We start from the raw sequence: 72,089 nt of genomic DNA on the forward strand, positions 1-72,089 counted from the left end.
AAGCACATCATCACAAAAATAAAACAACTTATAACAAAAGCACGGATTGCAGCTTTACTGTTCATGACCCTAATGATCCTGGAAAAAGTAAATAAAGAAGAGGAAAAAAAGTTATTCAGGATATTTTTACAATACTATTAGAAATGCAGAAAGAAAAAATTTATTCAACACCTCTTGAAAATGCACATGAAGGAATTTAAAACTTAACGGATATAAAAAAGTAAAAAAGAAGAAGAGTTGTTTTAAAAGGTTTTTAAAGGTTATTAAAGGTTATTAAAGATTATTAAAAATTATTAAAGTTTTTTTTCTATAAGTATTTTATTAAATGAGAAAAATTATATCAGTTGAAGGTAATATTGCATCAGGAAAAAGTACGTTTTTAGATATTATTAAAGAATATAATCCTATTTTTTAATAAAATTTCCCAGAACCAATTCACAAATGGCAAAGTTATAAACCCAAGCAGAAATTCATATAACCTTTTTGAACTTGCTGCTCAAGAACCTTCCAAATATTTATTTCCTTTCAGCTAACAACTTTAAACAGTCATATAAAAATGTTATCTTCTCCCTAAAACAGTTTGATGGTGTTTCTGCCCTTGAACGTTGTTATTTAACTAACAGTAACGTTTTTAAAAACAACATCACGACAACGGTGTTATAAATGACCCCGATGGGGCAGTATACAATGTTTTCTTAACTGATCATATTATAAAACCATACGGAAAAATCCCAATTGATGGATTTGTTTATGTTAAAACCGACCCAGAAATATGTTTTAAAAGACTTCAAAAAAGAAACAGAACGGAAGAAAAACAAAGTTGGTTTAGATTATTTAGAAAAACTACACAAATTACACGAAAAATGGTTAAACAGAATGTCTCAAGAAGGTATTAAATTTTAACAGTTGATAACAATTTAAAAAAAAAATGATTTTAAAATCTTATTCAAAAGATATAGATAATATAAACAAATTTCTCAAATCATTTAATTTCATTAGGTGCGTTTTTAAAAGATTTTTTTCTTAAGTATATTATATATAGATAGTTAATAGAAAGGTAGATAGAATGATTATCCCAAAATTATCTAGCACTTTAGGAGAAATAATGAATCCAGACAAAAATTCATAAAAAAAAGTTCTTAAAAGAAGAAATTTTTATTAAATCAAAACTTGATCAAATATTTAGTGATGAATAAAAAAATCAGTCATTGATAAATTACAAAATTTTATAGATCCTTATCTTTTAAAAATAATTTTTTTGAATGGAACTGCGGTTGTCTATTAACGGAAGAGAAAATGCTGAAAGATTATGTGTTTGTCCCAGACCAAATAATATTCGAAACAATCCTAAAAAGTTATTGCAACCGATTGTGACACTAATGAAGAAAAAAACATATAAAAGCACTTACGCAAATCCAAAGACCTTAATATTAATTCAGGGTTAAAAACAATGTGCTGCAAAGGAAAAAAACCAAGTTAAAAGTGGAATATCAAAACCAGCGGAAAAAGATATAAATTTAAATATTTTAGTTCTTCTTAAACTTTATTTTTTTTATTATTTGTTTTATTATTTTTTAATCCTTTTTTCCTTAGTGATTTTTTTCTAAATATAATATATAGATGGAAATTGAGAGATCTAAAAACGATTATTATAAGAAATTTGAAATTAAAATTACATTAGACAAGATCCAAAGAATCAATTATATTTAACTATAAACGACTCTTATGAAATATTTTAATCTGAACTTAAAACTTTAAAAGGTATAAAAATAAACGTTGTTTTAAAATTAACTTTTGTAAAAAATGGATAAAACTAAATACAATATATAAATCAGTTATTTTCAATCAAGGCTTTAGAAAATTATTAACACAAACGAAATAAAAAAACACTTTACATCAAGCTTTTGATGAAAAAATAAATAAAATTGGCAACTGGATTTCAAAAGGGAAAGTGGCTGGAGAATGGGAGTCAGTTGATGCTCATTATATAAATAGATATAAGTATAGTCCATTGGCTGCTTCAATTTATTTAGAATTTACCAAAACCATTCAAAATTCAATGAAAGGTTTAAATTTAAATATAAAGAACGATGATTAATGAATGTTTTAGATGGTGTCATTTAGCTTATAAATTTCCTGTTAAAGAAAACCCTCATAGAGTTTCAAATATAAAAATCATTAAACGATCTTGATTATACTGGAATAAAGTTTCCTGTTACATTAAATCAAATACCTAAAATTGAAGTTTTAAATGATTATATCTTTTAAATATATTTGGTTTTTGAAGAAACTACGGGAATTTTTATCCATTGTACATATCAAATATCAATACGAAGAACACTGTGATATGTTTTTAAATTTAAATTAAAGATAAGATAATGGCGACTGAAAATTTCACCAGAGACCCCGGTAGACAGCAGTCTCGGGAGCTTTCAGCCACCGTCCAACATTATGTTTGGATAAAAGACTTTAATAGTTTAAATGAATAACAAAACAAAAAATACAAACAAGAAACATTTTTGTAGATTCTTGCCTGCAACACTTTACCCAAGAAAGAAATTAAATGAACACATACCAAAACTGTTTAGTATTAATGGTATCCAAGGTGTAAAAATCCCCAAAAGAGGGAAGTAAAGTACAATTTTAAAAATTATCAAAAAGGGTTTTAGCAGTACCTTTTGTAATTTATGCTGATTTTGAATCAAAAATAAAAAAGTTTTAACTGCTTTACCATCAACTGAATCTTCATTTACTGAACCATATCAAAATCATATAGATTGTGGTTACGGCTATAAAGTTGTTTGTTGTTATGATAACAGTTTATACAAACCACCCAGTTTTTATAGAGGTCCAAATGCAGTTTATAAAGTTTATTGAAAAAATTTGCTTGAGGAGAGGAATATTGTAAAGAAATATTTAAAGAACTTTTTAACAAAGAATAAGAATGTCTAAAAAAGATGAAAGTGAATTTAAAAAACAAAAGTTTTGTCATATCTGTGAAAAGAAATATAGAAGGTGAAGTGCCATTTACGTGTTTCATTGTCATAAAACAGGAAAATTCAGAGGAAGTGCTCACTCAAAATGTAATATTAATTTTAGACTAACACCAAAATTCCTGTTATTTTTATAATTTTTTAAGAGGTTAGGGACGGTCATTTTATTATGCAACAAATAGGGAAATTCAAAAAAAGAAATTAATTTTATTCCTAACAATAGGGAAAAGATATTGGCATTTATGATTTCTGACTTGGTCTTTATTGATTCTTCCAATTTATGTCTCAATCATTGGATAACCTAGTAAAAAGTATTCCAGAATTTAAATACACATCAACTAAATTTTAAATTAAAAAATTTTGAATTATTAAAGACAAAGGTTTTTTATCCATATGATTACATGGATTTATTTTGAAAAATTCAAAGAAAAACAAAATTACTTCTAAGAAGATTTTTATTCAATTTTAAATGAAACACACTATCTGACAACGATATGAACATGCTAAAAATTTTTGGAAAAAAATTTAAAATGAAAACAAGGGGAAAATATCATGATCTATTTTTAAAAACTGACGTATTACTTTTAGCTGATGTATTCGAAAATTTTAGAAAATTATGTTTAGAGTATCAAATTAGACCCTTGTCATTAGTTTAGCTGGGATGCAATGTTAAAATGACTGGAATTAAGTTAGATTTAATAACTGATATTGATATGTATCTTTTTATTGAAAAGGGATGAGAGGAGGAATAAGTTATATTTCAAACAGATACAGTAAAGCAAACAATAAAAATATGAAAGATTATGATCCTAAACTTGACAGCAAATACTTTATGTACCTCGACGCCAATAACCTTTAGGGGTTGGGCCATGTGTCAACCTTTACCCTCTGGAACTTTAAATTTATATCCGAAAAAAATTCAAGAATTAATTGCAAAAGATAAAACTAACTTTATAATTGAATGTGATCTTGAATATCCAAAAGAATTACATAAAACCCACAAACGATTATCCTTTGGCTCCTGAAAAATTAAATCCCGGGACGAATGGTTTTTCTGACTATAGTAAAACTATTAAAACAAAATTTGAAATAGGAAAAAGTAATGAAAAAAAATTAGTTCCAACTTTAATGGAAAAACAAAAATTATGTAGTTCATTATAAAAATCTTGACTATATACACAATTAGGGTTAAAAGTAACAAAAATACACAAAATATTAACTTTTGACGAAAGCCCTTTGGTTAAAAAAATATTTTGTTTTTAAATACTCAAAAATTCTAAGCAAAATTCATTTAAAAAGGATTTTTTAAGTTAATGAAAAATCTGTATTCGGTAAGACGATGGAGAATTTACGCAAGAGTGTTAATATTAAATTAAACTCATGATGAAAACCTTTTATTTAAAGTATATAGCCAAACCTTCATTTGTTAGTTCAACGATTGTTTAACAAGAATTTGTTTGGTATTCATAGAATAAAGAAAGCTTGTTATTAAACAGACCTTGTTATGTTGGAATGTGCATTCTAGATTATCAAAATATTTATGTATGATTTTCATTATAATTATTTAAGGAAAAGTACGAGGGTAATTGTAAATTACTATTCACTGACACTGATTCATTATGTTATGAAAAAAAAAACCCAAAAAGATGCATATGAGGATTTTTATAAGGACAAAGATTTATTTGATAATAGTGATTACGATAACAACTGAAAATTTTATTTCGATAATAATAAAAAAGTAATTGGAAAATTTAAAGATGAAGCTGCCGGCATTCCCATTTTTGAATTTGTCGGTTTAAAGAAGTAAAATGTATTCATATTTATTAAAAAAACGAAGTAAATGTTAAAAAATGTAAAGGAATTAAAAACTTGTTGTTAAGAAAAAAATTGTTCATAAAAATTAAAAAGGGATACTTGTTTAATTCAACCCAAACTAATCACACCTTTAATGTTATTCGTTCTGATAAACACAATCTTTCCAGTTATGTAAAAATAAAAACATCTTTATCATGTTATGGACGAAAAAAGATATATTTGATAATGGTATTGTACATTTAGCTTATTCTTAAATTAACTCTTAAATTAACTCTTAAATTTTAATTCTTAAATAACTCTTAAATTTGAACCATAAATTGTTACTGAATATTCATAACGTTTAAAGAATTAATATAATAACATCATTTATTTTAAATTTATTAGCATAATTAATAGAAATGATTCATTTTTTCTATTTTTTTTTTGCTTGTAACTTTAAAGAATTACTTTTTCTTTATTTTTTAGTTGTAATTTAGCTTCTCCTTTATCTAATTTTATTGCATCAACAAGAATAATTAAAATGAAATTTAAAAATTAATTCTTACATTATTGCCATTTTGAACTAAACCAGGCTAGCATTTACAGTTTTCCATTAAAAATAACCCACTACCGGTATCTTGAGTATACATGTTAGAAACAATGGAGGTTTTCTTATTAATTGCCTTTCTATTTGTTTTTCTATTTGTTTTTCTATTTTATTTACTTTTCGTTTATATTATTGAATATTCCCATTATTTTAAATTATTCCAGTTAAATAAAAAACACAGTTTTAAAAAAGTTTAATAAGTTTTAATAAGTTTTAATTAAAAACAATATTTTTTAAACCTTTTTTATTAAATAATTATAATAGTTTGTTCATTTACTCTTTGATTTTTAATTTTGTTTTTATACAATAAATTATACAACGGTACTTTGTCTTGTAACATTTTAATGAAAAATAAAATAAAAACCCACAGAGTGTACTTGTTTTGTCTTGATATTGTATGATGTTATACTTAACCCCAGGTATATAATTAATTACTTCCTTTGGTGGGGGAAAGTCCAAATGAATCAAGTTCATATTATTTAAGTAACAAACCAAAGTGTTCCGGTCCAACAGAGTCGGCTTAAATTTTAATTCCACATTCATTATTCAACTTTGATTTTGGAAACCTGCGGTCTCCGAGAGTTTCACTCTTGGTAAATTATTTTACTAAAACACCCTAAAGTTTATTATACGAGTTGTTTTACCATTGTTCAATTTCAAAGTTAGAAATAGGTTTGTTGATAAATTTTATTTTTTTTTCTATAGGAATTCGTCTGTAAGGTCTCCATTGTGAATCAATCTGTATACCCTGACCATGTCCTTAAACCCCTTAACAAAGATTGTAATCAAAGGTATCTAGACTAGCAGCCAGCATACCCGGAACCCCCCGTTTGTTTTTGTTTTTGTGTAATTTAATCACTCCAGATCCTACTAGTTTCTTTCTTTGATTAGGTATAAGATATGGTGATATCATTTTTCTTATCATTAGCTACTGAAATCATACCATTTCCAAGTATTTTACTAACACCAGTACTGGCCAGTCCGGAAAAGGCTCCGATGCCTAGAGGGGCTAATATTTTTGGAATCTTTTTCGCTGCCATTGGAAGAATTGTTTTTCCTAACAAAACAGCCAAAGCTCCTAAAAATCCGCCATTTTGACCTTGACTGGACATTTGTTTTTTTGAAATTTTAATTTCTAATCCCTTCTTATTTGCAACAGCTTTTTTAATTTGATTAATTGTGTTTTTGTTAATAGTAAAGGGAAGTTTCCATGTAATTTTTCATGTTTTAATCTAAAAGTATGTGGAATTTTATATTTTATAAGCTTGTGCTAAATATTTCTTTTGTCCATCTGTTAGGTTAACTTTTTATTCAATATAATTTGATGTCATTATATATAATTTATATTAATTAATTTCTAAACAATAACAAGTTCATTTCCAATATTTATTTATTTCGACTGTTTCTTCATACAATACAACTGCGTAAACACGAAATTAGCTGCCGGTGGGGAATATTTAAATTTTGCTGTTAATGTAATACGCTTAGGATCTTTTTGTAGTTACTTTCCTTTTTATAGTCTAAGTTTAAAAAGAACAAATCCAAATAATGATAAAAATTTGATCGATTTTAAAAGACTTCCAGTAGTCTTATTATTTTGTTTATAATAATAATTAATTACATCATCATATATTCTTTATTTACTTGGTATTCTGTTTCTGGATAAAAAACACCATTACCAACTTCAAGACGACAAGAGCTCAAAGTGCAATTTTCATTTGCTGCATTAATTCTAAATGTATCTAAAAATGTGGATTATGTTCTTGTGAATTAACTTTTATAGGTCGTTGTAAATAAACAAATACATGTTGTGGTTTTGTTACACCAGCTGTTATTCTAAAAGTTATGTTGTTTGTTGTGTATCAGTTGATTGTGTCACCATTTTCCCCTGGTATGACCATCTTGCTTTGTAAATCTTCAGAAATTAAATTAAGTCAAATTCATTAAAAACCAAACGTGGAACCCATAGAATTAATTTTGTTACAATTACTCTACCAGCATCAGCAGCATTAGCTCTAAAAATTAATCATCATATCTGTCAGCTGCAATGTTATTTGAATTTGACTTGGAGGGATAATATTAGTTTCTAAACCCTGAAAAAATGAATAATTATTTAATGGAATTTTAGCATTTACCTATTTACCACCCTGGATTGATAACTTCCTAGAAACAAAACCCCTATTTTATCCAGCTTGACCATTCCTGCTCTCAGCAGTATCAATTTGTATCTAAATAAATATATTCGTTTGTTCCAGTTGTTTTTGCATAATCTTCAGACAATTCAACCAAAAATCTTTACATTTGTTACTTTGTATAAATTATTACAATCATACACAATTTTTCCATTTTGTTTAACCACTAAAATGATCAATTAATGAAGCTGCATTATTAATTAGAGCAATTTGGTCTCCATCAGCATAATTATTTACCATTAGCAAGCTTATTTACTTTAAAACTACTTCAAATAAGCATTAAACCCAAACAAAATTATGAGCTTCTATCATTATTTTTAAGTGATATCCGTTTTTTTGTTGCTTAAAATTATTTCCCAAGACAGTTATTAAGGCTGTATTAATTGAATAGGAGTTAATTCATATCTTTACAATATTTTTTTGTTCTAAACATGTATATATTATATTATTTTATTTTTTTTTAAATTAATCTGTTAATACGTTTATGCTGAGTTGAAGTTCCAGATCCCGACAATATTCTATTTATTTCATATGAATATCCTCCTCTTTATCATTTATTTTTATTATATTTTTTACTGTTATTCTTTTTTGTAATTCCTTAGCAATTAAATTACCAACTGCGGAGCAGGTTTCTTTTTAAAAATTTTTTTAAAAATTTTTTTTAGCAGCTAAATTTCCAACTTCTGTTCCAAAACCCTTTTTTTTTCCACTTTCAAGTGCTGCTTTCCTGCTGTTTCCAAAGCTTTTGTTCCAGCTGTGCTAATTGAAGATGCGGCTGAACTTGAAAGCAATTTTGTTAAGTGTCAAGATACTGTTCCGTGTATGATTTCATTTTTCAGTCTGAGCATCAACATAAAATAAATATTCCTTTATTTTGTCATAAACTTTTTGTAATTATATAAAACTAAAATTTATTAATTATTTAATTATTTAATTAAAGTTTTTTTAAAAATTTAGTTTTAATTAATTTCTTTTAAAATTAGTGTAAAACTTGTTTCAACCTCATTAAATTAATTATTCTTACCAAATACATCTGTAATATATATTCTAATTGAATTTATATATATTTATTAATTTCAGAATATCCAACTCTTTGTGGTTCTTTTGTAAATGGAAAAAGCTTTGTTAAATCTGCAGTACTTAAAACATAGATAATATCAAATGAAATTACCTCAACAAGTGAATTATCAATAAGATCACAATGAATGTAAATTGTATCCACAGAGTTAGTTATATTTGGTGTTGTAGTTTCCCCCTTCAGTTTTGTTTAAAGTTTTTTTCTCAAATCCAAGCAATGTAGAAAATTTGATTAAATTTTTAAATCCAACATAAAATTATCTTTAATTTTAAATCAAAATCTTTAAAAAATACTTAAATCAAATTCCAAACTTTTGGAGCAATGTTGATTTATCAAATTCATAATCACCATTACTTTTTAATGTTTCCTAATATAATTATTAATATCTGTGTAACTGTAAAAAACCATTTGTAATATGATATCTTTCCAATCCTTACCATTATTATAAAGAATTTTTTATTTCATATTCATCACTATATTATGCCAAGAGTAGGTCATAGTGTTTAATACTATCCAAACCCACAACAAAGTTTATTTTTTCTAAAATTAAAGAATGACTAAATCTGATTGTAAAATCACTCGGAGTATTTTTGTTATTATCTTTAACTGTTTCAGAACTTAATACTATTTTTTGTTCCATTTATATATAATTAAAATTTAAATTCAAGAAAAATAATTTTTATATAACATTTCATGTTCTTTTGGTAATAGTGAATTCATTTTTAATAGTTTATCAATTATGCTAATTTCCTTCATTTTTTAGATCTTCATTATTATTTCCAGCATTAATTGAACCACAAATTAACTCCAACTCATTAACCCCTTTCTTTTGGATTACATGGACAAACGTCATAACCTTGTCCTTTTAATTACTTTTTTTAAATTTCATAGATCTTTTTTGATAGGCAATCCTGATTTTTCTGTTAACTCTTTAAATATTTTTCTAGAATGAATTGAATGTTTTTTTTATTGTTATACTTTTTTTAATCAAATCAATTAAATCATCATTATCTTTGTGTTAATTACTTCTTTTCCAGTTATTCTATCCTTAGCAACCAATTTGTTTTGACCAAAAGTTTATTTTAAGTTAATAATTAAATTACCCTATTGTCCTTTTGGTGAAACTTTATATGGATTATGATATTTTATTCCTTTTCCCATATTTCTTTGTTCCTTGTTCTAAAATCATTGATTACTTTTCTATATTTCTTAAATTATCGACTTGGCTATAATTATTCCTTTGCTTCAGATCGAAATTTTTTTTGTTTTTCTTTTTAGTTATTGAACCAGAATCATTTCCCAATTTTTTATATCCTTTGATGCCTTTTCTATGATATTTTCTACTTCTTCTCTAGTCATTTTTTATCTGGATCTTTAGATTTGCTGTGAAAAATTCAAAACACTTCTTGTGGTGTATTATATTTTCACCCAAAAGTGTTAAATCAATTCTTTATTAAAATTAACTGTAAATTCTTTTGGTCTTGCTCCCATTCTTCTGATTCTTCAGTTGTATCATCAGTTGTTTCAGTTATTCCCATCTTTTCTCTTCCATAATCTTCTAATTTTTTTAATTTATCTCTGGTATCCATCTAACGGTTTATCTCCCCAATCTACTGGTATATATTCTTGTTGTCTTTTAGATTTTTCAACTTCTCCGGGACCTGTAATTGGGTGCGGTTTTTGGAATATCTGTGGTAAACCCTGATATGTTTGTATGTCTTTCATTTCATCACCAAGTGACTCTAATTGTTGTTTTATTCCAGTAAAGCTTTTAAACGACTTTATAATTTTTCTTTTTGACTTTCTATTCCTTCAGTAATTGGCTTATAAAATTTCAGTGTACATATCCCGATTTGTAGCTTTCTTAATTTTTTCTCTTTATTATTTCTTCTCTAAGAGCTCTAAACTTTTGCCCGACTAAGTTTTTTCTTATCTTATTTCATTAAGTTTTGATTGCATTTATATAATAACGTAAGATAATGTAAGATAAAAAGTAAAATAATGTAAAATAATGTAATATAATGTAAGATAATGTATTATTATATATAAATGGAAATTCCAAATTATGGTAAAAAAGTGATAAATCTAATAACTTTAAACAGCATTATCCTTATATGCCAGATTCATGTTTTAGAATGTTAATATGTGGATCTTTGGATCTGGAAAAACAAATACACTAATGCATATACTTCGAAAACCTCTTATATATTATGATAAAAATTTTACTATATGCCCAAAAACTTAGAACAATCTAAATATCAAGATTTAATTAACCACTTAAGCCAAATTGCAAAAAAAATTAAAGTAGATCCAAATGAAATACTTGAATATTCGGCCGATTCCAACCAAACTGAACCTTGTGAGAATCTTTAATCAGAAAAAAAAAAGTAGTAATATTTGATGATTTGTATGTGAAGATAAAAAGGTTCAAAATGAAATAACAAAATCTTTATTCAAGGACGTCACAAAACTGTTGTGTTATTTATTTAAGTCGTCTTACTATAAAACACCAAAAGATATCCGAATTAATGTTTACATTATATTTTATTTGAAAGTCCAGGTAAACGAGAAAAAGATTTTGATTTGTAATGAACAAAATATTAACCCTAATCTTTTGCTAATGGCAACAAATCAAAAATATGATTTCTTATATATTGACAAACCAAGGAAATTTTTTAGAAAAAACTTTACTGGTAAAATATTTAAAGGGAGTTTTTAATAATATAGAACAAATAAGTGAACCCGACGTATAAGTAAAGTTAAATTTGATATTGATTTAAGTTGATTATGCTACTAAAAAACAATTCAAAAAACTTAAAAGGAAACGGAATCGTATCTTCACAAAAATAAGGAACTTGATAACACAATGAAAGAGCATTAGATTGGGAGGTAATGAAATAATCAACCTGGGAGATCCAGATAAAACCCAACGATGCAGTTTCAAGGGCGGTTTATGTATAAAAAAGTTCAAAGTGTAATAGATGACTATAATCTTGAAGATATTAAAAGTATAAAATAGACACTAGAAGCACAAGTAAAGAATATTGAAGAATTAATAAAAGATTTTAAAAAGAATAACGAAGTAATAATTTCACTCCAAGAAAAAAATTTAAAAAGAAATGGAAAAATTTAGATAAAACATTAAAAGAACTTAGAGAGAAATCTGGGCACAACAGATGAGCAAATAATAGAAGTATTTAAGCAAAAAAATTGCTATAGTTCATGGTCAAATAAAGAACTAAAGGACAGTATGATTAACATGAAGAACTAAAAGACAAGATTATTTAAGCTGAGAAAAAAGTTACAAAATATGATCAGTTAGAAATCAAAAAAGAAGTAAATAACTAAATACTGAAAATGACAAAAGGGAATCAAGATTTACTCGATACATTTTCAAATAAATTTGCAGAATATAAATTGAACTGGAAAAAAAGGGAGGGTTCACAAAGAGGTGATGACCATGACACGCATTAGATAACCTTAAAAAAGAGCTCAATTCTAAAATAGATGGGCTTTAAAAAAACAAATTCGAATTTGGATTAGTATGTTGGACAACCGTCATAATTTAAAGTATGCAGACTTAAGTAAATTACAAAAAAAATTTCAAGAAGATATTAAGAATTTAATGCTAAAATTGAAAAACATAAAATGAACTGGACTTTGTAGTTGAAAAATCAGTTAAACAAGGAGAATCAATCACTGCTAATGCTAAAGCAATTAACACAATTAATGATCAGCTAGAAAATTTTAAGAAACAACTTCGGAACTTGATTAGTACTGTTGACACACGCCACAATTTAAAGTACGCGGGAAATTTAAATACACTTACAGAAATGTTAGAAAAAGATATCGGCGAATTTAATAATAAAGTTGAAAAAATAATAAAAAGATCTGAACTCTGTAGTTGAAATATCAAACTAAACAAGGAGAATCAATTACTGCTAATACTCAAGAAATTTCTACTAATACCCAGAAATTACAAAAGTAAAAAATGCTTTTCTAAAACAAAAAAACAATTAGCTAGAACAATGGTGTTGTTGATAGTTTATCTGCTTTTGAAGTGCTACAACAAAAAGACTTGATGATTTAGCTGAAATTTAAATTTTTAAATTTAAAAAGAAAGATAGAAAAGATAGAGAAAAATTGAAAAAGAAATAGAAAAAGTAAAACATGAAGTGTTTTTTTTTGAATTAACAGTTTTTATGAAACAGATCCCAAAGGTTTAAATACAGTCCTCATGAATACATAAAAATGAAAAAGTATTTTGGGCCCTCTGGGTGCCTGGATTTCATTAACATATGAAAATATGACCGGCCTGAACTATTTAAATGCATTTCGTTAGGATCTGGAAATATCGTAGATTATAAAGATTTTATACAAATAAACCAAAAACATAAAATAGCTGTACCAGATTACTTTTAAAAGGTGTGTTTATAGTCGAAAAAGCCGGAATTTATATATAATATTAAGATTTTATTATCGGGGGCCGGGTTTAAAGATGAACTGAGGAAAAGCCCAATATCGCATTTTATATTTAGGTGGGGGGAATGCTGGTTTTGATTAATTTCTTAGTTATTTACCAATAATACAAATATAGTAGCCCAGGACTTTGACATTGGATCGGACAAAACAATATCTATGTATAAGAAAAAAATTAAAATTTATCTAAAACAATGGACAATGTTTGACATTCTCCTTATGACAGTTCATTCATCTACAGAAATAAATTTTACGCTTTTGACGGATAGGTTACATCAGATTCTACATGAAATTGGCATTTTATGATGGGGGAAAAAAACTTTTGAGTGAATCTTTGTTTTTATTAATTACTGTGTTTTTATTTAACTGAAATAATTAATATAATGGGAATATTCCATACTACTCTCAAAAGCGTATGTTCAATCGTGCATATGCCTATGGCATACTCAAACGGTTGAGTGGTTTTCATAACATAAAAGTATTATGATATTCAATCATGCATATACCTATGGCATACTCAAACGGTTGAGTGGTTTTCATAACATAAAAGTATTATGATATTCAATTATGCATATACCTATGGCATACTCAACGGTTGAGTGATTTCAGTTGTTTGTACTTAATCTTGTAATACTTGTTTAATAGTTGTTATAAAGTGCAAAAACCGTGTTGCGTACATTTATTTTAACCCCGACGCCAGGTAGAATTTATTACATGCACACCCGAGCCGGGGTGAACCATTTAGTCTTTCCAAGAGACCTCATCTGTAGGCTCACCCCTACAGCTGGTTTTTCCCAAATCATTAAACCTGCCCCGGGGGTTTTCAGCCAGAATCACCTTCAACCCCATGTTCGTTGCCTCTCGAACCTTCGAAACTAGAGACAAGAAAAGAAATAAGGCAATTCAGTGCTATTACAACATTGACGGAAGAATTCTTTATGATGTCATAACAGCAGGCTGTAACCTAAAAAGACAAGACGACCCAGTACAAAAAACCATACTGCAAGCTACCTTTAACAGACAGGAAACGTCAGATAAACTTCCGGAACTAAGCGTAACACAACTGACTCAATGATATAAAAGTTGAAACCGGTTTTATATAGTGTATATTCTTTATTATAATAATGTTATGGTTTTGAAATTATCATAATTTTATTTTTCATGTGTTATAATTTATTCAATTACTTTTTGTTTTTAAATAATAACAGCTCCTAAAGTAATTTTATTCTTCCAATATTAATTAAAATTTGTATGAATTTCAGTTATCAAAGGGAAATATTACTTGTTTTTTTTTTTTAATTTCAATTATTAAAGGGGGGTAGATTTCTAAATAACCTGACCTTGTTATATTTGTTATATTTAGCATTTGGTTGTCCCGGTCTGTGTTATTTTTAGTTTGAAATTTTCTTGTTTCATGGATAATTATTAATGTATTTATTAGTACTGTGTACATTTTGTGTCATTTCTAATGTCTTTAACAGTTGTTTTATCTATGTAGAAGGATTACAAAACAAGGAAGTAAAAGAGTGATTTAAACAGAAAATAAATGTGGTCTAAATTCAACCACATTATATTTTACTTCCTGTATGTTATATTAGGCCAAACTTATTCTACATTTTGTCTCTCGGTGTAGTGTTTAAAGTTTTTAAGTGGAAACTATTTTTAAATAAAGACATATGTTTTCTTCATTTTAAATCATCTTTAGTTAAATCAGAGGTTTTTACTGGGTTTAAAACCTGTGGATTTTAAATTGTCCGGCATTGACCAGTCCTGACCAAGGGTCATAGGTCAAGTGGGGTTATACTGTTTTCGCACAAACAATTACTTTACTACTCATTCGGATATTTAATTACTATCATAATTATAATCAATAAAGTATGAATTATAATGAGTAAAGATTTAAGTATACATTATACTGACTAAAGATTTAAGTATTTATATAATAGTTTTCATATTTAAATTTCTGTGTTGTATTTGGAATCATTATCATTATTATTTCACACAATATTTTCTAAGTGTGTGTGTGGGGTGGGTGGGGGGGGGGGGGGGGGGGGGGGGGGGGTCTAGGTCATAGAAAAGTAGAGGTCATTATCTTCGTTGATAGATTGTTCAGTCAAATTACGCATGGTTCCTTTGTTTTGATGGGGTTGTTATTAGCTTATCAACCTAAAGAGACATGCGCAGGTCGGTAACGAAATACTAACCTGACTGGGAGAGTATTATTTGAATACCAACCTGCGCTCGTGCTTTGCCAGCGAGGTACACATAAAATATGTATACAAAATCAAAATTGTTTCATACAAGCAATTACCTTGATTATTACGCGGAAACTTCCGTTTTATGATTTCCCTATTATTAAGCCACACTTAAATAGAGAAAATGGTGTGAATACAGAGGTACATTTACGAAAGAAAGTGTTGGAAATTTGCTACTCTTTATAGTTGTTTGTGTATTAGCCACATTAGTTCATTGTTTTTGTGTAAGCCCACTTGCTTAGCTTAAAAAGCAGAGCACAATAGCTTATATTAAGAGGTCGCAACTTCAATCCTCATGGTCGCTGTATGTACACCTAAACAATTTGACACATGACAGTGCCCTCCACATTCGAGTCATACAGAGTTATTAGTTACACTTTTGTTGGGTTTAACGTACGTCACATAAACACATTTATAGGTTATGTGGCGGCTTTCCGGCTTTTAATGGTAGAGGAAGACCCTAGGCACCCCGCCGGGTATTATTTTATCACGGGCTGGCACCTTGGTAAACTATCGAGCTTTCGTAAGCCTGCTCGATGAAAAACTTTTTAACTCTTAACTCTTGGCGGGATTTCAAACCCAAAGAGGGCAGGGGTCGACTTCAATCGCGTGACTACAGTTTTTTTTGTCATATAGTCATTTGCGGAGACCCAAGAGAGTACTGGTGCAAAATCTATAAAAGTGTTAAAGTTAACTGACCATAGTTCTGTAGGTGAAATAAAGTTGAAAATAGGCTTACTTGCATTTGTTTTACCGTCCATAAAAAGACTAATATCAAACCGGGCCTGCAACATTTTTATGTCGTTTTGGGCTACTTGTAGTTGTCCACTTTTTTATTTAAAAACCCAGAAAACAAAGAAACAAACAAACAAACAAACAATGCAACAAACATTGTTATATGAATTGAGCCAGGTTCCGATTTCATCAAGAAAACTTTAGAAATTACATATTTGAACTATTTAATTTAAAAACTAAAATAAGGCCAAGTGATTTACATAGTTTGTTTACAAAACGAACCTCTCTATTGCGATGGTAAAGTTGAAAGAAAGCCCGAAGAAATTTAGTTGCAATTTGTCTATCTTAAAACATAAAGTTTCGTATATTGTTATTAATTTGCAAATTTGCTATTTATTGTTTTAAATACATCTAAATGCATCTCCTAAATGTATGAAAGTAATTCAGATAGGATATGCACAGACAGATAATCCTGCACTAACAAACTTGCTTGTTCCTGTGTCTATGAATAAATTATGAAAGAAAGCGCGTATATTAAATATCGGTCAAGAATACGATATATATTAGTCAATCAAGCGTACCGCATGCCGATTCGAAAGTTGAACTACCCGTTCCAGTCCAAAAGTCGATATCAGGTAACCCGTTCTAGTCCACAGGTCGATATCAGGTAACTACAGTGTCCAATGCATGGTAACTTGATGTCCTTTCCTAAGAAAGTGCAAAAACAGTATCGGTTCAGTAAAGAAATGAGAAGATGCTTAATTTATAGCATTTAAACAATTATTTGAAAACAAAGACACTTCTTCCAAAAACATCAGTCGGTATACTTTATGTTTTGAGTACGCTTGTGTAGTTTCCAGCCCGCGTTTTTAGTGTCTGTCGTCAAAGTCGCTGGTTTACACGCAAAACTTTCGTATTTTTCCCCTTTTTTACACATTTTTCTGTCTTTTTTTTTATACTAGTCGCAGGAGAAGTCCGGATATTTCCAAGAACGGGTGGGTCCAACTAATTCCATGGGGATGGGGGTGGGGGGGGGGGGTGCGGGACGCCCCTAATTTTCTATGCATTTTAAGGGGATTCCCCTCGCCTATGTTACATTGTAACCTCTGTTCGCCTGACTACCTAACAATGGCTTTCTGTATTGACTGCTATTTTACACTAAAGCAATGACAGTTGAATCACTGATATGTAGCGATTTACCTACAGACCTGCTCGCCTGTGTTGAAACAAAACATATTTTCATACCTACAGCAATTTTGTACACCATTATTAGTATGGTATTCAAATGAGTGGTATAGGGTCATTATGACCGCCTTGTTTATTTTTAGCAGAAAACCACGCCTCTTGAGTCTCTGAAGCTAGTGAGACTGGCACAGGAAAAAATGGTAGGAATCTGAAACTTATGTAACATCATAATTTTACTGTTGAACTGAGTTTGGTAGCCTTATAAATATTGAGGTGTCTGGTGGTGAAGCGAGACAGCTATTAAAGACCGATGACAACCTACTTTTTCATAACTGTACCTTACGAAAACTTTAGATAATTTATACACCTTAAAATAAACGTGCATTTGTATATTGTTTTATGGTCGAAACCCTTGTGGAACTGGCAATGGTAAATGTTTGTATGTTTTCTAAATATAAATAAAACAATACAAATAAGAAAATAAAACGACAAAAGGTACAATTGTACGATGCTTGTGGTGGGCATGCTATTATATATTATCGCCAACTGCTCTAAAAGGTTATGGGTATGCTAGATTGCTTTCTTTTCATAATCATGTAAGCTTGCTTAATAATAATAATAATAATAATAATAATATTAGTATAGCATGAATATGAACTTGCAAAGTTGAAATGATCTGACATGTAAGGTCCTGGTTAGGATATCTATAAAATGAATTTCCTAGCCTGACCAAAGTCAATGTTTGCAGTACATCTACAGTCGTTCTATTCCGGTGCAAGCATGTTCAAATGTTATCTCTGGAAAAGAAAATTTTACCAGTAACAAAGATGCCAAAATGTCTTAGAGTATAAACTGAAATTTATTAGATCATTTTAACTTAGGCCAAAAAAAAGACAGACTTTCGGGTCACCCGACCGACCCTAATTGTTTGGTGCCAACCCAAGGTGGTTTTAGAAGTTTGAAAATTGAATATCTTAATTTATTAAAAGGAAGTGTAAATACATGTCCAAACAATGAAACAAATCATTTTTCGTTATCAGTTCGCTTATTATTGACTTTATTGATAATAGTTTCTGTCATTTCACCATGATAGACATAACGGGCAATATAATTTCAATGTAAAAATAAAATATTAACAAGAGCTGTCACTAATGGTGGCAAATGCCCCCGCAAATGCCCCCGCAGCACCTTGACCTTTAACCTGGTAACCAGAAAGTCAGTAGGGGTGGTGAACTCAATAAGTACTATCAGCATGTGAAGATTGAAGGTCCCGGGTGAAGTGGTTCGCATGTAAAGTGCCTTCATGCAAAAGTTAACGTTGGCCCATGTGACCTTGACCTTTGACCTGGTGACCCCAAAGTCAGTAGGGTTGGTGTACTCATAAAATACTATCAGCATGTAAAGTTTGAAGGTCCTGGGTGAAGTGGTTCGCGAGTAAAGTGCCTTCATGCAAAAAGTTCATGTTGGCCCCTATGACCTTGACCTTTGACCTGGTGACCCCAAAAATGTCAGTAGAAGTGGTGTACTCAATCAGTACTATCAGCAAGTGAAGTTTGAAGGTCCTGGGTGAAGTGGTTTGCGAGTAAAGTGCCTTCATGCAAAAAGTTAACGTTGGCCCCTGTGACCTTGACCTTTGACCTGGTGACCCCAAAGTCAGTCAGGGTGGTGTACTCAATAAGTACTATCAGCATTTGAAGATTAAAGTTGCTGGGTGAAGTGGTTCGCGAGTAAAGTGCCTTCATGCAAAAAGTTAACGTTGGCCCCTGTGACCTTGACCTTTGACCTGGTGACCCCAAAGTCAGTAGGAGTGCTGTACTTAACAAGTACTATCAGCATGTGAAATTTGAAGGTCCTGAGTCCAGTGGTTCGCGAGTAAAGTGCCTTCATGCAAAAAGTTAACGTTGGCCCCTGAGACCTTGACCTTTGACCCGGTGATCCCAAAGTCAGTAGGAGTGGTTTACTCAATAAGTACTATCAGCATGTGAAGTCTGAAGGTCCTGGGTGCAGTGGTTCACGAGTAAAGTACCTTCATGCAAACAGTTAACGTTGTGACGAACGAATAAACTAACGAACGGACAGTTGAAAACTAATATGCCTCCCTTCGGGGGCATAAAAAACCTCCGACCTATCGACCATGTTTATTTGTGGGGAGAGTCCGTGACCAGAATCAAGTCTATTTATAGCCCTTATAATTGTTTGGTATATGTATATCTCTAACTTGTGATTACAGCTGAATGTTGAGGAAGCTTCACCCATTCATTTATCACAGGACCTATTTGCTTCTAGCCCGCCTAAAGCTCATTCACAAGTTGTTTGCATCAAGTTCGCTCTCTTTGTCTGAACCTTCTGATCCAATGTGACAGAAATACATAGATCTCAATAAAGGAGATTATAACTTCCAATCGTCACCCACTTCTTCATGCAATAAGGTAACTTGTGATGTAAGAGTGTAACATGCTGAGAAATGTAAACTTTTAGAAAATGAAAATAAAGTTCTTCGTCGAGAAAATGAAGAACTCAGTCGTGAAAATGAAGAACTAAAAGGAAAAATTCAAATGTCTAGAGAAAAACTGTTATGACAGAAACCTACAACATACGAGACAAAATTGAAGAAGTAACTTCCATTCATGTGGAAGTACATTTGCAAAATAAAAAAAACAACAGAAGAATTTTTCTAAACAGTCACATGCAGAAGAGATAAAAGCTATTCTTGAAATTTAGTCAGTAAAGACAATGATCATATTAATCCAAAATCAATCTGCTCAAAATGTAGACTTAGATTTTATAAATCCAGACAAAGTATTCAAAATCATGAAAACATTTCCGGAACTTTTCCGAAACTGTGCTTTTATTTAACTAGATCTCAGATCGGACGTAAATAAAAGCCTGAATGTATGAAAAGGAAAGTCACTTCAGAATAAGACACTGATACTGCCTCAGAAACCGAGACAGGCGAAGATGTACCTAAAATAGCTTCAGCCAGTTCTTCAGCAGATAAAAGACTCCATTGTTAAGATGTAGGAAGCACTTCTGACGAACAATTTAACTACGAAATATTGATATTGAAAAGGTAAATAAAAAAAAAAAAACAAATGAAAAAACAAACAGCTGAAATATTTCAGTGCAGTGTCTCACACGCTGCTCTCGTATTTACTGCAAGTCGTGTATTCTTGCTTGGTTAAAAGCTGCTAATGTCTGTCCAGTTTGCAGGTAGTACATAACAGCCTCCATCAGGCCAGCTGTTACTGTTGTACGAAACCATGACAGTGTCATGTAAACATACTGGTTGTTCATTTATTTCAACAATAAGCAATTTTAAGACTCATGAAGATTTCTTTGGCAAACATCCAGCTCTCTTTCCAAAAAGAGTATTTACGGTTATTAAATTCCCGATTTTTGACTGTTCTAGTAAGTATTAAAAGCAGAAACGTCTAAAAGGTTTAAATGACTGAATTCTGTCAAACAAATACAGAGGATAAAGGCAATGCTTCATTTTTCTTTTACAGCAGCATTTAAAAAGATACCAACTGTTTGTACTAAAATAACTCGAATGTAAAAATATTACTCTATAAATTGGGCTATTGTTTACAGAATTTTTAAGTGATATGCAAAGATATTGTCAATGCCATGTTGGAAATAACGATGTTGTTGATTTGTGCGACCCAGTTATGGATATTTAAAACATCTTGACCGTTTCCATGAACAATAGTATTGTAATTAAAAATTCTAACATGACTAAATTTGTTTTCCTATTAAACAAAGAAGGCTGAAAAAAAAAATATATATATATTCATTTTTCTGACGTCACATTTATTACGTCATCTCAGACAGTGATTTGCTCTTGAATAAAATAATTGTTTGTCCTTGAGATGCGTATTATTATATCACGAGGGCGAAGCATTTAAACTCCAAACAATGATTTTATTCAACGACAAACCATTGTTTGGGATATATTATTTCGAATCTTACACGTTATCAAGGATTTTTATGTACATCTTTGACGGCATCCTTCAAACAGATGCCTGTTTTCTGTTGGTTTCTTTTTCAGTGCGCCGCTATGCCGTTTGACGCTATAACATATAACCTGAATCGTAGTCATCTCCTATGAAAACAATGCCATGCATTTAGTCTTCGTGTCATGTTTTCTTTATGCAAGGATAGCGATAAAACACGTTAGCTTTGTGTATGAACGTCTGCAGACACATTAAATCGTGTACCATCCCCACTTTGAAAACTTTGAAAATGTCTGGCATGTGATTGGTTTAAAAAATAGAAAAAATACAGAAACTAAAAACATTGTGTCATAGTGCCACGATGGTATTTAAAAGTCACGCAATAGCTATAGCACTGCCCCTTGCCATCCCGACGAACTGACATAAAACAATTTCTCTTAAATCATTCTTCCTTCCTTCTTATTCGTAGAAGGAAAATATGTCTGTTACTTGCGGGGGACAAGGCAGTACTAGTATCTGGGGAGGGTCAAGTGCTATTGTTGAACAAATTTTGGCCCAATTCATTTGCTTTTGTCACTTCGAATGTTTTTCTATGTACACTGTTTACGTGTATATAGTAATGAAATATGATTTAACTGAAATTGATCGTTGTTACATAACTGGAATTAGTTGAAAAATGACATGCTTGTACTGAAAAATAAATAATAACAGTATGAGTGGTTAACTTAAATGTGGAAATGAGGAAGATATTGATCTTTAAGAGATGATGTAAAATGTTAAATTCTGGATATATATAAGACGAATAGAAAAGAGAACTCTTGATTTTATTTACAAGAAACTCTAGACCAATAAAAATCTGATTACATATTGTGTGAAAAAGGAAAATACTTCATAACATAGTACACATAGCATACATCAATTATGTTAGTGATTAAAATATACAGACAAACAAACACCTATCGGCTGTTATACAAGGTAAAGATGACACGTATTTGGTTCGACATTCAAGTTTGTACTTCTTTTAACAAACGCATAGATTCGCCACACTCCTCTTCATCTTTTTGGACGTTGATACAACAGGAACTTGTCGAATCTAAAACGTAAAAAAGGAAATTATATAATATGAATACCAGCTATTAAACTTAACAAGGGCAAACACTGCATAAAACAACAAAAAGTCGTACTCTCTCGTATGGGACAAAAATGAATAAAATTAAAAACATGTTTCCTATGACATCAGGAGGAGGACGTACAGTGGTATGCTGTACAACTGAATGAGAGAAATGGTCCGCTGTAACAAATGGTCAGAAATTTGAAACAAAAGTTCATGTGCTGGAGATTTTCTTTGTTTGCGTTAAATCTCATGAATTAAATTTGTCAGTGTAGTGGCACAAAGCCTAATATTTTGCAGACTGGTCTGTTTAGTCTCATTGAAGCGACAAAACAAGTTTTGTAGCATATTTTGGTTTCTAAAAATGATAAAAAGTAAAATCTTGATTTTGGAGGTAAATCTACCTTTTGTCTGTAAATGTGAATCTTCTCGGTTATTCATGTCATTCTTTACTATGACTAGTGATCGTATTTAAGTTTATTTGAGGTGTTCTGAATATACAAAATTTAATAAGTTGTGTAAAATTGTCTATGAGATCGACAATCGTAGATCGACATTCAATTTAAAAATTGTTTAGGTCGTAGTTTGGCATTCAATGTAGACGCAGTCTGCAATCGTAGATCAATTTTCAGAATACTTGTGGCCGTATATAGATATTCAATGTAGACCTAGGTGTGTACTCGTAGATCGATACTCGATGAAACCCAAGTTTTAAATCGTAGTAGACCCAGGTCTGCAATCTCAGATCAACTTTAAAAAATCTATTTTTAAAATTGTTCAGATCGTAGATCGATATTCAATGGAGACTCAGGTCTGCAATCTCAAGTTAACATAAAAACCTAGGTCGTAGATCGATACTCGGAATTGTTCAGCTCGTAAATCAAAATAAACTTCAGACCAAGGCCTGCAATCATAGATCAACAATAAAACACATTCAGGTCGTAAATCGACATTCAAAAAGTCCATGTAGTAGATCGACATTCGAAAAAACCAAGGTCTAAGACCATCATTAAAATGACTAACCTACACATTTTAGGCGAACATTTCTTTCTTTCAAAAATCCATGAAAGTGAGTAATCTGAAAGTTGCTAACAAACATGTTGACAAAAGATTTTTGCAAGATATTCTTATAAATAACCAAACATATAGTGCAGAAGATAGTAAACCATTGAAACGCTTTTTAGATAATTCTGAATAATCAGAACGCTCAGCAAAAGTACATAGGTATGAACCTGCTAGAAAATTCAAGATTTGTTTCAATTTAAACGTTCATGAATATGGACCCAGTCCTATAGGGTGGCCATTCCCCACTACCGGCAAAACCGTCGTCGGTACGTCCATATCAACATTTGTTAGTAGTCGCTCAGCTAGCGGTGCTGAATGTGACCATCTAGGCCCATTAAAATTGAGCTCCTTGTCTGATACATGCTCAACTTTTATGATAAATTGTGTTCCCCTCTTTTGAGAAATATTGGCAAACCAGTCTCATGTAGTTATTAAAGATTTTATGACAGTAATATTCCTATTTTTTTAATAGATGTTAGTGAATTTCATTCCAAATATTGCTTATTCATTCGACATTAAAGTCTTGTCTAGTTATTAACATAATGCCTCTTTTCAGCCTATTCTCTGACCTTTTGCTAGTATTTTTTTGCAATTATTTAATTGCCGTGTCCGTATTTGATTAAAGGAGTTTTCATGACTTGTAACTCATTTCATTTGCGGAATTTTCTATTCCTTATTTCATTATTTATTTTGATCTTACATGTTTATCTTCATTTGCATCCACCAGAGGTTCATCATATTCCCAAGACGAATTACAGAAGATCTGTATTGTTCCAGAATGTTTCAATGTTGATGTTTTAAGTTAAGTTTTTACCTTCTTTATTTGAAATAAGGAATAATGATCCAGCCCTTTTTTACTTTTGGAAGTATTCAGAAAAACTGAGTGCTAACATGAGTAGTTCTATTAACTTTTTATGGCGCGTATATACACACAGAACAGAACAAATCCTGTCTACTGAAAAATCATTTTATTTTGTAGGTAAAAAATTATTGTTTTTGGTTGCGGGTTTACCCCGCTACCAAAGTTACAAGTGTATTTCTGACAATCATATAGCATCTTTATTTGATTCCTAATCACATCCAAAGGATGTCCCCTGTGCTACACAGAATAGTCCCATTCATCAACAATGCGGATGAATTATCAGCGATGAAGCAGTTCTTATTCAACCTGTATCCATTCACACTGACCATTTAGATTATACAAGATCTATCAATGATAAGGTAAGCCCTTGGTTACATCATTGGCAATTTAGATATGTTCATGTCAGGGGTCAGGTAGAGTTCATCTTAGATATGAGGCACATTTGTATTTGTGTCTCATAGATGTATTGGCATTTAAACAGAAAAGAAATCTACCATAACCCGCAACCACCAAACTCTCAAGGCTTTGAATTTTTGGTTGAAACGGCTATTTCGTGGAGATATTAATTCACGGATTCCAAATTTTGAACTTATGATAAATAGAAACTTACTTGTTCGTCGGATTTTATTTTCATTGAATGATTCTTTCGATAACAACGAAATCAAAGAGAATCAGCCTCCTAGAACATTAATGACATCATAGTATGTAGAAGGTTTTAGGTATATATATTTTGGAATTATAAAAAACTGCAATCTCAGTCATTTTTCTACTTTTATTCGGTAGCGCCTTCAACGTTTCTGGCAAAATAATAAACAACATTACATTATCGAAATGTTAGTAAAAGAGTGAAATATATTTGGTATTTTCACAGTGAAAATTACCAAATATTTCTGTTTTTCATTGGAAAGAAACTATAAAATGGGTAAACCTAGTCAAAACATGAAATAACAAGAGCTATAAGTGACAAATGTCCCCGAGATGTGCCAAAGAATGCTACAGTTGTCTGCACAAAATATGCCAATATTGTATAGGTATGAATTGAATCAATTTGTGACCAGACAAAAATTTTTTTTTCTCTAAACGTAACCTTGACCTTGGAGCTAGTGGTATGGGTCTTGCGCATGAGACATCAACTTATTATAGGGAACATTTGTGCCAAGTTATTTCAAAATCCCTTGCTGACCGGACAAGAAACAGACCATATTAACATTTGATTTCTAAGTGTACATTGACCTCGGAGCTAGGGGTCCGAGTCTTGCGCGTGACACATCATCTTAATATAGGGTACATTTATGCCAAGTAATTTTAAAATCCTTTCATCGATAGTAGAATTATAGACCGGACAGGAAACAGACCATGTTAACCTTTAACCTCTAAGTGTGACATTGACCTTAGAGCTAGGGGTCTAGATCTTGCACTTGACACGTCGTCTCGTTATGGGGAACATTTATGCAAAGTTATTTCAAAATCTCTTGATGAATTGCAGAGGTATGAACTGGCCACGAAACAAACGCTGTTAACCTTTGACTTCTAAGTGTGACATTGACCTAGGAGCTAGGGTTCTAGGTCTTGCACATGACACATTGTCTCATTATGGTAAATATTTATGCCAAGTAATTTAAAAAAAAGACTTAATGAGACTTCATCATTGACGCAAAACATGCTACAGGATCTTCTGAAGAGTCAGATCTCGAGCTGACCTAAAAGTGAACGAGTTTCGATTTGCATGTTACACACATAAAGTATCAAACATTTCCAGTTTCTCACACAATAAGTAAAGACAGTTTCTGAAGACAGGTAAATGAATTATTTATCACAAGTTGTGTCGGTGTTATCTTACTTGTATCTTATCAGCATAACATATTGAAAGGGTGCTAAGTAGTGTTTGTAAATTCTAACTATCATAAACTGAAACTGAATAATTTGATTATACTATACAATGACATATTCAATGCCGTTGTACATAATAATAATAATAATAATAATATTAATAATAATAACGACAATAATAATAATCATAATAACAAGCATAACCTTATTGAAACAAAAGGTCATGACCGCACCGTTCCCCCTGAGGTTATTTTACCCCTACTGCGAATACCAGTGCTTAAAGCCTTACATAGTACGCCCAGGCGGACTGCATATAGAGGTTCAAACCCCTGGTTAATAGTGTCATCACAGATCATTTGAAAAACGAAATACTACACACTACCGTATCCATAGAGCCTGTTTAAAGTATTAGACCTGTAATAGAGTACCTCCTTTTTGAAGAGTATTCAATTCCCACCATAAACCTACTTCGAGTTCAAGCCCCACTGGGACCAATTTTTTTCTAGTAAGTTTTTACTTTTTTCAAGACATATTATTCATTTATTGTACAAAACTGAAAATGTTTCACTTGATGAGCGATTTTTTGCAGTTCAAAGTGAATTTACCTCTGAAACAGAAGGGGGCAGAGTTAGACAGCTTGAAAAATACTGAGTTACATGCTGTAAAAGTTCTCTATTTTGCCTTTACTCTTTAGAGTACATATTGTGGAAGAAATGTAGGTAGGTTTTACTTCTGCCCCAAGGTTATTTTTGAATTCAGTGAGCAAAATTTAAAACAATCCCAGAAGAGTCGATCTTAATTTTTCAGTGTTGGAGTTAATATTCTGTCTCAGTAAATCCGTTTACTTGAGGCACCCTAGAAAAAAAAATATTGACAGTTTTATTTGTGTTTTACAATTGTTTACCAATAGTCTGATGTTTCTTTTATCACAATTAATCTCTGCAAACGTTTTAGATAGTGGCCATCACTTTGAGATTGGTCTCTACTTGACATACCATAAATTATACAAAATTTATAAAAAAAAACGGCACGGTAAAAGTTGTTTAAAAATTAACACAGTGCGAAACACGGTCAACTTAAAGAATATACTAAGCAAATGCCATTTTTAAACATAACTATTAGGGGTCAAATACCTTAATTCAACAAACCTTGAAAATATAAATGTTGAAATGTAAAACCTTTTACAAAAAATTATAAACTACCACCTTCTGCTATCGCATATAAAACAGATATCAAAAAATGTAAAACAATGACACAATGTCTCTGAAATACAGTGATTTTTTTAATGTGCCAAGTGATTTACTTTTGCATAGTTCTAATGGCAGCTCATTCCACAGTTTTTGACTAATAGTACAGAAACCTCTATCATTGAATGTTTTGCACTTGTTGTATGGAACAGCATTGGCTGTATGACATTTGCGGTTTACATGATCTTTAAAGTTCAAGGTTTCGTCAAGAAATGCACCGAGATATATAATTGTGCTTTCTCGTTTGATATCATCACAAACAATGTTAAACGAATTCGTAAAACATTTGTTCAATTGAGGTCTGCTACCAAACGTAATAAATTCAGTTTTTGAAGTGTTCATTTTCAGTTTGTTTCTATTCATCCAGTCATTGATTATAACTGCGCACCGTTCAAGGTCTCCGATCGCTTGTGATTCTATGGAAACAGATGTAGGACGAAAGCTTTTATTTGCTATATGATCATCAACAAAACCGTAGACTGATATGGATTTTGAAATGACACCAAAAAGAGTTCCAGCATAGGTGAGATACAACCACTGACCAAGGCAACTGCCTTGGGGCACACTGCAATCAAGATGGCCGTCTGATGAATACACATTGTTGATATTAATCTTACAAATACGAGTCCTTAAGTAGGAGTCTACCCATTGAAGAGCTGTTTCACAGACACCATACTGTGTCAAGGGCATCTATAAAAATGTTGTGGTCGACAGTGTCAAATGCCGCACTTAAGTCAATTGCAATAAGGGCCGTGACTTCCTTTTTCTCCATACAACTTAGAAGAACATTTAACAAACGAATCAGCGCAGATTCAGATGAGAGGTATTTCCTATATGCAGACTGGTTCTTAGGCAAAAGACTGTTTTGATTTAAATGTTTGTTTAATCTGTAAAGAACAGCTTTCTCAATAAGTTTTGATAGAAATTATAAATTACTCACAGGACAATAATTGGAGGCTCCAGTTCCTGACCTGCTTTTTGAGCAAAGGTCTAACAACTGCTTGTTTGTATTTCACAGGAAAAACACCTTGTTGTAGTGAGATATTCACCAATTTAGTGATACTAGGGAGAGTTTCATCTACATATGATTTCAGAATACGTGTTGGCATAATATCTAGCTCTAAAGACGTAGTATTCAATTCATTGATGAGTGTTTTCACTTCATCTTGAGTCAGTTCCTGAAGTCCGACTTTTATATAATCTCACACAAATGGTCATTCTGTGACCTTCTACCAAGACTGTCTAAATTATCTGGATGTATAAAAACCATGACCGCCATGTAACAATTAAAACACCCAGAAAATGTAAACTATTAGTAAAATCCTATTATCATATACATGAATTTTCCAAGTCCTGTCCTGGTCAAACTTAAATACAATCAATATTATTGCCAAATTTTCCACACAGAATTCAAACTAATTCAATATACCCAAAGACATACAATATAAGTATTTATTATATACCTATATAAATTCTGTAAAAAATCGGATTGTATTTCACAATTAAATATGAACAGACAGACAAAAAATCCGTATTGTACTTTTAAATTCCGTATTGTATGCTGCCGGACTATTTTCATTAATATGCATGACACGGCACATTTCTATAAATAGCGCACATAAAAACTTCACTAATTTAATTTCGATAAACATTGAAGATTTCGTTGAAGAACAAAACAAGCATCAAAATGGTAAAGGTATATAATAAAAGGGTCATTATAACAGTAGCTAGATCTGGGACTGTATTCGGCTCTCGTGTATTTTGCAAGGTCGGATCACACTCGGCGCTTGCGCGCCTCGGGAGATCCGATCTGGCAAAATACACACGACCCGAATACTGCATCCAAGATCAAGCTACTGTTATAATAACCCTATTTTATTCTATTTACCTTCTGTACCAAGTAAGAAAGGTGAGTCAGCTTCATCGCATTTGATACAAGAGTTTATTGTAGAAATCTTACCATTTTTCTTCTTGCAAGTAACTTCATCCAATTCGTTTCGTCCTGTTGAAACAAAGTCGCAAATAATAATTTGAGTTAGAAATGTTGACATATTTTTTACTTTTTTAATTTTTTATATAAACATCCTTGTGTACAAACAAGATCAGGTGTGTTTCTCAAACGCAGTTCTTGTTTATAATGGTGACATTGACCACGACCCCAACAACCAGAACGCATGTCTGTACCTCCTAGAAAGCTATGTATATACCAAGTTTGATTACAATATCGCACTTTTAGCAGACATCCAATATCGCCCAACTCCGACGAATGACTCTAAATACCAACCATCAAATGGCGTGATGCTGCATGTTCAAATGACTAGTATTTCTGGTCATGTTGGGAAGTTTTATGTTGAAAAGCTTGAAACGTTTGTAAACAAACATAGATAAACACTCTTTGAAGACAAAGTTTATGTTGCCTTGTTATATAAGTATAAGTAGGCATCTACAATATGTGATTTTGTCGTTTAGTTTAGTATCAGGCTTGATACCCAAAGCTATGAAAGCGGAAGTATGAAACACCCCAGCCGAAATGATCAAGCTGAAAAACTGACTAAGCAGTTACTATACCAATTACACAAAAAATCGAAACATACAACTCTGATTAAGACATACATTATAAGTATTTATTATATACCTGTATAAATTCTGTAACAAAACATCTTGTATTTCACAATTAAATATGAACCGACAGACAAAAAATCCGTATTGTACTTTTAAATTCCGTATTGTACTTTCCGTATTGTATGCTGCCGGACTATTTTCATTAATATGCATGACCCGGCACATTTCTATAAATAGCGCACATAAAAACTACATTAAGTTCCATTTAATTTCGATAAATATTGGAGATTTCGTTGAAGAACAAAACAAGCATCAAAATGGTAAAGGTATATAATAAAAGGGTCATTATAACAGTAGCTAGATCTGGGAATGTATTCGGCTCTCGTGTATTTTGCAAGGTCGGATCTGGCAAAATCCACACGACCCGAATACTGCATCCCAGATCAAGCTACTGTTATAATAACCCTATTTTATTCTATTTACCTTCTGTACCAAGTAAGAAAGGTGAGTCAACTTCATCGCATTTGATACAAGAGTTTATTGTAGAAATCTTACCATTTTTCTTCTTGCAAGTAACTTCATCCAATTCGTTTCGTCCTGTTGAAACAAAGTCGCAAATAATAATTTGAGTTAGAAATGTTGACATACTTTTACTTTTTTAATTTTTTATATAAACATCCTTGTGTACAAACAAGATCAGGTGTGTTTCTCAAACGCAGTTCTTGTTTATAATGGTGACATTAACCACGACCCCAACAACCAGAACGCATGTCTGTACCTCCTAGAAAGCTAAGTGTATACCAAGTTTGATTACAATATCGCACTTTTAGCAGACATCCACTATCGCCCAACTCCGACGAATGACTCTAAATACCAACCATCAAATGGCGTGATGCTGCATGTTCAAATGACTAGTATTTCTGGTCATGTTGGGAAGTTTTATGTTGAAAAGCTTGAAACGTTTGTAAACAAACATAGATAAACACTCTTTGTAGACAAAGTTTATGTTGCCTTGTTATATAAGTATAAGTAGGCATCTACAATATGTGATTTTGTCGTTTAGTTTATGTAATAAAGTCAGTCGTGTAACTAGTGCGGCAAGTTTAGTTCTCTTTTGACAGCATGACTCGTTATATGTGCACATGTCGTCTTACCTCATTTCAAAATAGAAAAAATGATATCGTCATCAGGGTGTACCATATACGCTTCTATACATCCCTAATATATTGAGAATTAAATGATCATAATTGTATTAGGTATGATAGGTATGTAATAACGTTCATATTTTAAAAAATTACTGTTGTAACAAAAACCCAGACGTATGTATGCAAAAGAAAATTACCTTGCTTTCCTCTACAATTGAAACAACAAATCATTACACCCACAACCATTACGATGGCTACTGCTATCTCAATCAGAAGCATATGATACCACTCCATAAAGTTCGCCCAAGAAGCGAACAGAACAGAAACCAATGAGTAAATAAATATGACTACGACAAAGGTCAAGAAGTCGACGTTATTTTTCTGGATTGCTTTTATGCACTTCCTTCTGTTCTGAAATAGTAAGACATGTATACACAGTTACTTTAATCAAAGAGATTATACAGTTTGGCAGTCTGGTTTCTATTGAGCTTAGTTGCACATCGTTCGAGATATGCCTTTCTAGTTTCAAACTAATGTGATACGGGCGACCGGGGCTACTTGGGGCACTGGGCAAGCAGAAATAATAAAATATTTTACATTACTTGAACTATGCAGAAATATGTGTTATAGTAGTTCCCCTCTGATTTTGTTTGCAAACCTGCAACTGCCTCTACAGTTCCATTTAATAGAATTTTCAGTCCTATACATTTTATTGCCGCGTTTGAACATTCTTCGTAAGTAAGAACTAGATAATCAGAAAGTGTAGTTAACTATGTACATTTTGCATATACATTTTGTCCCGGTGATGTGTCATGGTTATACTGATGTCGGAAGTATTGTCAAGTTGGAATAAACATTGTATAACGTTTTAACGTCATATCAAAGGAAAACACAACAGCATCATGTACACCACTTGCATGTCTATAACTTTGTTGACCTTCGAAATTTTCAATAAGTTATGACAATACCAGGTGACAAATAACGCACAAAAATTAAATGATTTCTAATGTATATTTATTTAGGGATATTAATGTTTAAGCTTGCCCTAGACAGTATTTCAATTTACCTAGTGCTGGAGCAAGTTCAGAAAAACAAGAGGTGTACTGTACAAAACAGTTTCCATTTAAGAAATTAAAGTACTGTACCGTTTTCTGTATTGCGTTATATAATGTAAAATGAATGTAAAGGAGTGTCCTTCATTTTGCTGATACAAACCTCTGCAAAATCATACAAAAAATATATGAAAATTGGTCCAGCTAGCCTGGCCTCACCAAGTATTTAAGAGTAAATGTTTTGAAGTTACATATCGAACTATTGTTATAGGGAACAAAAATGTAGGTATGTTCAGTAACGAACAACGTTAAACTTACCCAATGCTGTCAAATTTTATAAACTACAAAAATGAATGACAAATTTCACGTCTACTAAACCCTAGCGCCACTACCAAAAAAAAGGTGATAAGGAGATGAGCTGTCGAGATTACCGTGGTGCAGCTGTCACTTTTTAAAATTGTAAGGATCATCATTCTTTCTTATGTTTTTACTGATGTAACTTATTGTGAAAATCGGAGAATGTAGTGCCGTGTAGAAACACTTTTACTACAGGCTAATTGTAGTTGTGTTTCGATATTCTGTGAATTATTGTGCGAAGAGCTTTTCTCCTGATGCGAATGTTTACGTATTTTGATATATGTCTGTATTCAAACTACATTCCTATGCATAGACACATTTTATGAACATTGTAGAGCCTGCAAATGGTCTAAATATGTATAATGCTTACACAGGCAAACATTAAAGTTAAAGACGCTCGCGGCAGTTTCGTCATTTTTTTCGCAATAACAGATTTTGATGAAATGTTCTGTATAACAAGATCGTGTTATGATGTATTGAAAAATGAAATAAAAATACTAGGTTACCAGCACTGTTTAAGTTTTATTTGTCCGGAGATATGATGCTATTTTGAACACTTTTCAAAATTGCCATACTCCTACCATGAATTTCATAAAAGTACAATGACTAGTATCAATTTGAAATGTAAGCATTTGTCTACCTAATTTAAAACTAAAAGAAAATTTGTAGGTCACTATATTAGATTTGGCTTGAATTAAATTACAAAGATGTGGGGTGTGGCAGGCATTTATAGAACGCAGGCCGGTACGAAATACGTAACCAGTTTGTATTTCCAATAAGGATATATATTCAGCCAAAATCTTTGACAGTACTCTGTTTTTGTCCACAGCTTAAGGCAAAGATAGTAAACATGAGGATCAAATGGCTCTAGGTCGCTCACCTGAGGAAAATCTGGAATACGCTCGCTGAAAGTGTGACTGAAGAAACCGTTTTTTTTTTTTGTACTCTTAAAGGAAGAAACAGAGAGGAATCAATTCGGCTGCTGCATCCTTAACCTTTAACATATTGATCTTGAAAGCAATAAGGGTTATCTACTCCATTTGTCCAATCACTCAACTAAGTTTGAAAGGTGCAGGTTAAAGACTTCTCTACGGGAACGCTTTTCAGTGTTTAGACGTCAATGATTTGAGCATGTGACCTAAAGATATATCAAATTATCAAACGGCAGATCTTAATAAGCGGAAGCGGATTTTTATGTGTTTCTGAAGTATTTTGATGTCATAGATGTAGGTAGTTACGGATGTACGGTACGGGTACGGCACGGGGATTAGGAACAACCAAATTGGCACGGTGTTGTGGTAAATATCGCATTAGTGATGGCAGTATACAGTAATGGTGGCGCTGAGGCCTTATTTGCCTGTGCTAACGAATTGTTTTAGATCTGAACACATTTTCTTTCTCTTATAACTGAAAATTTTCTGACAAAAAGTTAAATCAGAAAAGATAAAACAGTACATAGACAATCATTTTAAAACATAGTAAGTTACATTAAATTACATTTCATATAGCCATGATTGTGTTTCTCCATAAAAATGTGTCTTTATACATATTCAACCTGTCGAACGTTATTCACATAGAATCGTTTTATTGCATTCGACAAACAGCCTACATGATATTATCGAGACTATTTTTTTCGACTCCGACTTAACTCGGTGGCGACAGATTCAAAGCAAATTCGCTTTAATTTATTTTTTATTTTTTGCATTTTCTTTTTTTTCAAATATTTCGGTAAGTTTCTGTGTGTTCGGGTTGAGCGTCTTTTTCAACATCAAATATTTCAAGAAGATTTAATCTCTCGAAAACGGTTTCCGCCTCATATTTCTTTTTGAATCAGTCAATTTATCTACCTTATTCATGACAGAGTGTTTTGTGCACCAAATGAATGCAATTAGATGTCACACTTATTCATTTCGCCAAAATTTTCAAGAAGTTCTTCATATTGATTGCCATAATTTCTTTAAGTGCTTTTTAATTTGATATTGAATGACTTGCAAAAGTTGTGCGCTGTTTGAAAGGTGATTTCACTTGTTATTACAAATCTTTTGATCGATGAACAAATTTAGTCCTTTTCTATGACGACATTTTTATAGAGTTTGTTTTGTTGTTGCAGAACTTGCCTCCCGTGGTGTTCTTGTGTTTACTAGAACTATTACTTTAAGTCTTGGGAAGATATTGTTCTTCTTTTTGGTTGTTTTGAGAGGCCCACTTGTCCTTATTCGCTTTAAAAGCCACATCTGCAATAGAAAAACAGTGTATGCAGAATTTATCATAGTATATAAAGGTTTTGTGTGATTCAAAATTGAATCGTTCACTAATTGATTGCACACATACTTCTCTTAATTCTAAAATATCCTTTAGGACATGAGAATAAATAGGTGAATGAAATCCCAGGAAGCATACCGTATTTCTCATGAATAAAACTACTTATTTCTTGTCAGACCTTTAACACTAACAACACGCCAGAGCGCCATCACTATCGTATAGCTCGACCACTGATGTGATAACACCACCATTTTCAACAAAATACTGGCATACCTCTTTTAAAGGAGATTTCATTACTGAAGATAGCACAGAACAATAATAATACTATATAAGAACAACTCAAGACAGTGGTATGATTACATTATTTTACTATTAACAAAGTACTATCATAATGGCAATTTATTATACAATTTCGTTTAGATTAATGTTTGGCAGAAATTGGTCACAGCTTCACAAAAATGTCAATATACAAATACATATGATATGAGCCGCACCATGAGAAAACCAACATAGTGCATTTGCGACCAGCAAGGATCCAGGCCAGACTGCGCATCCGCACAGTTTGTTCAGGATCCATGCTGTTCGCTTTCAAACCCTATTGCAATTAGAGAAACTGTTAGCGAACAGTATTGATCCTGACCAGACTGTGCGGATGCGCAGGCTGATCGTGATCTATGCTGGTCGCAAATGCACTATGTTTGTTTTTCATGGTGCGGCTCATATATAGTATATGGTTAAAAAATGCAGATGTCAAGACCCTGGGAACAGAGGACTAATACAGTATACTTGAAACAAAGAAAATTCTTATTACATAAGGTTAAGATATATTTGCGCAGGCTGACCTAACCGCCGAACATGGGATCAGAATTCAACGGAGATCAGGAACATAAAAACAGGCATATGTAATAAGTAACAAATTTAAACGTTCATATATTTTACCTACACATTTCACAGTTCAGGAAATTAAACACTCTCTATAAAAGCATGTGGAAACTTTCATTATTCTTCAATATACTTGTCAATATTGCATGTGAAGCTGTAACGACTGAAGGCAAGGAAGTGGGTAGGCCGAACTTGAACACATCTGAATACTTGATGTATCTGAAACTATAAAGCAAAAGGAAAACATGGAGAGCATTTAACAAGCAAAAAAAGGTTTGGGTGGGTTATTAAACATCAGGAAGTATATACAATCGAGGATTCCTTCCATTAAAAATTAAAAAAAACTCTGAACTTTATTTGGAAACGACCTTCTTCCGCGTGCAGAACTGAAAGGACCCAAAAGGAGTTTAAATTACAAGTATATTAATATACCAACAAGATATTAGCTAAAGTCGGGTCTCCACAACAGGATCGGAGCTCCTTCAGTAACCGGTTTTGAACATTAAAAGAAATTACTTTTGACGTTCGCATTTAAAAGTATCATAAGCATTTAGATAATCTGCATGCTCGATTATGTTCTTATAGATTTCTAAGCATCGAAATGTGGTTGGAATACAAACATATATCAACATGTGCAAAGGTCCGAAACAACAGAAAAGCTCTTGACATGCCAATTTACATGATATTTTAACACAATTACAGTAAACTTGTAGTAAAAGCATTTGTACACGGCACTACATTCTCCAATTTTCGAAATAAGGTCTATCTATTAAATTATAAAACAATTGTAGAGTTTACTTACCCGTTTACAATATTAGACCGGTTATAACTGAAAATGCCGACAGCTCCATTCCTTATCATCACGTTTTGGTGGTGGCGCTAGTGTTTAGAAGCCGTAAATTTTAGATAAATAAGATTCCTTTTTTTATAATCTTAATTGTAAAAGGGAAACGGCTGCCACAGGTGTCCAGATAGCCACTGATAATCCAAATACGGATTGACTGAAAGTTATTGGTCAGTTTGAGATAGGGCTACTCGCCTGTAGTTAGGTTAAAATGTTTCAACATGTTTATTTCAAATACATTTGCATAGAATGTATATATGACACTGAAAAATGGTAAAGCGGGTGAAAATAAAAATCAGGTATTGGTAAAAAAGCAAAAAGAATGTAACTTTTCAGCATTATTTCAAAAGCGTTACAACGGCACAATATTTGTGGTTATTTATAAGAATATCTTGAAAAAATCTTATGTCAATAAGTTTGTACCACTTGGCACTTTCAGAGTACTCACTTTTTATAGATTTTGGAGAGAAAATATTTTTCGCCTAAAATGTGTGGGTTAGTCCCACTAATGCATAACTTGTACATATGGTGGCGAATAATGTTTTATGAACTTTTCTTTTCAAAAGAATTATCTCAGTTTTATTGAAATTTTGAAAATAACACAAACCTATCCCTTTTTGAAAAGATCTTTAGAATATCTAAACAAGTTATAGTGCTTATGACTACAAAAAGCTATATTTCACAAAGGGAACTTAAATTTGTCCCATAATCAATTCATCACTTAAGCTTAATTTCATGAGATTTTAGGTGTAGAGGAATCGCAGATGGTAATACAAGACTAAAAGGGTTGGAATACAGAAATCAAAACGATTTGTATTTTATTTCTTGAGAGAGGAACTCCAGTGTCTATTCATCTAAATTCTTTTTCCACATTTGTCATAGTCTTCAGTAAAGAACTCAATATCTTTCATAATGTCTTACATGTGAAGAATGATAATATTTGGCTGCGGTATGTTTTTAAGCTAATATATAGATAAAGACACCTACCCTACGCTTTCTGTATCCTTCAAAATACTTCTCCCTATCACGATTACATATAAGTAAATATCGTTGATCGTTTATTAATTTCATTCTTGCTTTGCCCGACAATTGTTCAGATTCCAGTAGAGCGTTGAGTGTTTCGCAACTACACATGTCCAGTGCTCTTTGCACTTCCTTTACCGCATCTGTAAACTAATAAGTTAATTGTATCAGATATTGCTTTTGAATCACCGCCTTATTGACTGTGTCACTTATATTCATAATGGACCTAGATCGCTCACCTGAGTTACACAGCTCGCTTGAACAGTTTCTGTAGATAGGTATGCTAGGAAAATATCTGAAATTATTTTGAAAAGGTTCAGTGTTTTCGGATAAAAAGATTTTGTCAAAGTTGTTTTATTAAGTATATATTTTGCCTATAATAGACAAGTGGTGTACAAAATTGGGTATAGGGAACAAAAATATATAAAGAACGTTTGTAAGTTACAAAAGGAAGAACTGATCAATCATTCTAGAGACATCTTTCCTTGACAGACGTAAATACCACAAGGCAGTACTAGTTTTCAAAGCGGTAAATAATATGGTATCTAGTTATATGTCGGAATCAATGTCTGTTACAAACATGTACAATTTTAGATCGAGTTTACGTAAATACATATTGCATTATCTGCAAGACCTATTACGTAAATAGTCTTGCATGCTTTAAGGAAACGTACAAGACATATCTTTATAGTAATTTACAGAATGAGTGATTGTTTCTTTTTTGTTATCAGTAAAATAAATTTGTTGTATACTTGTTTTTCTTTCATTTGTTTGAAAAACGAAAACATGTTGTAAAATGCATGAATGAATCATCAGTTGATTATATCATGTGTAAATGGTGATAGTTTGGAAGTTGTGATATCTGTTTTAGTGATTACAGAGATTTCATTTTTGGTGGTACATGCCTGTTGTTGATATTTGTTTCAGTTTCAGAAGTTTCAGTTTCCACAGTTGAAATTGTTTCCAATCTGTTACATTCTTTAAATAAAGATGTTATTATTGTAATTATTATTACTATTATTATTATTATTATTATTATTATTATAGCAAAGTCATTAAATCTAGCGTGTTTTTATTTTAACAATGACTTACTGATTTCAAATCTATCCCTTTAAAGTAGACAGCATAAAGATCAATATCAATTACATAAATAATAATCGAAGCTGGAGCATGTCACATGTGTTACATCAATTAAAAGAAACAATAATCTGTATGGTATGAACTGTCAATTTTTATGAAATATTTTAGAGTTTTTCTTGTTTTTTTTTAACATGAAGTGTGATATGGTATACATAACATTATGTCCCAGTTTTAATTTGAATAGTGGATCTGACTTTCTTTTATTAGAATTCAAACATTTTGATGTCATCCAGTATGCATGTATTTAACAACTATTACACAGTCCAATAAGTTTTTCCTGCAACAATATAGTAATAATTAGAGTTTATTAATGTTATATTTTTTCTCAAAAATTTAGTTACTATCTCTGGTGTCAAGGAGATCGTGAAAGGTGATCATTTTCCCAACTAATATGTTATGCGAATTTGAATAATCTAATTGAATAAACATGTTTGCTTCATGTATTATTTTTATTGACTCCTTTACTTAATTCATCATTCCGATTTTGTTTTCTAATGTTTAATTTCATTTATAAATAAAATCTGGAAAGTAGATCCCTCGGAAGCACCGAGAACAATGCAAACAGTGAAAATTGCAGACTCGGTTTGATTGAGTCTGTTCATGAGCAGTAATGGAAAATGCAACACTGCCCACGCCCCCTAGCACCGGCTTGTCAATCAATATTCGTGATTTCGTGATTCAGTGTTGGCTTTAACTCATTTCAAATAGAAAACGGAATTCACCGTCTAGAGCCGAGAACCGGGCCTTAAAAGTCTACGATCACGTCCTAGATTAGGTATACGGTATTAAGTATTACAGTCACCTCCGTATTCTTCAGAGAAAATATCATTTTCTATAAAATCAACAGTTAGGACATTTTAAAGCCCAGCACGTCATTCTAAAATAAACCCATTACAACCGTTTCTCTAAACAACATTATGAGGTTATTCTTAATATATACAATGATATTTTTCTAAATATAGATTAAAATAAATGACCGCCGGAAACTTGATGTTTTTCAGCCTAACGATTGAAAAGCTTTGCTACAAACCGGGATTTAAACTACTCGAAGTCCTGGCAGCTATGTACTGTATATTACAACATACGAACTATCTGAAGCATTGGTAGAGGTAAAGGTATGGTAAAACGCTGTGAAATCACATGTAAAATGATGTAAATCATATAAAGGGAAAACTAGCTCTGCCCCTGTCGGCCATGTTTGTAAACAATACAGAATGAATTGAAGGAATTTGGTAGGAGAATACTTAGGTTACATTACTATGTATGTATTTCGTAACAGTAGTTTAAGAGCAGACTTTCAAAATTATCCATACAGCCTTGTACAGTGGAAAACAGTCCCATCCCCTGATGACCATGTTTTCAAACGAAACATAATGATTTCAAAGACCTTGGTAGAGAGTAACCCAAGGAAAACTGATGCGACATTTTTCCAAAAACTGGACCTGCCGTTTCTGAGAAGAAGTTCTTTAAAGTTTATCCATTTGGTTGCCATGCAAACCAGAAGTGTGCACAAATGACTTAGATTTTAAGGAATTTGAAAGAGATAACCCCAGGGAATATTCTAATGAAATTTGGTTACAGTTGGAGCGGTGGTTTAGGAAATGATTAAAGAATCTCTGGCCGACAACGTACAGACAGACGGACGAACGTCAAACGATACTAAAAGTTCACCATGAGTAGTTCGTGCTCAGGTGAGCTACAAATTACTTTGTTATTCTTCAACCAAGTGTAAAGTCAGCACAAGAAATCTCAAAGATATTAAACAGGAATTGATCATTTTATTCAACGAGTGTAAGTAACTTTTACAATATAAAATTTAATGTAGGGTAGAAGATATTAGAGATAGAAGATAGTACACTTGAAATCTGTGTCATTTTAAGAGACCTTAACATTACACCTAGATTTGTAAAAGCATTCGGTAAAATACAAATGAATTATTGAAATTACCTTTATTCAAACAGGAATGAACAATTAATTATTCATCCTTGAACACCGATACCAACGGCTTAGTCTGTATCTATTCAACTTTTATTTCATTTACAGTTGTCTAGATGAAGAAGCATTTTGTAGATAAGTGTACAATAAGTGTGCTTCGTCATCTCAAAGACTCGGAAGCTCGAAGATCTGCACTAAATCAAAGATCGAACATCAAATGTCAAAGAAAACAAAACAAGGAAGAATATCCAACACGGGAAGCCAGTTCTAAAAACGCAGCCTCTCCAAACGCGCACACGATCAACACACGCACAGGCACACACTCACACACACACAAGGACGAAACAAACGAAGGAAGACAGTGGGACACCGCCTTGGCAAAAACACCACTGGGGGAGCTTAAACCGGTTGATGTATTATTTTTATCGAAACCGAATTAAAGCTTGAATTGAATTTCACGACCCCCAGAAGATCGAAATTCAAACTTTCAAAATGGGATAATATTCGCCTGATATTGAATTTCGTGCTTGCCCGAAGAAAAAAGAAAACACTTAAGAAGGATAACACCTACTTTTGAATTGGAATTGACATGTTAGTCAACTGATGGATCGAATTTCAAGCTGTCATGGACGTGATAGTAAGCTCGAAGATCAAAATTAAAAGTTTTGATCGTTGAATTCCGTGCAAGAATTAATTTCAAGCAAAAATGTAAAATACAGCTTCGTACAAAATCTGATACTCAACCTTGCTAGAAAAACAAAATCGAAGTTCAGCTGAATTAATTCTCGTGAAAAAGGACAACATTATGGGATCAACCGTGTCGGCGGACAGTGTGTGGCACCCACAAAAGATTTTCACTGTCTGACTTCGGCAGGTCTTGTCGAAAAGATACCACATACGGTCACAGTATTTATGGGCATAAATTCTCGAAATACAATGCCGGCTAGATATTATGGTGCCCCTAAAGTGACATGTTACACACTTTTTTTCCAATTAGGTAATGTGAGACTTTAAACGAAATAAGTTATTATAATAACTTATTTCGTTTAACGAAATCATTTCGTTTAAACGAAATAAAAAAAGTCTCACATTACCTAATTGGAAAAAAAGTGTGTAACATGTCACTTTAGGGGCACCGTAAGATATCGAGCTTGCAACCTGAAGAATTCAGGTATAATTTGCTAATAAGACACAGATATGACATGAACAAAATACTAGTACATACTTTTTAACAAGATATGGCTAAATCAACCATACTGTATGTCTTGCCAGGTATTACTTACCATTCAAAACATATTAAGTTATAAAGAAAAATAAAGTGAGGTAAAAAACCCACTAAAATATGGATCTGCTTCTTGACATCATATATGATTAAAATTGTTCAATCATCAGTGAACTGATTGAATTAGTAATATTAAATTACTTAAGGTAATTTTTGTGAGTTATTATTAGTATTTATCTTTTTTTATTTGAAGGAGCGATAATTACAAAATGTTAGATATTTATCCAGCTATTACAGAATGAATATTCACATTGTACATTTTTTCTCCATTATTGAGTTAAATAAATCAATTGCAGTTGTGTTATACACAATACATCATTCTCGGACCCTTCAAGTGACGTAAAATTCTTTATGTAATGTAGCAATGCTGCTTTTCCGAATATTATTGGTTACGACAAGGCACCTGCCTATGATAATGCCCAAAAGGGCATATGGGGCCTTCCTTAAACATTCAAAAGTGGAAAGCTATATTTATTAAATTGTTTTTTGTCTGACATAAAGCTCAAACAAAATAGAACTCCATGGCTTAGATCTTGGAGACAATCTTATGTTGTACACACATGAAAGTTTAACTTCACATCGACACAGTTCAGGACATCAGCGTTCTGGCTTGAAGTACTGAGGAAAACTCAAGATGACCCTCCGGACATATTTCAGGCATGGTTGGCCGCCTGAGAGGACTGCTGATCTTCCATGATCCGGCTGGAAGGCTTACATTACGACCTGAGCAGGGATCGAACCCACAGAGACAATAGTCGAGTGATTTGATACCAACGATTCTAACAACCTGGCCACAGAGAGTACTAGATGACCAGTTAGATTGTCAAAAGTTAAGCATCACTAACAAAATGCGTTGGAAATAGAGCATTTACATTTCTGAGCTATGTAATGTAATTTCTATCAGTTTTCTTTTCTTTAAAACTTAATGTGCGTGATATTAGCCAGAGCAGCCAGAGTAGTCAGAGTTCAGCCAGAGTTAAGCCAGAGTTTAGCCAGAGTAGCCGAGTTCAGCCAGAGTTCAGCCAGAGTAGCCAGAGAAGTCAGAACTCTGGTTACTCTGGCTAGCCTGATTAACCAGAGTTCAGTCAGAGAAGTCATAACTCTGGTTACTCTGGCTGGCTAGAGTAGCCAGAGTTTAGCCAGAGTTCAGCCAAAGAAGTCATAGCTCTGGTTACTCTGGCTGGTCGAGTAGTCAGAGTTCAGCCAGAGTAGCCAGAGTTCAGCAAGCGTAGTCAGAACTCTGGTTAGTTACTCTGGCTGGCCAGAGTAGCCGGAGTTCAGCAAGAGTAAACAGAGTTCATCCAGTATCCAGAACTCTGGTTACTGGTTACTCTGGCTGGCCAGTGTAGCCAGAATTCAACCAGGGTAGGCAGAGTTTCTAGATTTTTAACATGTTCTGGCTTCTCTGGTCAGCCATAGTAGCCCGAGTCACCAGGATATCATTTGCTCAGCCATAGTAGCCACAGTAGCCCGAGTCACCAGGATATCATTTGCTCTGGTTACTCTGGCAGTTTCTAACAGAGTAGCGAGAGTTCAACCAGAGTAGCTAGAGTTTCTAGGATTTTAACATGTTCTGGCTACTCTGGTCAGCCAGAGTGGCCAGAGTAGCTAGAGTAACCAGGTACCATGTTCGCAAAATATTTTCAGTCTTAGCTAAATTTAATTATGATACTTAATATGTCATTTCTATCATAGCGTATTTATTTTCAGGTACATGTGTTTTTTTTTTTTACTTTCAATTTGGTGCCATTTTTTCAGCAGAAGGAATATGAGAAAATACATCGGGGAAAAATATGCCATGAATAAGATCCAGAATGGATCAATGCAAAACAAAAGACCATGGCAGCCAGGTCGCACTGCACTAAATCACAGTCTAGTGTGATATGGCATACAGCTGTATAAGTACTTAAGATCCAGGATGAATCGGTGTCGCTTCGTCGTATCTACCCTTCGTGGGAGGCAGGCTACTTTGTAAAATTACAACTTATATAAACAGAAAACATACCTAAGCATTACTTACAATATATATAAACAAACAGCCTTTGCATATACCCTTTTATTTATTTTTTTTTTTTTGAAAGTGTCATTTTCTTATTCGTGTTACTCTTAACATTGTTCGAAAATCATGCCGTCTTACTGTTTCTTTGTTGTTATTTTATTTGATATTTTTAGGCTTGTTTTAAATATTTTCAATCTGCCAGAAATATATAAACCTGTTCGCTTTAATCTTTGTGAATTTTAGTTTTCATATACCACACACACAACACACAACACGCAACAGGTCTAACTTTTTATTTACATTATACTTATATACAACAGTTAGTGCAACCTAATCATGTATAATATGATTTTTATGAAAAGGGGTCATACATTTTAAACATGGATATAGTTTACATGTTTGTCTGTATTTTCTCTGGCTGTTCTGGCCAGCCAGGGTAACCAGAACCCGTGCGCATTTCCGTTATTCCTGGTTACTCTGACCAGCCAGAGTAGCCAGACTATGTAAGAATTATGAAACAGGATGTCCTGGTCAGCCACAGTAACCAGAGTTCTGATTACTCTGGTTACTCTGGCAACAGGTTTAACTGTATTTTCTTTGGCTATTTCTGATTAGCGGGGTAGCTAGTACCAATGGTCATCTCGGAAATTCTGGCTGTTCTGGCTAGCCAGAGCAGCCAGAGCAAATGAAATCATGGTCACTCTGACTACTCTGGCTAACCAGCGTAGCTAGAACATATTAAAATCCTAGATCGTCTGACTACTCTGGCTGCTGTCCTAAAAATTAAGACATTTTTTTGAAGTCCGTTTTATGAATCCCTTGATATATATAAACACTAAAATAATCAAACCTGAGAGAACCAAAATGGTCATTTCGCAATAGGTATTACTGTATTTTCTCTGGCTATTCGGGCTAGCCTGGGTAGCTAGAACCAATGGACATCTCGGAAATTCTAGCTGTTCTGGCTAGCCAAAGTAGCCAGAGCAACTGACATCCTGGCTACTCCAGAGTAACCATGTTTCTCGCTACTCTGGCTGAACTCTGGCTAAACTTTGGCTGAACTCTGGCCAGCCATAGTGCCCAGAGTTCTGGCTACTCTGGCTACTCTAAATAGCCACTTGAAAATAGTTATTAACTTGAAATTCAGTTTTAAACATGCTATTTAGATAGACATGACATATGCGTCGCGCCATGAGAAAACCAACACAGTGGGTTTGAGACCAGAATGGATCCAGACCAGCCTGAGCGTTAGAATCCATGCTGTTCGCTAACAGATTCGCCAAGTCCAATACGCTTTAAAATCGAACAGCATGGATCCTGACCAGACTGCGCGCATGCGCAGCCTGTTTTGGACCCATGCTGGTCGCAAAGCCACTATGTTTGTTTTCTCATGGCACGGCTCAATTATTAAATTTCATAATAAAATTCAGCTAAGACTGAAAAACTTTTGTGAATATGGGACCTGGTTACTCTGGCTGACCAGAGTTGCAAAAACATGTTAAAATTCTACAAACTCTGGCTACTCTGGCAAGCCAAAGTGACCAGAGCAAATGGAATCCTGGCGACTCGGGCTACTCTGGATGACCAGAGTAGTCAGAACATGTTAAAATCCTAGAAACTATTGCTACTATAGCTGAACATTGGCTGAACTCTGGCTACTATGGTTGAACTGTGGCTACTCTGGCCAGCCAATCAGAGTTACAAGAGTTCTGGCTATTCTGGCTACTCTAAATAGCCACTTAAAAATATTAATTAACTTGAAATTCAGTTTAAGCATGCTATTTAGATAGAAATAAGATATTAAGTTTCATAATCAAATTCAGCTGAGACGGAAAATGTTTTGTGAACCAGGTTACCCTGGCTACTTTTAAAATCCTAGAAACTCTGGCTACTCTGGCCAGCCAGACTAACCAAAGCAAATAAAATCCTGGCGATTCGGGCTGATCTGGATTCTATGGCTGACCAGAGTTGCATGAACATTTTAACATCCTAGAAGTTCTGGCTTTTCTTGCTGAACTCTGGCTACTCTTGCTGAACTCTGGCTACTCTGGCTAGCCAGAGTAACCAGAGTTATGACTTCTCTGGCTGAACTAAATCTTCTCTGGCCAGCCAGAGTAACGAGAGTTATGATTTCTCTGGCTGAACTCTGGCTATTCTGGCCAGCCAGAGTAACAAGAGTTATGACTTCTCTGGCTGAACTTTGATTACTCTGGCTGAACTCTGGCTACTCTGGCTAGCCTGAGTAACCAGAGTTCTGACTTCTCTGGCTACTCTGGCTAAACTCTGGCTGAACTCTGGCTACTCTGGTTGCTCTGGCTAATTTCACGCACATTAAAACTTGTATCAAAAATAAGGTTCTCTCACAGGAGAAATATATTTCCCTTGCTATTCTTGTTTAAATGGTTTCTAGTTCGTAATACAGGTTATTTGTTTTGTTTTTGCTGGGTTTAACGACGCACCGACAAAATTATAGGTTATCTTGCGAATTTCCAGCTTTGATGGTAGAGGAAGACCTTAGGTGCCCCTCCGTGCATTTTTTCATTACGGGCGGGTATTTGGTAGAACCACCGGCCCTCCGCAAGCCGGCTAGAAGTCTTCCTAACATGAATAAATCAACCCTCCAAGTATGAGGCTCGAACCCGTAATAAGTTAGTAGATGTTTTGCATATTACCGAGTATTCAATCTGTAGGATAATTACATCCTTTAGAAATCTAGGTAAAGTTAAATTAGCTGGACAAAGATAAATGAGAAATGATTACAAAAAAGGACCAATCGCGGTGTATTTTGGGAGAATGGAATAAAGTACCTAAGTATAAGTAATGCTCAGCAGCCATAGTCATTTGTAACTGGAGACGACAATGTTTATAAATAAATGAAGTAGATTTGAAGATTCTTTCCACTACTAACTAAGGTCTAACAAATTAACGTAGAGATGGTACTAGTACTTAAGGATGTAGGATCGAATTTTTTCTAACGTTAAGAATTTTTTCATACTCTGTGACACTCTGTGAACTTGAAGAACATTAGTTTCCAAGATAAACAGGAGAAGAAAAAACAAAGGTCACCGAACTCGTTTTAATCTTATAGGGAATTTTCTTCACCCACTGTTTAAGCATTTCTGAAATTTTGTAAAATTGAAAAATTGGTGATACTTTATAAAACATATAATATCCCATTTAATGTTAGAAGGATTTCATGTCTTACAGGTTAATTTGAATACAAGGTGATGTCAGTATTATATAAGCATAAATGTCACTAACAAATCTCTTTCGTTTTTACATGTTGACATAATTACCCCACCCACTTTATTTTCAATGGAAAACAATGTATTTAGATCTACAAAAATAATTCTGACGGTAAGATTTTTAAAATATTTTGAGCTTTGACAGACAAAAATGCTTTAAAAAGGATAGAAAAAACGTTGGAGTCACCGTGCATTTAAGAGATTTATTAAGAAAAAACTGTCAAAAACTGGTGTATTTTGATATTTTTTGTTCCTTTTGATTTAATTTATATTTTCTAGATAAAATAAAGAGCTATCTTGAAAATGTTTATTTCAGTTATAGCTTATCATTATATGTTTCAGTCAGGAAATTATCTAAACCAAACCTGATCTACTTTCATAGATATTTAAAATTACCTACCCCTACCCTGTTTTTTTTTTTTGCAAAAAAGCAGAACATATTTGGTTAAATGGTACCTTATTAGCCATATCTTAATTACTTAGCTTATATTTTTGGCAAAACTTTTGTTACAAAGCAATATTCGAAGGAACATTTTTCAAAATGGCGGATTTCATTAAAAAAACGCTCGTATACCCTTAAATTTCAAATTATGAAGGAAAAAAAAAGTTAACGTTGATTGCTTATATATAACATTTATGACCAAGTATAATACTGAAGTCTTGATCTGATCATTTTGAAGCATGTTGTTTTTCTGAAACTTCTTATTTAACTTCCATTTACTCCCACTGGAAGATAGTCCTGCCTCAAATAATTGATAAATATATAATTTCCAAAAATAACTCGATTGTTGCAGGAAGAACTTACGTCAATGCAAAAAAGTTGTCAAATATATGCATAATGTATGACATAAGAAAATATTTGACGTCTAATAAAATATTCTCAGATCGACTATTAAAACTGCAAATTATATGAATATTATTTGTACCATATCACACATTATACATAAAAAAGAAAAAAACTCTTCAGTATTTACCATGGAAATTGACATTACAATGAAAAGCCTTATTACTATGTTCTTAACCATACAGTTACTTCGTTGTTCCCTTTAATTTATGCCATTCACTTGTATAGATAAATTCAAAGTGTCATTGATTGATCTCTAGTTCTATATCTAAACGATGTTTTTGTAGTCATATTTTTGATTAACAAGCACTTAAACTAGTTTTATTGAACACACATTTATTAAATCAAGTAGTCATAGCTCCTTTTTTGTTGTGTACAGATGAAAATTGATGTAGAACTGTGTGTTTCTCCAAACCGGAGAATTAGTGTAAAGTCTAAATGAGGTGCAAGTGTATAACTAAATGGGTGCGGTTAATCGAGGGATTTGATTTGATGGGTTTAGCGGCCGTTTTCAACAGTATTTCAGTTATTTCAGGTGGACAGTTTACCCAGCAATCGTTCCTGGGAATATCCAGTACTAGTCTCCCATCCTCCATAAAAACCTGCCAGCTTTCTCACATAAAGAGACATGGTAGGTAGCAGGACTCGAACCAAAGACCCTCAATCAGTGAGAGGTTACAATGATTTTAAGTCATCGACTCTAAACCCCGGCCACAGAGGCGGTCAGTCAATCGAGGAAATTCTATAATCTGTTTGTAAGTGGTACGTCAATCCTTTGACATTCAGTCAAGAGTGGCTATGCCAAATGTTGACATTAAAATTACTGTTTTATAAACAAGACATAGAACAATCAAAGAACAAACCAGATACATGATGCAGAGATACAATATAGCCGAAAATAGTATCTGGTTATATCAGTTTTATACTTCAATCACTTTGCATTGTTTACATCAACTGTTGAACTTCGATATTTAGCTGAATGTTGAATACTGTTATTTCTTCTTCATGTTTAACTACATTATCCCTTACCCATCTGCAAGGGTATGTTAAGCAGACATTTTTTCCCTTCTATTCTGTCTAGTAAATTGAAGAACTGATATACAGACACAATATTGTAGACCAATTGCAAAAGTACAATACTTATTAGGTAGTGACCCTCGCGAACATTGCTTCACAACCTGCTTACGGATGAAGAAGACGAAAACAAAAAATACAGGTAATTAATTTGAATAATAGTGTATTTGCTTAGAGCCAAAATTTGGGTCCCGTGCGATTAGAAAAAAGGTTTATGGCGACATATACCAATCAGTTCCGTAACGTCTGCAGTTCATTCTAAGCCATGTCGCCAGTGTGAATTCTGCGACTGGACCGAGTTATGACGTCATCAAAATGGCGGCCATTTTTAAAAAAATTAAAATATATCATCATCTACAAATGATTGACAGAGTTGTTTGTTTTTGTTGCTGAAAGTGAATTTTGTTGTAGTTTACACGGTATACATACATAATCATTAGCACTATCTTATTTAGCCCCCCCCCCCCCCCCCCCCCCCCCCCCCATCGCCAAAGGCGAAGGGGATATTAGAAATGCTTTCCGTCCGTCCGTGTGTCGGCAACGATCTTTGTCCGGAGCATAACTCCATAAGTACTGGAGGGAGTTTCATCAAACTTCATACACTGATAGAACACATTGGGAGGAAGTGCAGTGTGCAAGAACAATTACTCTACCTTAACTATTTTTTTGAGTTATTCCCCTTTATCATATTTTCTTAAAATAAATTATCAGGAGCATATCTTCTTCATGCATGGAGGGATTTTGATATATCTTGGCACAAGTGTTCATCACCACGAGGCGGAGTGTCATGCGCAAGAACCAGGTCCCTAAGTCTAAGGTCAAGGCCACACTTAGAGGTCAAAGAATACAAGAATGAAAACCTTGTCTTCATGAATAGAGGGATTTTGATATACATGTAACTTGGCACAAATGTTCACCACCACGAGACAGAGTGTCATGCGCAAGATCCAGGTCCCTAGGCATAAGGCCAAAGGTCAGATACAAGAATAACTTTGTCCGAAGCATTTCTTCTTCGTGCATAGAGGGATTTTGATGTAACTTAGCACAATATACACCATCATGAGACGAAGTGTCATGCGCAGTTCCTTTTATTAGAATTACTTTCCTTTGCTGTTACTTTGAACTTTTTCATTACTAGTCATAGCGAAAACTCGAGACCACTTTTCTGTAGTACAACATGCATGCTACAATTTTGAGGTGTATTTTGACCAGTCTCTACCTGGTAAATATTTTTGTGTGGACTTATTTTTTTTAGATTAACTGCCCTTAGTTGTTACTATAAATAACTTATATTGTAACATATTTATAACTGACCGTAGGGAAAAAACAAGACCACATTTCTGAGGTACAACATAGATGTTACTTTCCAATTCTAGGTGTAATTTAAGGTATCTCTACCTAGGAGTTTCTTTTTGTGGACTTAGAAAAAACAAAAGACTTACAATGATTACTAAACAACCACAAAATTAAAATTCCATTTGCAAATACAGCTGCTATAGTAAAGAAATTTGCTGTGACGGGCGTATATTGTGACATTCTGGCACTCTTGTTCCCTGTTAGCTTTCCATTCTTTCTTTTTTTAGTAGCCGTATAGAAAACATCATAGCTATAATGTTCATTAAAATTAATAAAATTTAGCAGTAAACCACCTCACCACTGACTTATTCTTTCTTCCACATCTTTTAAACCCCTGATGCGGACCACAACTAAACGGTTCTTCAAAGGTTTCCTCAAAATTAATACTTTCAGACACTAACTTGCCAGGAACTTTAGCCTTCAATTTAGGCCGTGAGCTGGACAAAAAATTGGTACCATTTTTCTGGCAAATTCTCTATGTCACTTTTTGAAAGATATATATATGCACTTCTAAATAATCCAGTGGGGATGTCAACGGCACAGCTTAAGGTCTGAAATCAAGCGATTTCAAAATGGCTTTCAAGATGGCGGCCATTTATTTGAAAATGTAAATTATTCTTATATTTTACCTATCTACTACGTCTTGATGTCTAAAGACATATTCTTGATAGTTTTTAGCACTTACTGATGTGTTTCATACATTAGTACAAAGAAAACAACATTTTGACTTTAAAAAATTGAATTTCTGTGGCAATAAATTAATACAACAACAACAACAACATAAATTTTCATCAAAATAGTATCTTTTTTTTCATTTTAGATATGCTGATAATTGTATCCACCATGATATTTTAACCGAAAATGTCAATTAGGAATATATCTGAAGAAAACCACCACTTATTTTAGCTGATGGGGTATTATTTTTAGTGAATCATGCGAAACAAATGTGGGTGGGGTAATCGCATTAAAAACTCTACTTTTATTGATAGTATATATAATTCAGGTGTATGCATATGGCTAACATTTTGTTTCCATTTAATTAGATTAATTAAGTCCTTAAAAATAAGAAAAATTGATTTTTGAAATATGAAGATGAAGTGTAAAAAAAGACTAAAATGGAAAGTGTAATAGTCTTCGGATAGTCACTATTATCCGGATTTTCATGAGTGATTGAGCCATGTTCTTAAATAAGTCACTTTATTACAGTAAACATTGTCTACTCAGTTGTACGAGCATCTACCGCACGGCCTTTTCTTATCTATTTAAGACTTTATGTAATGTATATTAGTGAAAACAGATCAACAAATATCAGACTTTTCAGGATAAAAAGGTACAAAATGTATATCATAATTCATTACAACTGCGCTTTATAAAAACTGTATTTGCAATTGTTGAGAAAAAAATCTAAGATTGGTATCTGGTGGAAAAGTATAAATTTTGCTTAAATTCCAAGTCCAGAAATCCACCACTAGTTATAGAAAATGGAGGCCAGCCAGCAAAAATATGCAATTATGAATTGAACAAATTAACACTTCATTGTTTGAAAGTAACTCATAACTACATATATTCTAAACAATTTAATATCAAGATGATAATTTTATTTACTATAATGGCTTCAAACACAACAAAATAAAATAGTTAATACGTATAACGAGTAGATTCAGAATGTTTCCCTAAAGCAATCATGAAATTAACTTAAAACTCACATGTTCACATGAATGTACAATTTCCACTACCGCCCATGAACAGGCTCAATCAAACCGAGCCTGCAACATATTCGTTTTTGTCGTGTTGGGCGACCTGTGAAGTTTCCACTTTTCTCTATTCCACCTATACATATTAAAAATGTAGAGTAATGAAGGAATATATCTTTAATTGAATTGTAATTCAACAAACCTTTAGACGAAAACTTTTGAAACGCTGTAACAAAATCACTCCAAAATTCTACTTAAACGTATTTCCTAATGATATATTGATTTCTTATACCGCGTTTGGTATTATTCTAAATGTCCATACAAGATCAGAAGTAACCCGCTTCGACCGTCCAACATCGATACTATTTCTTAATTATGTTTCTTTCAATTTAAACGTGTCCAACTTACTTCTATCTCAAATGCTTTTTTAGAATCCTTCATACCCTTTCGCCGCCCTATATCACAAGTTGTTTGCTTATTTTTGTTTTACATTTCTCACACTACCTTATATCTTACATCATATATTGTTTCTAGTAAGTATTTCTAATACCCCAACCGCACTTCTACCTTTCTTTTTCCAATGGCTTGTTTCGTCATTTTGATTCTTAGTACTCAACCCTGCATTACACTCGGTTTGATCAAGTACGTTTTGAAACGTAATGAAGCTTGTAACACCCCTCAAGCTTCACCAGAATTTTATTATAGGAAAATTGAATAAACTTCATGATCACATTCATAAAAGTGTTTAAGACATATTTATGCTAAAAATCACCCTTGCAATTTATGAAATATGACTTTATAGGTGTTATCAAACAAATTAAAAAAAAATGTTTCAACATGAACTCATATTTCCACACCAACAATGAACTTTCGTATGGACTGGGACAGTGAAATTAAAGTTTTGTTTCGGTAGGTTTAGAGTCACACTGAAGAAAGGCATGTGTTGTCTGTCAAATTGGTAGAATGACCGACCTTATGTTAGCTAGCTGAATACTTCTTCTCATGAAGAAAACATACACAGCGAACCCAGATCATTGAGGGGCAATTGATTCGAGTCAGCGACCTTGAACACTCCGCCACCAGACAAATAAAGATTTCCGTTTCCTTCTTTTATATGAATAATAATTATTTTTTCATAAGACGTAAGACATATTCAGTTAAACATTTGAGTCATACGTATCTATTATTCAGATCTTCGATAAATCACAAAAAGAGATAAATTTTGAAACAAAAATATGTTAGCTTTCTTTGTCTCCATTCCAGTTTTTTAGGGTGTGGTAGGGTTGAGGGCTTGTCCATCTGTCTGTTTGAATTTAAGCTATGCATATCTTAAAAGTAGTTAACACCGAGTCAACAAATCTCACAGATTACCAACCAAACCAGAGTTGTGACCCTTTACTTGGTTGAAAAATGCATTGAAAGGGTCTTTAAGTTTGTGTTGCATGAATATGTAACTTGGAAAAAAAATGAATTCTGGTCCTTTTCTTAGTAGAAAAATAGTCAGTCCGTATATCTGTTCTAATTTGTGTTGTGAATAACGTATTTAACCCAGAGTCATCAAACCTCACAGGACTGTCATTCAGCATGTAAAATTGTGCAATTGGTGTTTTAATTGGGATTCCACACAGCCAGACCATAGTTATGGCTCTTTACTTGGTCAAAAGTATGCAAAAAAGGGTCTTAACATTTGTGTCGCATGTATCCTAGAATGTATCGGACCAAAGATTATGTAACATTGTAGAAATGTTATTTAGTGTATCACGTTGTGCATCTAGAGTTTTGTTTGAGATTTCACTCTGCCAGAACAGAGTTATGGCCCTTAACTTAGTAAAAAGTAAGCATAAAAGGGCATAAAAATTTGAGTCACACGAATCTTAAAACGTATTTGAAGTAAGGTCACGAAACATTAGAGCAATATTATTCAGCATGTGAAGTTGTTTACCTTAGGGTTTGATTGGGATTTTCGATGGTCAGACAAGTGATATTGCTCTTGATTTAGTAAAAAAATATACATTGAGCTCATACAAGTTTGTACTAAATGTATCTCAATAAGTATTTGACTTAGAGGATTGTTATATAGGATCTGAAGTTGTGCACCTTGTGAACTGTTTGGGGTTTTACTTGGCCAGAGTTATGGTCCTTGACTTCGTGAAAAATTCACATAAAATGCTTAAACGTTTGTGTTGCCTATATCTAAAAAAAGGCATGAAATCATATAAAGGTATTATTCAGCATGTGAATTTATGCATCTGGATTTAGTTTAGATTTTACTCTGTAAGACCAGAGTTATGGCCATTGGGTTAATCAAAATAATGCAATAAGTGCATTAAAGTTATTGTCACATGTATCAAAAATGTGTAACCTAGAGACTTGAAATGTTAGAGGAATTTTATACATCATGTGAAGTTGCACTTCTGGTTTTCTGTTTGCACTTTCACTCAGTAAGATCAGAGCTACGGTCCTTGACTTGGTGAAAAGATACATAAAGTGCTTTAATGCCTTTGTTGCGTAAATCTGAAAAAAAAATCATCTAGAATCTCGAAACCATGTGCAGTGGAAGAAAGTGGAATCACCAGTATCCTGTGGACACACAGCTAGTTTATAAATATCCACAAACCGTATGTATTTTGGCAACATCTCTTACAACAAGAATACATGTGAGGAAAAAGCATGTTATTACCGAAACAAACTTAGCAAGGTTTCAGTGTTCATTTTTTACTTTAAGGTCAACAAGTGTATCTATAGATGTATATTTGATGCGATATATGTCAAACACTCTTTTCTGTAAACAAAATGATTTTCTGATTCTCTGTTTGAAAGAAAACATTTTTTGATATTAAATTTTGACAATTAATAAAGTTGGTTAAGTTTTAGTTGTTTAAAATAGATGGACAATGTATATATTACCGATTGGTAACGTATTGAAAAAGAAGCTACGTTTTTTTTATTCGTAACTAAGGATATTTACATATGCTTATAAATGTTCTTTTTGTACACAAATCAGAAAATGTAAAAGGTAAATAAAATAGTTATAGTTTTTATTTCTGCTACTTTTAAGTAGGGTACATATGTGCAAATCTTTACAAAACAGTTTTGGTCTATAAATATTAATTTTGAATCTTTAAATGCTAGTTATATCTATAAACTTGTACTTGACAAGGTTAATGTGAAATAAATTTTCTATAGAAAAAGACTGATTGTTATTTTGAGTTTATTGTTCGTATCATTTTGTAACGGAATATGAAGATGATGTTTCATAATGATAAATGAATTCATGAAAGGATAAAAGCTACTTCAAAAGTTCTAAAATTTCATTTTAATAGAATTGGCAAGATAACATAGAAATGTGACATTTGATATTTTCGTAACGTGTTTTATGTAAGTTACATTGAAAAATCCATTACTCTAAGAGTATAATATATATAAAAAATATATTTTATATACAAAGTATAAAATACTTCAGGGAACTATAAAATCACCACAGTTACTGTTATGAAGAAATATTATTAAAATAATTATGCAGTAATATGTTTATTTCTTTAAAAAATAATTGTCGCGTAAATTATATCAATAAAAAGATATTAAGTATTTGTTTACTCATGCAATTTTGTTGATGGAATGTAATGAAGTAAATTACATGTATTATAAAATAAAACAATTTAAGTACAGCTGAAAATTAAACCATTGCTTTGAACATAAACTTCAAACGCAATTTCCTTTGTATAAGTAACGTTATATGTTTAGTCACGTAAATTATAAAAAAAATGTGTAACATTTTGACTCTACTTGACGTTTTTACTTTGCAAGAGCTTTTTGCATCTACGTAAGTGATATATGACAATATATATACCTAATCTTTACAAAATTATATAGAATTTTTACATCCAAAATATGATAGATATTTTTCTCAATATTTTAAAAAAATTATGGTTGTCATAGAAACACATAAAACTCGGTCACTAAGCTGTGCCATAGAGAGGCCCCCCAAACTTTTTCAAAGACTACAGACATGTATCTATCCAAAAAACACTAACACTTTTTGCCAGTCTGATTGGTACCAATTTCTTAAATTTGGGGTCTTGGCTCACGGCCTAATTATAATATGCCCGGCGGGAGGGGGATTAGCCATGTCTAATATTATGCCCAAATTTCATATTTGAATATATGAACAACTATCGCATATCATTTATGTAATTATAAAATAACCATGTTTGTGAGTATGAAAGGTGGTGCGTAAGGTTTAAAAATTATAGTGTACATAGAAATCAATGTGTAAGTAAACACAGTATACATATATTACGCTATAGTGGACGCAACTTGACCCCGATGGTTGACCTTTGTATTATAATACATAATGAGGCACAACCTATTATTGAAAAGGAGTGTACGTAAAACACGAGCTGCATGAGAAAGTGGAAATATAAATTTGTGCAATTATAAATTAAGTGTATTGGAAAGTTTAAGTGATCAAATGCAAGTATACATACTTTGATACTGCACTGGATACAAACATATTCCATATGAATATACATGGCTACCCTCATCACCCTTTATTTCTACAATGAAATATTCGATATGAATAATCAGCCGAAGGTCAACCATCGCGGTGAAGTTGCGACTACTTATACTTGTACACGATAGCTTGAGATAAAGTTACAATATATAATCAAATATATATATAGTGGACGCAACCTGACCCCGATGGTTGACCTTTGTATTATAATACATAATGAGGTACAACCTATTATTGAAAAGGAGTGTACGTAAAACACGAGCTGCATGAGAAAGTGGAAATATGAATTTTTGTAATTATAAATTAGTGTATTGGAAAGTTTTAACTGATCAAATTAAGTATACATACTTTGATACTGCACTGTAAACAAACTAATTTCATATAAATATACATGGCTACCCTAATCACCCTTTATTTCTTCAATGAAATAACCGATATGAATAATCAGCCGAAGGTCAACCATCGCGGTCAAGTTGCGACTACTATACTAAAACAAATTTTGTTGCTTTACAGACATTTAATTGTTATTGCATTACATAAACAGTTAGTTTATATATTTACCCGAGGTAAAGATGTTTAATGAGGATTTACTAGGTTTAGATCAATTTGCAATGATGAAATGTTTATGTAAAAATGTGAGGATAGTACATCTTTAAAGGGACGTGAAATAAAGGAAAAGCTTTGTTGAAGTAATTTCTATGTTGCATCGTAATTATATGTAATTGAAAAATAGAAACCTGTTAACAATGATGTAATAGTAATAATCTTACATAATTGAAAAAGTAATAATAGATTAGACAAACTGATAACAAAAAGCACAATCACGACCCTTCAAAATTGTATATTACTATACTTTAGTATAATACTACATGTATCTTTCTGAAAGAGTGCACTCTTTGCTTTCTAGTGACCTCTTCTCTTGCTATTTAACACAGCTGGACAACTAAATCTAATTTATCTTTCACATTTATAAGTTATTTTCTACTTTTCGTTGCTGTTGTTGTGATATTAATGTATCTTCGCTATTAACCCATTCAAATGGTTGTGTCGTCGGCAAACGCTTTAAAGACCTGCTCCAGTCCTATGAACTATGAACTATGAAATAAAGCGTGGCGCGTGGCCGTTAACAGTTACCTATTGTAACCATGGGTTGCATACACACAATAGAATTTGAATAGCCGCGTAGCAGGGTTTTAACCATGAAATGTCATTCTTCCGTAAAATATACACAGCATTCAGTGAAAACCGATATGATGTCTGAGGAGCCTTTACAGTTATTTCAGAAATGTTTAAGCCGCAGTATGAAACATCAATAAATTTATTTATAATATTTTCTTGACAATGTTTTAACATATGTTCGTTAATATCTCCTCTGTATTATTTTAAACTATGTACGGGTGTGATACATTAAACATGCGGTGGTTAAATGCGCCCTAGCGTTTATGCAACAGTTTTTTCTACCATTCAAGAATGCATTTAATATGATGATTGCAAACTTTCTGACATACACTGATTTTGCACTTTGGTAAAGAGACTGATAGAGCCGCGTCATTAGGGACACAATGGATCGCGCTAAAATCTGATACGAAACGATTACTAGTATTGTTGCAAAAGCAATAGAGTCAAATTTGACTGAAAATATACCAACGCCCCTTGTACTAATTAGAAGTATTAAAATGATTATTTTAGAAAACATGAGCACCGCAATGCGGAGCAGTATACGCCCGAAGGTATGACCTGTGGCCCATAATCATTTCTATAATTATGTATAAAGCGTTAACGCGCTGTTTAAAATCAATATATATGTAACAAACGTATATTGAACAGTATTATGAAAAAGAGGGGGTCCAACTTGATTACAGTAATATAGAGAAAAACCCGGGAATTCGCGCTTTGGCTAAACTTATGCTTAATTCATTCTGGGGAAAATTTAGTCAGAGATTAAACAAAAATCAAGTGGAGTTCATTGATGAACCGGCCCTATACTTTGAAAAACTAACGAGTGATAGGGAAAAAATAACGGCTGTCAACTTTGTCTCTAATGAAATGGTAGAGGTACGCTGAAAATACAAGGATGAATTTATAGAACCCACTGGGAAAACCAACGTGGTTATTGCAGCCTATACAACAGCTCAAGCTAGACTCAAATTATACTCTTACTTAGAAAAGCTAGGATCCCGCGCGTTGTACGCGGATACCGATTCTGTTGTAGGTAGGAGATTGGATGCCCTCATTAGATGATTATTTAGGTGATCTGACGGACGAAATACAAGGAAATCATATCAAAACATTTGTGGCCAGTGGACCAAAAAGTTATGGGTATCAATTAGAAAATCCTGATGAGTCTGGTAAACACACACACTGCAAAATAAAAGTCATCACTCTGAATTTCAAAAATCAAATGTCAATAAATTTTGAAACAATTAAGGACATGATTATTGGCCCATCTAACCAGGTTATGACGGTGACAGATTCTCAAAAAATATGCAGAGACCGTGATCAGACTATGCTTTTAACGATGACGCAAAAGAAAAAACATAGGATTGTGTTTGATAAGAGAGTGAGAGATGGAGGTATATCTTACCCGTATGGATATTCAGTATATATTGATATTGTAATGTGTTTTAGAATGTTATTTATACAAAAATAAAAGATGAATAGAGCAGTATTATTTGCTTTCTTTTTCATTATTTTCCAATATCTACATAAATCTAAAATGGAGGAGAAACATATTAACGTGACGTCATTACGTTCAAATGAGTCCCATCCCGAAAAATGACTGCACCCAATCCAAGATGGTTGCTTTATATAGACAAAGAAGGAAAAAAGTGGTCTAGAGTGCCGTCCTCCACTACTACTGTGGCCCATAACTGTGGCCAGCCATCTGAAACATGCACTCTGCATGTTATCTCTATGTGGTGAACATTTCGTGTCTTTAAAATCCTTTAAGCAGTTCAAAAGTTACAGAGCGCACACGAAATAAGAATCATATTTGTGAACATTTGTGTCAATTTCTTCGAAATCCTTCAAGGGGTTCAAGAATTACAGATCTGGCACGGAATTGCTTACGGACGGACGGACATTCCTACATATGGCTACTCTTTTGTTCTCTCTATTGTTCTTTTAGCCACGTAAAAGACAAATAGCCACATAAAAGCCTTACGGAATGAATGACATCAAAGAAAAAGTACAGTAACTGTTACTTATTGTTCATATAGCCATGTAGGTATGCAAATGTGGGCTCGGACAGACGGACACTGGCGTCATAATATAATACGCCCCCACTCCCCTCGGGCGTAAAAAATATCTTGTTTGTTTTCTGTCAATAGAAAATATTAGTTTTGAAAGAGGCCAATGCTCTTTGAGTGAAAAATTACAAACGGCAAAAGTCCTACAATAATTCAAATATATGTACATGTACGTCTAAATTCGGCAATAAACAAAACATATGCAAGTCTATTTTCGATGAAACGAATATATAGTTTTGGACGGAAAGATTAACAAACAAGAGCTTTCCTCTACAGCCAAATTCTTTAGGGTAAAATGATACTCATCCCTCAGGCTGGTACTTACAGGACCATGATAATCAAGATCTTTTGGAACTCCATACCTATTTCATTGCATGTTACCTATATTGCTGAATTCTGGGTTTTTCCGCTAAAAGCCAAAAAAAAAAAAACACGACAATTTGAACATATCAAGGACAGTCACGTTTCTAACTCGTCACAGAATCTTATGTGCTCAGCCCTTACATGTACGCATACATCCACAAACATACTGCAACATTTCGTGATTATAACTAATAACATTTACATCTACATTTACAATATCATACATTAAACATCAAGAATTATAGAACTAAAATACTTCTTACAGGGGATATATATTTATGTAGACTACTCTTAGCCCATTAGAATTACGTAGCTATAATTAATACCTTTCCTCTTATTAGGTTGTCTTTATTCCTAGAAACTTTATGAATGGTCGCCATATGTTCTTTGCTGTTGACAATTGTGAATTCAAGAAAGACACTTTTGATAGCAAGAATCGTAGAACTGTTATGAAAATTCTCCAAAAATGTTATCAAATGTTTTGCCAGTCCTTGCCAATTGACAAAATTATCACAGAACTTTCAGTAGTTCTCAGAATGCCAGACGATGGCAAATGCTCACACAATCGTTATACCCACCATGAAAAGTTTCCTTCTCACAAACTGGGCTAAAATGACCGACATATTCTAAAATGATGGCTACAGTCCAAATTATGGACATTGGAAAGTTTATTGTTTAAAGACTCCATTATTGTTCAGTAAAGTTTTGAGATCCAACGGAAACTATTAATTCTAATTTTTGAAAGACTTCTATCAAAATAATACGTATATATCGGGAAAGAAACATTAGGAAAAAAAGGTAGGAATTCTAATCATTGCATTTGATTAAGTGCGAAAGTTTAAGGTCACTGTGGAGTTCAACGCGATACAAATGGTGGGTCAGCAAATTGGTACAGTGTTCATGTATAGCAGAGACATAAAGCATACATAAACAGCTACAGCAATATTGGAATATGATGATATTCGTATATTTTGATGGTATAGCATATATAAAACAAATATATTCAAAAAGAAAATAATCTGTTGAAATAAAAAGTGTTGTGTAAGATATATTTTTATTATTTCATATTATTTAATTGTTATATACTTCAATATTGTTATTACATTGACAACACATATTCTAGGATGGAAAACCAGAGATAATAAGATTTTAAGTTTTGCTGTGTAACATTAATAAATAATGAATTACGCAAAGTTATATTTTCAAATGATGACGTGATAGATCAGTCCAGTCTCGGAACTCGGACTGGCGACATACTTTTTGTGACACTCAGACATGGTCTAACAGCTTGGTATATGTCGCCATTAATCTTTTTTTTCGATCGCACGGGATCCCCGTTCTGAATACACTATAACATAGATCTGAGTCAAACACATCAGGAAGAATAATAGTGTCATAGCATTCATTTTCATTTACGCTTTTCATTCCTAAAATAGGCTAGCGAAAACTTGATTTTCTTAAAAAAAGATATTTGCGCGTATTTGCAAAGTAAAATTTCAAATTTGTTTTTAGGAGACAAGAATTAAATATCGGACAATCGTTCATTCAAACTTCGCAATGACACGCAGTTCCTGAATTTTGCTTGAAAGTCTTTATTTCTTGCTTGGAAAAAATCGTAAATAATATAATTTTTTTAAAAAAAAAATAGACAAACAGCGTTTCCCGTCATATATATTTGGTTAGCAATGGCTTTTTGCTTCTGTCTTATTTTTAGAAAACCGCGCTTCTTTAGTAAGATTGCTTTACACCGGCAATCTTTCAGAATTCGTGAGGGTTATGGGTTCGAATCCAACGCTGAGAAAGTCTTTTTTCAAATTTTATTGCCACTTTCTTTTGAAACTGATCATGATTTAATGGCAAACAATATTACCTAGAGTTAGTTTCAATCACGAAATAGTATAACTTTTCAAAGGTAGGAGCATGTCTGAAATTACCACGAAACAAAGTATATTAACATTTTAGAGTTAGGGTTAGGGTTAGCTTTTACCAAATGCAGACGAATTTGACTCTTTCAAAACAAAGTACTCGTAGTACTTAATTGAATCTTTAAAACAAAATACATGCAGTACTTGAACGCTCTTGTAAAAATCATTCTGATCAAGGATGAGTAAAATGAAAGCAGTCATAGGTGCTTTAAATGTATTTTTCACACCCGCCCACCCACCTAGAGATTTTTGTAGACCCCATTAATTTTAAAGCCCCTTGTTTGTAGATCATATTTCTGAATTCTGCCATCTGGCAAGCGGGTTCTCTATGAATTACAGCATGTAATTTACGTTACCATAACGATTATTTAAAATTGATTAAACTGGAATGTGGTGATTTATATGGTGGAAACAACCAAACCCATTAGCAAGTTGGTTCAATGATATGCAGAATATGCTGTTGTCAGTGTTCCCGCTTAGTTTCGTTCCCTGTAATTTACGTTACCATTTGTTTTTATAAAGATACTCATATCAATTACTTGCAATAGGTTTAATTGTCAGAAGATATTAGATATGTCTTAAATGTACTATTTTCATATGTATGTATTATTTAAAAATTTACTGTTCATCAGTTTTAAGAATAAGTACGTTACCATTATTATATACGTTACTTAAATTCATGATATATTTTTTCATTTCATTTAGATTGTTTATGTAATCTTTATAATGATGCTTAGATTTAAATAATGCGAGTATCTTATCAAGTTCAAACTAGTTTGATATAAAAATGCATGTAGCACAACACTGACATTGTAACCTACGTTACGATACGTTACTAAATGTGTATTTTATTAACTGGAAAATACATACTTACAACTGCTAATCTGATTAACCAAATCAATTTACATAAATCATTATTGAGAAACAATTAGGTTGTATCATTAGTCATTCTTCCGCTACCTTGTAATAAGCAATTTATTATCTACTGCTATTAACATTTCTTTTCAGTTTGATATTTTCAGTCAAGTCACCTAAGTTGTCATAATCACTGTCTGTTTCGTATATGGTGTCAATAATACTGGTCATATCTGCGTCTCCATAGTCATCAATAGAGTTTGTCACATGTTGCTGGTGTGCCACAAATAATTTTAGCTGGTTCTTGAGGTACTATATTATCTGAACACCAGTCATATTCCAATACATTTTCTGACCCAAATTTCCATCAACTTTCATTAACATTTGGTAAAACTGGGTAGTTCTCATGAGCATGAATCCAAATGAACCATTGATAATTCACACGTTTAAGAGGCAATCGACTCATATGCATATCATTATATGTACTCAGACCACTGCCAGCACGGAGTTGATACTTTTCAAGAAACATGTCATATATAAGTTTGTTGACTGTATTCCTTGTATTCATATATTGCACAATAATTTTGATGCCGTTAAAGAGGTCATCAGAACAGTAATGTGTATGACCTACTTCCGATAATGTTGTACATACTCCTGGTTGGAGGGTTGTTACTTTCCCTGTGCAAATAAAAGCACTGGTTGTGTAAACCAGTCAGACAGTGTATTGCAAGCAAATTTAGCAGATTATTTCTCCTTTGCTTTTAAAGCTGATGTGAACAATTAAAAGCTGTCTATTATTGCCTGTTTAGGTGTCAAATAAAACAGTATTTCGACGCTCATATGATTTGATTGACTGAGGACTGTAAGTGCCAGTTACAAAATCGACATGAGCTGTCTTTGGTAGTTGCCTGAACACAGTTTCGGCTACGTCTTGGAATGTTGCAGGGATAGTTACTAAGTTTTGCGGCAGGGCGTGACCATCAAACACCAAGATATTACAACCCGTTTTGTAATAAAGTTGCAAATTGTAATAATTATAACAAACAAACGGGTTGGAGTGCTTATTACAATTTGAAATGGACATCATAACCCGTTTTGTAATAAAGTGGCAAAATGTAATAAATTTCTCAGAGTGTGTGTAAACGTATTTGTGTCATAGTTCTAGGGTTTTCTATGTGAATAAAATTGAATGAGGTGATGATGTCAGGTGTCGTACTTTTAGCTTGTCATTTTACTCATTAATTGTAACTAAGAAGGTTATTGGTGAGCATAACATCAAGGAAGTTTCTACAAAATGGTTAAGAGTGCTTATATCAAACTGAAAATAAACAAAGCATCCCGTTTTGTAATAAAGTTTCAAAATGAAACAAATTTCTGAGTTAGTTGATACGCATTTGTGTTATCGTTCTGAGGTTCACTATGTGAATAAAAGTGAAGGATGTGAAGATGTAATGTGTCATACTTATAACAATTTGGCATTAATTATTTCCATAAAGTTAAAAAAACATGTACTTACAAATCAAAGCGGATACTCAAATTGTCATGATTATTACAAAACGGATTAGAAAGCTGATTACAATGTGAAATGGACATCGAAACCCGTTTTGTAATAAAGTTGCAAAATGTAATCAATTTCTGAGATAGCTGTAACGCAATTATGTTATAGTTTTAAGGTTCACTATGTGTATAAAAGTGAAGAATGTGAAGATGTGATGTATCAAACCAACGAGAATTTGGCATTTAGTATTTACATCAAAGTGGAAAAAACCAAGTACTAACAAAATCAATGAGGATACTCAAATTGTAATTATTTTTAGAAAACGGGTTAGAAAGATTATTGCAATGTCAGATGGACATCACAACCCGTTTTGTAATAAAGTTGTAAAATGTAATAAATTTCTGTAATAAATGTCCGAGTTAGTTGAAACTCATTTGATTCATAGTTCTAAGGTTCACTTTGTTAATAAAAGTGAAGGATGTGAAGATGTAATGTGTCCTACTTATGACAATTTGGTATTATGTACTTACATAAAGGTAAAAGAGAAAACAAGAACTTACAAAATCAGTGGGGATACTCAAGTTGTTATAATTATTACAAAACGAGATAGAAAGCTTATTACAATGTGAAATGGACATCGCAACCCTTTTGTAATAAAGTTTCAAAATGTAATAAATTTCTGAGTTAGTTGAAACGGATTTGTATCATAGTTCTAAGGTTCACTATGTGAATAAAACTGAAGGATGAGAAGATGTAATGTTTTATACTTATGACAATTTGGCACTTACTATTTCCATATAAGTAGAAAAAATCAAATACTTACAAATCAAAGCGGATACTCAAATTGTAATAATTATTACAAAACGGGTTAGAAAGCTTATTACAATGTGAAATTGACATCGCAACCTGTTTTGTAAAAAGGTTGCAAAATGTAATAAATTTCTGAAAAAGTTGTAACGCATTTATGTCATAATTTTAAGGTTCACTATGTGAATATAAGTGAAGGATGTGAAGATGTAATGTGTCATACTTATGACAATTTTGCCTTTACTATTTACATAAAAGTAAAAATGTCAAGTACTTACAATATTAATGCGGATACTCAAATTGTAATAATTTATTAGAAAACGGGTTAGAAAGATTATTACAATGTGAAATGGACATCGAAACCCGTTTTGTAATAAAGTTTTAAAATGTAATAAATTTCTGAGTTAGTTGAAACGCATTGGTTTCATAGCTCTAAGGTTCATTGTGTAAATAAAAGTGGAGGAATTTTGAAGTTAGTTGAAACGAATTTTTGTCATAGTTCTAAGGTTTACTATGTAAATAAAAGTGAAGGATGTGAAAATGTAATATGTCATACTTATAACAATTTGGCATTAACTATTTACATAAAAGTAGAAAAAAGCAAATACTTGCAAAATCAATGTGGATACTCAAATTGTAATAATTATTACAAAACGTGTTACAGTGCTTATAACAATGTGAAATTGGCATTACAGCCCGTTTTGTAATAAAGTTGCAAAATGTAATAAATTTCTGAGATAGTTGAAACGCATTTGTGTCATTGTTCTAAGGTTCACTATGTAAATAATCACTATGTGAATAAAAGTGAAGGATGTGAAGATGTAATGTGTCATACTAATGACAATTTGGCACTTATAACTATTTACATCAAAGTAAAAAAAAACAAGTGCTTTCAAAATAAATGTTGATACTTAAATTGTAATAATTATTACAAAACGGGTTGGAAAGCTTATTAGAATGTGAAATGGACATCGCAACCCGTTTTGTAATAAAGTTGCAAAATGTAATAAATTTCTGAGTTAGTAGAAACACATTTGTGTCATAGTTTTAAGGTTCACTTTGTGAATAAAAGTGAAGGAGGTGAAGATGTAATGTGTTAACTTATGACAATTTGGCATTTCCTATTGCTATAAAAGTAAAAGAAGTACTTACAAAGTCAATGTTGATACTCAAATTGAAATAATTATTATAAAAGTTTGACATGCATGGTCCGATTTCAAAAACAATTCGTACAAATGATAAGCATGGATAGGCAGTGTGAACCATTTCACTACCTCAAAGGTCAAGGTCACAGTTTTTGGTTGAACGTTGCAAATTTTCACGATATATACAGACTTAAATTTTCTGATTTTCTACAATATTTTCTTTTAATATTTAGGGCCAAGGATCCTTCCTTTAGATTGTGAGCAGTACCATGCCTATGACATTTCTTATGTTGCCATGGCATCCGTGTCGGTGACAAATATCTAGTGGATATTTATCTTATACTTTTTGCGCAGGTACCTAGGTATTGCGGACAAACGTTGACGCTTAACAAAAAAAAAAAAGAAGCCAAATATCAAACGGAATGCCACGTACAAAAACACGCAGCCTCCACAAAGCGAAACCCACAGCATGCAAACGTGAACACCACAAACACACACACACGCACACACAAAGCCAACACACGAGGACAAAACGAACAAAGAAACACAGTGGGGCACCTCCTTGGAACGGTCAGTTGCAAAACATCACAAAACAAAGCACCGAAAGTGCTGATGGCAATGTTCTTCACACTCAGTTATGCAAATAGTAGTTCGATTCAATTTCCTACTTTAAATGCAGATCAGTTTTTAACTATTTTCATCGATGTCGGTAGCAAATACGCGATATATTAGATTATAACCGGTAATCATATTTTATATGCAAATAGTAGTTTGATACAATTTCCTAGTTTAAATGTATTTCAGTTTTTAACTATTTTCATCATTGTCGGTAGCAAATACGTCATATATCAAATTAGAACCGGCATTCATATTTTTAGCTCATATTAGCATTGCTTTTTTGTGATCGCTCATTCGTATCTGTCTGTCTGTCAACATTTGGCTTGCGTATTCGACAGATGCTGTATTTTTCAACTGATCTTCATGAAGTTTAGTCAGAATTGTTGCCTTGAGAAAATCTATGTCAAGTACGAAAATGAAAGAAAAAAGAAAAAACTTGCGTATGCAATACTGGCTGCATTTTACACTGTAAATTCATGGAATTTGATCAGAATTGTTGTCTTGATGACATATAGAATAATAAGGGTCATCTGGGGTCAATAACTAGGTCACCAAATTAATCAAAGAAAAACTGTGAATGCAATAGGGGCTACAAAAACACAGACAAATATCAGACAGGGAATGCCACGTACCAAAAATGCAGCCTCCCAAAAACAAAACCAACAGCACGCAGACGTTCGCACCACACACACATGAACACACACAAAAAAACCCCGCAGACTCCACAAAATGAATGCCACAGCACGCAGACGTTAACACCACAAACAACTGTTTTGTAATAATTATTACAATTTGAGTATCCACATTAATGTTGTAAATACCTGTTTTTTCTACTTTTATGTAAATAGGTAATGCCAAATTGTTATAAGTATGACACATTACATCTTCACATCCTTCACTTTTATTTACATAATAAACCTTAGAACTATGACAAAAATTCGTTTCAACTAACTTCAAAATTTATTTCATTTTGCAATATTATTACAAAACGGGTTGCGATGTCCATTTCACATTGTAATAAGCTTTCTAACACGTTTTGTAATAATTATCACAATGTCAGAATCCAAACTGATTTTGTAAGTACTTGTTTTATTTTTGCTTTTATGTAAATAGTTAATGCCAAATTCTCTAAAGTATGACACATTACATTTTCACATCCTTCACTTTTATTCACATAGTGAACCTCAGAACTATGACAAAAATGCGTTTGTACTAAGAAATTTAGTAAATTTATGTTCTCTTATGAAATAAATTGTTTTAATTTGGTGGGTGTCGTCTTGTCTAACATAACGCCTCACTGCTTATCCGCACCTGTATTTGTATTTATAGTCGTATCAGTTCAAATACTAGTCTGACAAGTTTTAATCCCACGGGATTTTCATGGGCAAATTTAGTGCAGTGACAAGTACATTCTTTATCGGAAATCCGTAGGGGACAGATCGTTTACAAAAACTTTAAAGAAGATTACGACGGAAAACTGCAGCGCTACTGTTTTGAGAATTCACAATTGAGATGAGTATACATTATATATTTTGCTTTAGATGTCTGCGCTTATAATTTTGATTGCTGAACTTTCTGTTTATACGGCATTTGAATATGTCCTCTGGAAAGTAATGGAGACACGTGTTCATCGTACAATCAGCAAGATATTGGTTATTTGGTTTTATTCAATCACTGACTGAATCAGTCTGAAGTGAATTTTAGTTATAAAAAATAAATAAATAAATAAATAAAATTAACAGACATAGTGAGCCGACAAACACTCACAGGTAAAACATGGGTGTGGTAGAGCGTTTTTTTTTTTGTTTGCATGTACATGCGCAAAAATGCAGTACGTTAGTTCCTGTACATTATTCTCGGTCATTATTATTTATGGACTTTAATCATATGTACAATATGCATGTACTGGTTTCACCTGAGGTGTATTGAGGTTTATGCATTTCTGAGGTACATTGTTGCGGAAATATTTTGTAACATGATTTAGTATCGCTGGGATTAATCAAAGAATTTTGCTTTGTAGCCTAATATAATTTCAAAACGAAAAAATACTAACTATTATGTCATTAAATCAAATAGAAATATACATTTTGTTGTTTCTTACCAATTGTCAAAATTATACTTTAAATATCTTGCTTCAAATGATAAAAAGCATGCTGCATAGTCTAGTTACAGCTTAACAGATCCGATGAGAAAGGAGCGACATACAATTAATTGGTTCCATGCCGTTTTCAACAGTATTTCAGTCAGATGGTTGGAGTGTTCGTAGAGACTGCACATAGGAAAATTGGTATGTAATAAGGTAATGTAAGCTTACGCTTTTTACGTGTCCAGGAACGAAATTGGCTATATTAACTTGATTAGCTATACTGGCAAGAGAGCGTTCCAGTTGGGTTCGTACCATGGCATGAAACATTAACAACAGACAAGAAAGATACGTGTATATTGGATGCTTTCATAATGTAACATATTGGTTAGCTGCTGTTTGTTAGATATCGAAAGAAATGTAAGATATATTTTCATTTTATACATCAGCAGGGTAACCTAGATCTCAACTGTTGTAATGTATAACAGTAAATGGTAAGTGATGCTTATGAAAATTAATAACATACTGTCACAATTCTAAGTCGTAGAAATATTTCTTAAAGCACGAAAGTGTCATGTTTAAATAAAATAATTCACGGATTTATAGATATATTATTAATTCATTGTAATGAAATTACAAAGCTCTTTCAGAACTGTTAAACAATATAATGCGGACATGTTCGAAGTAAGGTAAGATGTGCTTTTCATACTTAAGTCTGGTTACTGTTTCTGAGAGTATTTTACCTAAGAATAAAATCCAGCTAAACAACGAAACTTATGGAGAACGGTGCTATAGAAATAAAAACACAAACATTCTGAGCTAAATGGAATAAGCCACACTATACTTGGGAGTGCCACGAGTGATTTCCCATGAACCAAGTTAATCGAACCGAATCTGCTAATATTTTGCATGGTTCCGTTCTGCAAAAGATTATCATATACAAGGACTTATATAAATTAATACAGATTGTTGTTATATTTTGAACAATATTCATCTTTAAATGTATTTCTTAATGACTAAAATATGGATTTGGGTTATCAATTTTGTTACACGCTAATGAAATGCATACACATTAATTTTAGACGCAGTTCTATCCTGTACGCTTTGATGCGAATAATCCATTACGTCAGCAACTGTAACACCAGCATTAACACGGTCAGTCTCTGGTATAAGGGGCTGCAGAAAACTAATGTCGTCAACCGGCTATTCTCCCAATGTCTTTAAACAGTTTAGCTATAGGAGCGGCGTGGCATGGTCGGGATCGGCAGGTATTGGGGACCTTGTGTTGAAAGGTAACTGTTGTACCTGGTTAATTTTATTAGATCCGATTTATCTAGGTCCGTTGCATGCATTACTTAACTGCCTGCATGTAATAGAATAAGTAACAAGAGGGCCATGATGGCCCTATATCGCTCACCTGTTATCATTGCACTTGAGGACAAGAATGTCCTCAGAAAAAATATCTAAGTCTAAAGGACAGGAACAACAAAGGAAAGAAATTTAACCAAAAAGAAAAACAAAATTCTTACAAGGTACAGATATGTTAAAATACACCTAAAAATTGGAGGTACCATCCATGTTGTACCACAGAAAAGTGGTCTCGGTTTTTCCCTATGGCCAATAATAAAAAAATTACTAAAAATAGGCTATTTATAGTAACGTAAAAGGGAAGTAATTCAAAAGAAAATTATTGTAAGTTAACAAAAGAAGGATCTGCCAAATAAATCTGTTGACATAAATAAAATTTCAGATCAGTATCTTCATTAGTTACGGAGATATACCCATTTTAATTTGAAATAAAGGGAGGTAATTTGACATAAAATCAGTCCATAGTTATCTACCCTGATTGGCTCAGTCCAACTAATGACAATAATGAAATTTCAAATAAGTCCTGTAAGTACTTACTGATATAAATCCATTTTGACTACAATCAGGGGAGGTAATCAGATATAAAATAACTCTGGAAACTACGATTGGATCTGATTTGTCATGGAATCCAAGATTTATTGTTGTTGAAGATATTTTGGAAGTTTGAATCAAATAAAATCATAAATGAAGTCTCTATATGGCTGCAAAAGCCAAATAGCCAATTTTGGAATTTAAGGGGCCATAACTCTGGAACCCATTATGGAATCTGGCCAGTTTAAGAAAGGAACCAAGATCTTGTGGTGATACAAGTTGTGTGCAAGTTTGGTTAAAATCAAATCATAAATGAAGTTGCTATTGTGCAGACAAGGTCAAAATAGCTAATTTTGGCCCTTTCAGGGGCCATAACTCTGGAACCCATTAGGGGATCTGGCCAGTTCAAGAAAGGAACTGAGATCTTATGGCAATACAAGTTTTGTGCAAGTTTGATTAAATTCAAATCATAAATGAAGCTGCTATTGTGCAGACAAGGGCAAAATAGCTAATTCTGGTCCTTTCAGGGGCCATAACTCTGGAACCCATAATGGAATCTGGCCAGTTCAAGAAAGGAACCAAGATCTTATGGTGATACAAGTTGTGTGCCAGTTTGGTAAAAATCAAATCATAAATAAAGCTGCTATTGTGCAGACAAGGTCAAAATAGCTGATTTTGGCCCTTTCAGGGGCCATAACTCTGGAACCCATAATGGGATCTGGCCAGTTCAAGAAAGGAACCGAGATCTTATGGTGATACAAGTTGTGTGCAAGTTTGGTTAAAATAAAATCATAAATGAAACCACTATCGTGCAGACAAGAAATTGTTGACGGACGGACGGACGGACGCACGCACGCACGGACACACGAAGGACGACGGACGAAGGGTGATCACAAAAGCTCACCTTGTCACTATGTGACAGGTGAGCTAATAAAAATGCACTGATATGGAAAACGAAATAATCAAGAAATATCGAAAATAGGTGTAAAACAGAATTGAATCAATTATGAGAATAATGTTAATGATAATAATAATAATTATAATAACAATAAT

General features: G+C 32.7%; 1 protein-coding gene across 1 annotated transcript; it reads right to left on the reverse strand.

Annotated features, from left to right (window-relative positions):
- Positions 1–22,078: 22,078 nt before the first annotated feature.
- LOC128553069 (uncharacterized) lies at positions 22,079–37,657 on the reverse strand. Its single transcript, XM_053534178.1, has 5 exons — positions 37,478–37,657; positions 31,291–31,504; positions 30,504–30,545; positions 29,347–29,388; positions 22,079–22,364 (listed from the first exon to the last, which is right to left on the reverse strand). The coding sequence occupies exons 1-5, from the start codon at positions 37,622–37,624 to the stop codon at positions 22,276–22,278; spliced, it is 534 nt and encodes a 177-aa protein (XP_053390153.1). The 5' UTR covers positions 37,625–37,657; the 3' UTR covers positions 22,079–22,275.
- Positions 37,658–72,089: the final 34,432 nt, after the last annotated feature.

The sequence above is a fragment of the Mercenaria mercenaria genome, unplaced genomic scaffold (genome assembly GCF_021730395.1).
Source record: "Mercenaria mercenaria strain notata unplaced genomic scaffold, MADL_Memer_1 contig_3449, whole genome shotgun sequence".
In the NCBI taxonomy this organism is placed as follows: Eukaryota; Metazoa; Mollusca; class Bivalvia; order Venerida; family Veneridae; genus Mercenaria; species Mercenaria mercenaria.

Coding starts and splice junctions, on each gene's coding strand:
- LOC128553069 (XM_053534178.1), bottom strand. CDS start 37,624: ATGTGTAGTTGCGAAACACTCAACGCTCTACTGGAATCTGAACAATTG. Junction 31,505..37,477: donor AAGGATACAGAAAGCGTAGG/GTAGGTGTCTTT, acceptor TTACTATTTCAG/AACAGAAGGAAGTGCATAAA. Junction 30,546..31,290: donor CAATTGTAGAGGAAAGCAAG/GTAATTTTCTTT, acceptor TTGTTTCAACAG/GACGAAACGAATTGGATGAA.